The 72,089-nt window shown below is 43.6% G+C and overlaps 1 protein-coding gene across 1 annotated transcript; it reads right to left on the minus strand.

Annotated features, from left to right (window-relative positions):
• Positions 1–17,032: 17,032 nt before the first annotated feature.
• MYMK (myomaker, myoblast fusion factor) lies at positions 17,033–49,112 on the minus strand (the record flags this gene model as incomplete). Its single annotated transcript, XM_081334103.1, has 5 exons — positions 48,812–49,112; positions 47,627–47,741; positions 27,449–27,597; positions 23,885–24,001; positions 17,033–17,179 (listed from the first exon to the last, which is right to left on the minus strand). The coding sequence occupies exons 1-5, from the start codon at positions 48,944–48,946 to the stop codon at positions 17,033–17,035; spliced, it is 663 nt and encodes a 220-aa protein (XP_081190229.1). The 5' UTR covers positions 48,947–49,112.
• Between the last annotated feature and the right edge of the window lie 22,977 nt (positions 49,113–72,089).

A 72,089-nucleotide genomic window follows, 5' to 3' on the forward strand; every position in this document is an offset into this window, starting at 1 on the left:
GGATCTTTCCTTCCTAAGGTACCTAGTTGGAGCAGGCTAGACACCTAGATTCTACCACGGCAAAAGAATAGTTGATTGGATGGAAGAAATCCTGTTAATCAGAAACGTGGACAGTAAATTAAACATCCCATAATAACGTAACCATTTAAAACCATTGTATTAAAAGGAGAATGTTCGCATGGGAAAAGGCATCCTGAGCCACATAAATCTGTTGTGAAAAGATACCATTTCAGCCAGCTGAAACTTTAGCATGTACAATTGACAAAGTGCTTTACTATTCAGCCTAAGAGAGTGCCTTGTTTTGTAGTTAGAAAGTTACAGGCACCTAGAATATTACAAGGTTATCATAAAAATATTAAAGTTACAAGAAAGTGCAACCAAGTTCAAGAAACCTGTTGCTTGGCCCTCAGCAAGGTCTGTATTCCTGCAACACAGAGGTGAAGGTTATGGAGGTGAAGGTTATGGCCCACATTAAGGAGAGAAAAGGGTAAATTGACTCATTAATTGACTCAGTAATAACCAAGACTGCAGTTTGTTCTCTGTGTGGAAGGAGGAGAATGCTCTGATTTCCAGGCCCATGGAAAGAACTGTGGGCACATTGGAAATTGCTAAGTTTCTTCAGAACATTCCAGTAGCAGCTTCTGAATCTCAAAATGAAATCTCACCAATGAGAAGAAATTGTGATATGGCTTTGTGGAAATGAATACACTTCCACTTATAAGATTACGTACCCCTTGAAACGTGTAAAAGATTCAAATTCAACTATTAGAAATCACAGAATGGCAGAATCATTAAACAGATAGTAGCAATAAAGGGAATAGTAAAATGTTGACACACAAAGGATGAGATGGCAATGAAGGGTACGTGTTCACATCTTCCAAACTCTAGACATATGGTTTTTCTCCTGTGTGAATTCTTTGATGTTTACGAAGACCACTTTCAGTAAAGCTCTTTCCACACTGGAGGCATTTATATGGTTTCTCCCCTGAATGGATCCTTTGATGTACATAAAGGTTGCTCCTCTGACTGAAGTTCTTTCCATACTCCAGGCATTTATGCTGTCTCTCTCCTGAGTGGATACTTTGACGAACACGAAAGGTGCTCCTATCACTAAAGCTCTTTCCACACTCCAGGCATTCATATGGTTTTTCTCCTGAGTGGATTCTTTGATGTATATTAAGGGTACCCCTCTTTCCACACTCCAGGCATTCATATGGTTTTTCTCCAGTGTGGATCCTTTGATGACTATAAAGGGCGCTAGTCTGACTGAAGCTCTTTCCACACTCCAGGCATTTATGCTGTTTCTCTCCAGTATGAATTTTTTGATGACTATAAAGGTTTCCCCTCTCACTGAAGCTTTTTCCACACTCCAGGCATTTATGTGGTTTTTCTCCTGTGTGGATACTTTCATGTATATATAAGTTTCCCCTCTGAGTGAAGCGCTCTCCACACTCCAGGCATTTATGTGGTTTTTCTCCAGTGTGGATCCTTTGATGTCTACAAAGCAGAGGAATGCTGTAGATATAATTTACTTGGACTTCAGTAAGGCATTTGATAAAGTAGATCACAACCTACTACTTGGTAAGATAGAAAAATGTGGGTTAGATAGCATCACCACCAGATGGATTCGTAGCTGGCTGATAAGTTGTGATGGGGGTCTCCCGATACTCGCATGTGACACCTCTTCTCTGTGAGCTGCATTGGCTCCCAGTTGCCCTCTGGGTGAGATTCAAGGTGCTGGTGATGACCTATAAAGCCCTAAATGGCATGGGTCCGGATTATTTAAGGGAACACCTGCTGCCAGTGTCAACTTCCCTTCGTCCTTTGCGCTCCCACAGAGAGGGCCTCCTCAGGGTGCCGTCGGTCAGGGAGTGCCGGCTGGTGGCCCCCAGGGGGAGAGCATTCTCTGTGGCTGTGCCTGGCCTTAGGAATCAGCTGCCTGTAGAACTAAGGAGAAACTTCCTGACAGTTAGAACAAATAACCAGTGGAACAACCTGCCTCCAGAGGTGGTGAATGCTCCAACACTGGAAGTTTTTAAGAAGAGACTGGACAGCCATTTGCCTGAAATGGTATAGGGTTTCCTGCCTGAGCAGAGGGTTGGACTAGATGACCTCCAAGGTCCCTTTCAACTTATTATTATTATTATTTCCCCACTCCAGGCATTTATGCTGTTTCTCTGCAGTGTGAATTTTTTGATGACTATAAAGGTTTCCCCTCTCACTGAAGCATTTTCCACACTCCAGGCATTTATGTGGTTTTTCTCCTATGTGGATTCTTAGATGGTTTTTAAGATCTCCATTACTTTGGAAGGATTTTCCACACTCTGGGCATTCATACAGTTTCTCTGTTGTGTGGATTCTTTGATGTGCATAAAGATGTCCCCTCTGACTGAAGCTCTTTCCACACTCCAGGCATTTAAATGGTTTTTCTCCTGTGTGGATTCTTAGATGATTTTTAAGATCTCCATTTCTTTTAAAAGATTTTCCACATTCCGGGCACTGATATTTCTCTCCTCCCTCCTGGATCCTCTGGAGACTCCTGCCTGTCCCGAAGGACCCTCCACCCTCCAGTCCCGTCTCGGGGTCTCCGCCCGTTTCCTGCCCCCCCTTCACCCTCCAGGCGGCCTCCTTTCGCGGAGTCCCCGTGGGGTCATCCCTTCCCTGCTGTCTCCTCCCGGGGCTGCTCCGCGGGGCCTCCTTCCTTCCTCCACCGGGCTCCCCTGTCCTCCTGCAAGGGTGAAGGGGGAGGAGGAGAGGCGGGTCACGGCTTCGTCCCAGCCCCGCCCGGGGAGGAAGGTCGAAGCCTCGGCTTCTCAGGGAGATTTTCCGGGCAGGTCTCCCTCCCAGCGCCCATCCCGCCAGACCAGGCCTCGGGCTCCCCCCTCCCTCCCTTCTCCGCCAGAGAAGGGCTTGGACTGCAACTCCCGGCATCCCTTGCGCCCTACCTGGCTCAGAGTCAGTCCGCGGCCGAATCAATTAAGCGCCTCAGTCCTGTTTGACTCTGGAAGTGGAGGCGGGACTTCTCTGTGTGCCCTTCTGCTGGGAGCTCTTTCTCTTTGCTTGAAGGGACCGCCTGTAGGAGTTCTCTTGCCAATCGCCACCCTCACCAGAGCGACCAATCGGCGTCCTCCTTCCCTCCATCAGTCAGATGCAGCCTGCGCAGTAGCGAAGGTTGTCTTCGTCCGGCCAGGGGGTGGGGTGAGATTTGGGGTGCCCTACGACATCTAACACTGCTGCCCCTTTGGGGGCTCCATTCCCCCCCTGCCAAGGTGGCAGCTGCGTCTCTTCCTCAGTCTGACTCTTCCATCGCAGGGCCGGGAGATTGACGCTTCTGCAGAGGATCTTGGCCCTTCCTAGCACTGCCTTCCTCTGGGCAGAGGGAGCTCAGAGTCAGCTTCCGTTTATAATACATCTCCATAGACATCAAAAGATTCACACAGGAGAAAAAGCCTGGTCTGGCAGGACGGGTGCTGGGAAGGAGGCCTGCCCGGAAAGTCTCACTGAGTGGCCGAAGCTTCGGGCAGGGCTGGGACTCCCCTCCGGGGAAGGGATGAAGCCGTGACCCACCTCTCCCCCTTTGCCCCTGCAGGAGGTCGGGCGAGCCTGGCGGAGGAAGGAAGGAAGGAGGCGCTGGCCGAGAGGAGGGGAGGCCCTGGGAGGAGACCGCGGGGAAGGCCCGGAAGGGATGAGCCGAGGGAGACTCTGCAAAAGGAGGACGCCTGGAGGGCAAAGTGGGGAGCAGGAAACAGGCAGAGACCCCGAGACGGGCCTGGAGGGCGGAGGGTCCTTCGGGAGATGCGGGAGACTCGGGAAACGCCACAGAATCCAGGAGGGAGGAAAAAAATATCAGTGCCCGGAAAGTGGAAAATCCTTCAAATCAAATGGAATTCTTGAAAGGCACCTAAGAATCCACACAGGAGAAAAACCATTTAAATGCCTGGAATGTGGAAAGAGCTTCAGTCTGAGGGAAAACCTTTATGTACATCGAATGATCAACACAACAGAAAACCCGTATAAATACCTGGAGTGTGGAAAGAGCTTCATTCATCTGGGAAAACTTTATGCACATCAAAGAATCCACACTGGGGAGAAACCATTTAAATGCCTGTTATGTGGAAAGACCTTTACTAAGAACGGCACCCTTTATATGCATCTAAGAATCCACATAGGAGAAAAACCACATAAATGCCTGGAGTGTGGAAGGAGCTTCACTCAGACGGGACATCTCCATAGACATCAAAAGATTCACACAGGAGAAAAACCGAATAAATGCACAGAGTGTGGAAAGAGCTTCAGCCGGAGGAGCAGCCTTTATGTGCATCAAAGGATCCATTCAGGGGAGAAACCATATAAATGCCTCCAGTGTGGAAAGAGCTTTACTGAAAATAGTGGTCTTCGTAAACATCAAAGAATTCACACAGGAGAAAAACCATATGTCTAGAGTTTGGAAGATGTGAATAATAATAATAATAATAATAATTAATAATAATAATAATAATAATAATAATAATAATAATAATAATAATAATAGAAGAAGAAGAAGAAGAAGAAGAAGAAGAAGAAGAAGAAGAAGAAGAAGAAGAAGAAGAAGAAGAAGAAGAAGTAGTTGGAAGGGACCTTGGAGGTCATCTAGTCCAACCCTCTGCTCAGGCAGGAAACCCTATACCATTTTAGGCAAATGGTTGTCCAGTCTCTTCTTAAAAACTTCCAGTGTTGGAGAATTCACCACCTCTGGAGGCAGGTTGTTCCACTGGTTAGTTGTTCTAACTGTCAGGAAGTTTCTCCTTAGTTCTAGGTTGCTTCTCTCCTTGACTAGTTTCCATCCGTTGCTTCTTGTCCTGCTTTCAGGTGCTTTGGAGAATAGCTTGACTCCCTCTTCTTTGTGGCAGCCCCTGAGATATTTGAACACTACTATCATGTCACCCCTCACTCTTCTCTTCGTTAAACTACACATACCCAATTCCAGCAACCATTCCCTATATGTTTTAGCCTTCAGTCCCCCAATCATCTTTGTTGCTCTTCTCTGTACCCTTTCTAGAGTCTCGACATCATTTTTACATCGTGGTGACCAAAACTGGATGCAGTATTCCAGGTGTGGCCTTACCAAAGCATTGTAAACTGGTATTAGTACTTCACTTGATCTTGATTCTATCCCTCTGTTAATGCAGCCTAGCACTGTGTTGGCTTTTTTGGCAGCTGCAGCACACTGCTGGCTCATATTGAAGTGATTGTCTACTAGGACTCCGAGATCCCTCTCACAGTTACTACTATTGAGCAAGGTACCACCTATACTATACCTGTGCATTTGATTTTTTCCTGCCTAAATGTAGAACCTTACTTTTTTCACCATTGAATTTCGTTTTGTTAGATAGCGCCCAGTGTTCGAGTCTGTCCAGATCCTCCTGTATTTTAAGCCTATCTTCTGGAGTATTGGCTATTCCTGCCAGCTTGGTGTCATCTGCAAATTTGATGAGTTCCCCATCTATCCCCTCATCCAAATCGTTAATGAAGATATTGAAGAGCACTGGGCCCAGAACAGAGCCCTGGGGCACCCCACTACACACTTCCTTCCATGTAGATGCAGTTCCATTGAGGACCACACGCTGAGTACGGCCTACGAATCCATCTGGTGGTGATGCTATCTAACCCACATTTTTCTATCTTATCAAGTAGTAGGTTGTGATCTTCTTTATCGAATGCCTTACTGAAGTCCATGTAAATTATATCTACAGCATTCCTCTGGTCCACTAATTTTGTCACTTGGTCAAAGAATGTGATAAGATTTGTCTGGCCTGATCTGTTTTTGACAAACCCATGTTAACTTTTAGTGATGACTTTGTTTGCATCTAGGTGTTCGCTGATTTGTTGTTTGATTATCTTTTCCAGAATCTTCCCAGGTATTGAGGTCAGGCTGATAGGTCTGTAATTTCCAGGATCTATTTTTTTCCCTTTTTTGAAGATGGGAACTACATCAGCTCTCTTCCTCTGGTAGTTCCCCAGTGCTCCAGGAACTTTGAAAAATATAGTTCAGTGGCTCTGAGATCACGTCTGCCAGTTCCTTGAGAACTTTGGGGTGTAATCCATCTGGTCCTGGTGATTTGAACTCGTCTAGGCTGGACAGGTGTTCACTTACCATTTTTTTGCCTATCTTAACTTGCGTTTCTATTCTGTTTTTTATGGCACTGGTTTTGGTAGGTTGGACTGTTTTTTCCCTTTGTGTAAAGACAGATGCAAAAAACGAGTTAAATAGTTCTGCTTTCTCCCTATTGCTTGTCACCTTCTTGCCACTTTCCCCCACTAGTGGACCAATCATTTCCTTAACTTTTTTCTTGTTTTTTATATGTTGAAAGAAGCATTTTTTGTTATTTTTGACTTTGGTTGCAAGCCTTAGTTCATTTTGAGCCTTAGCTTTCCTCACTTCATCTTTGCAGGCACGGGCTATTTGCTGATATTCTGACTTAGTTATGTGCCCCTCTTTCCAATTCTTATACTTGTCCTTTTTATCTTTCAATTTATCAGAGAGTTCTTTATGCAGCCATGCTGGTTTCTTTTGAGAGCTGTTATTTTTCTTCTTTGTTGGTATTGTACTAGACTGGGCCTTTATTATCTAACTTTTCAAAATTTCCCAAGCTTCTTGAGTTGTTTTCCCCTTTAGGATTCTCATCCATGGAATTCTTCCCACGGTCTCTCTAAGTTTATTGAAATTAGCTCTTTTAAAGTCCAAGAGTCTAGTTTGGCTGTGTTCTATTGCTTGTGCCTCCAGAATGTTGAATTCCAATATTGCATGATCACTTCCCCCCAAGGTTCCTGTGGCTTCGACATTTTCTATCATTTCATCTCTGTTTGTGAGAATTAAATCCAATATGGCTAATCCCCTAGTTCCTTTCTCTACTTTTTGGGAGAGAAAGTTGTCTGCTAGGTTTGTCAGGAATCTGTTTGATCTTCCACTTGGTGCAGAGTTTGTCTCCCAGTTGATATCAGGGTAATTAAAGTCCCCCATTACTATTGTGATGTGCTTCTTACATACCTTAGTTAGCTGACTAGTAAAAAGTTCATCTATTTCCTCTGCTTGGTTGGGCGGCCTATAGTATACACCTATGGCAATGTCATTTTTCCCCCTTTTATATTGACCCAAATGCATTCAAGTTTACAGTTTTCGTCATTGTTGTGCTCTATTTCTGTAGAGATAAAGTTATTTCTTATATATAGAGCAACTCCACCTCCTCTTTTGTTTAGTCTGCTTCTTTTAAATAGTTTAAATCCCTCTAGCTGTGTGTTCCATTTGTAGGTCTCGTCCCACCATGTTTCCGTAATGGCAACAATATCATAAGGTAAAGGTAAAGGTTCCCCCGCACATGCGTGCTAGTCGTTTCCGACTCTAGGGGCTGGTGCTCATCTCCGTTTCATAGCCGAAGAGCCAGCGTTTGTCCGAGGACGTCTCCATGGTCATGTGGCTGGCATGACTAGACGCCAAAGGCGCACGGAACGCTGTTACCTTCCCACCGTAGTGGTCCCTATTTTTCTACTTGCATTTTTGCATGCTTTCGAACTGCTAGGTTGGCAGAAGCTGGGACGAGTAACAGGCGCTCACTCTGTTACGCAGCACTCGGGATTCGACCCGCCAAACTGCCGACCTTCTGATCGACAAGCTCAACGTCCTAACCCACTGAGCCACCGCGTCCCTAACAATATCATATTTGCCCTCATTTACCTGAATTTCTAGTTCACCCTGCTTACTGTTCATACTCTCTGCATTAGTGTATAGACATTTGAGTCCTTTATGACTGACCCTGTGTTTACTTGCTGCATAACTTGTGTGGTGCCTGGGTTCCCCTATTTTCTTAGATTGCCGGGGACAGTGATGTTCTGTATCAAATAACTCACTGTCCCCATTGTTTAGTTTAAATGTTCCTCCAGAAAAGCTGTGATTTTATTGCCAAGTAACTCAGTCCCTTTCTTGGATGGATGCAGACAATCTCTTTTATACATTTTTTCATTGGACCAGCTACAGACATCATGACTAATATAACCAAAGCCTTCTCCTTTACACCACTCCTTTAGCCACATATTAAATTCTGCTATACGCTGGCCTTTTCCATTTTGCTCCTTATACACTGGTAAAAACTCTGAAAAAGTAAGCCTACCCTTCATTGCCACGTCATTCTTTGTATGTCAACATTTTACTGTTCCCTTTATTGCTACTCTGTTTAATGATTCTGCTATTCTGGGATGCCTAATAGTTGAATTTGAATCTTACACACTTTTCAAGGGGTACGTAATCTTATGAGTAGAAGTGTATTCAGTTCCACAAACCCGTATCACAATTTGGTGAGATTTCATTTTGAGATTCAGAAGCTGCTACTGGAATGTTCTGAAGAAACTTAGCAATTTCCATTGTGCCCACGGTTCTATCCATGGGCCTGGAAATCAGAGCGTTCTCCTGGGTTAATTTTCTCCTTGAAATTGGATTCTCGCCTCTTCCGTACCTTTTGGCACACTCCCTCCTTTCACACAGAAAACAAACTGCACTCTTGGTTATTACTCAGTCAATTAATGAGTCAATTTACCCTTTTCTCTCCTTATTATGGGATGTTTAACTTACTGTCCACGTTTGTGATTAACAGGATTTGTTCCATCCAGTCAACTGTTCTTTTGTACTTTTTCTTCTGTATGTGTCCTGTGCTCCTCTTTTCATTAACGGAAACCTCCTTGTGAGATTAATAAGTGTGGAAAGAACTTCAGCCGGAGGAGCACCCTTTATACACATCAAAAGATATAACCTGAGCTAACTCCACAGGGACACATCAGATCTGCAAAACTCATGGGTTTTTTGTGTTTCCTGAGCCGGGGGAACATGAATATGTGTTTGTTTTTCAAATTTGAGCTCTATCTCCAATTTGCACTTTTCATGCTATGAGGCATTTTTCCTAAGAAATGCAAGATAGGCCCTGGGCTAACTCCACAGCGACACATCAGATCTGCAAAACTCATGGTTTTTTTTTCCTTTCCTGAGCTGGTGGAACATGAATATGTGTTTGTTGTTCGAATTTGAGCTCTATCTCCAATTTGCACTTTTCATGCTATAAGCAATTTTTCCTAACAAATGCGAGATATAACCTGGGCTAACTACAACAAGGAGACATCAGATCTGCAAAACCCATGGTTTTTTTGTGTTTCCTGAACCAGGGGACCAGGGTTTTTTTTTCCTTTCCTGAGCTGGTGGAACATGAATATGTGTTTGTTTTTCGAATTTGAGCTCTATCTGCAATTGGCACTTTTCATGCTATAAGCAATTTTTTCTAACAAATGCAAGATATAACCTGGGCTAACTCTACAAGGAGACACCAGATCTGCAAAACTCATGGTTTTTTTGTGTTTCCTGAGCTGGGGGAACATAAATATGTGTTTGTTTTTCAAATTTGTGCTCTATCTCCAATTTGCACTTTTCATGGTATAAGGCATTTTTCCTAACAAATGTGAGATATAACTTGGGCTAACTCCACAGGGACACATCAGATCCAGGAAACTCATGGGTTTTTGTCTTTCCTGAGCCGGGGGAACATAAATATGTGGACTAGATGACCTCCAAGGTCCCTTCCAACTTTTTTTTTATTATTATTATTATTATTATTATTATTATTATTATTATTATTATTATTATTATTATTATTATTATTATTATTATTATTATTATTATTATTATATTTGTGCTCTATCTCCAATTTGCACTTTTCATGATATAAGGCATTTTTACTAACAAATGTGAGATATGCCCTGGCCTAACTCTACAGGGACACATCAGATCTGGAAAATTCTTTTTTTGGGGGGGGGGCTTCCCTGCCCTGGGGGAACATGAATATGTTTTTGTTTTTCAAATTTGAGCTCTATCTCCAATTTGCACTTTTCATGCTACAAGGGATTTTTCTTAACAAATGCTAGATATGCCGTGGCCTAATTCTACAGGGACACATCAGATCCGCAAAACTCATGGTTTTTTGTGTTTCCTGAGCTGGGGGAACATGAATATGTGTCTGTTTTTCGAATTTGAACTCTATCTCCAATTTGCACTTTTCATGCTATAAGCGATTTTTCCTAACAAATGCGAGATATAACCAGGGCTATCTCCGCAAGGAGACATCAGATCTGCAAAACTCATGGTTTTTTGGTCTTCGGTGAGCCAGGGGAACATGAATATGTGTTTGTTTTGCGAATTTGAGCTCTATCTGCAATGGGCACTTTTCATGCTATAAGCAGTTTTTCCTAACAAATGCAAGATATAACATGGGCTATCTCCGCAAGGAGACATCAGATCTGCAAAACTCATGGTTTTTTGGTCTTCGGTGAGCCAGGGGAACATGAATACGTGTTTGTTTTTCGAATTTGAGCTCTATCTGCAATGGGCACTTTTCATGCTATAAGCAGTTTTTCCTAACAAATGCAAGATATAACCTGGGCTAACTCTACAAGGAGACACCAGATCTGCAAAACTCATGGTTTTTTTGTGTTTCCTGAGCTGGGGGGAAATGAATATGTGTTTGTTTTTCAAATTTGAGCTCTATCTCCAATTTGCACTTTTCATGCTATAAGGCATTTTTCCTAAGAAATGCGAGATATGCCCTGGGATAACTCCAGAAGGAGACATTAGATCCAGAAAACTCATGGTTTTTTTGTCTTTCCTGAACCAGGGGAACATGAATATGTGTTTGTTTTTCGAATTTGAGCTCTATCTGCAATTGGCACTTTTCATGCTATAAGCAATTTTTTCTAACAAATGCAACATATAACCTGGGCTAACTCTACAAGGAAACACCAGATCTGCAAAACTCATGGTTTTTTTGTGTCTCCTGAGCTGGGGGAACATGAATATATGTTTGTTTTTCGAATTTGAGCTCTATCTCCTATTTGCACTTTTCATGGTATAAGGCATTTTTCCTAACAAATGCAAGATATGCCCTGGCCTACAGGGACACATCAGATCCGGAAAACAAAACAGAAGATACCTCACATCAAAATGTCTGGGATACAGTGAAAGTGTACATGAGAGGACTTGCTATATCTTATATGGGGAAAAAGAATAAACAGAAAAGACAAATTATGGAAAAATTGGAGGAAGAATATAAGACTCTTGAGAAAGATTTACAGAAAAATACACAAAACAAAAAGATAAATTAATGGAGTTGAACAAGCATAAAATGAACTTAATAGAAAATGAAGAGGTGGCAAGGAAAATAAAGGCAGCTAAACAAAGCTTTTTTGAACATGCAAACAAACCAGGGAGATGTTTGACATATAAAATTAAAAAAGAGAAGAGATGGATTAAACAACTGGAAGATGCCGAGGGGACTTTACAACAGTGGAATGAAGAAAAGAAAAAAAATAGCTTGGGAATATGAGAATTTATATAAGCAACAAGTAGTTTCAGATGATAGGATAAAACAATTCTTGGAAAAAACAGAGATACCTAAAGTGCCAGAGAAATTTAAAAAGCTACTAGAAGAGAAAATAACAATGATGGAATTAACAGAAGCAATTAAAAAACAAAAGAATGGCAAAACACCAGTACCAGATGGGCTACCAGCGGAACTATATAGAACATTGCAGGAACTGTTAGGCAATGTAATGCTGGAACTCTATAATGAACTCCTCTCTGAAGCTAAGATACCAGATTCATGGTCGGAAGCACTTATTACCCTGATACCAAAGGAAGAAACAGAAATACAGAAAATAAAGAACTATCGACCGATTTCCTTGCTGAATGTGGACTATGAAATATTTGCATAAATCATGGCCAAAAGGCTTAAAAAGTTCCTAAACGAATTTATACATATGGATCAAAATGGGTTCCTGCCCAAAAGATTAGAGACAATATGCGAATTATATTAAACACATTAGAATATTATGAAACACATCCCGAAAAACAGATGGCATTGATGTTTTTGGATGCACAGAAAGCATTCGACAATGTGAATTTGCAATTCATGATAAGACAACTACAGATTATGGATTTTGGGGAGAAATTTACAATAAGCAAATAGCCAAAATAATGATAAATGGAGATATGACTGAAAAGATTAACATTATGAAGGGAACCAGGCAGGGATGCCCTTTATCCCCATTATTGTTTGTATTGACACTAGAGATACTAACTAGAACTATAAGACAGAATAAGGATATAAAAGGTATGAAAGTTAAGAGAGAAGAATATAAGCTACAAGCTTTCGCAGATGATTTAGTATTTATCTTGGAGGAGCCACTAGAGACAGCACCTGTATTAATAGAACAAATAGAAAAATATGGTGAGGTAGCAGGTTTGAAGATTAATAAAGATAAAACAAAAATGTTAGTGAAAAATATTACTGAAAAACCAAAAAAAGAATTGATGGGAAAGTTAGAGATACAGATTGTAAAGAAGGTAAAATATCTGGAGATTCACCTGACAGCAAGATGTACAACAATTAAAGAAGATAACTATTACAAATTGAAAAGACAAATCGAAGTAGATTTGGATAAATGGAAAAAGGTACAACTATCATTAATGGGCAGGATTGCAATAATCAAAATGAATATATTACCACAATTATTGTTTTTGTTTTCAACAATACCAATAAGATTGGAAAAGAAATATTTTGAGGGGCTAAATAAAATAATTTTGAAATATATTTGGCAGGGGAAAAAGGCAAGGATTAATTTAAAAATGTTACAGGATGCAAGACTCAGAGATGGGTTTAGCTTACCTAATTGGGAATTATATTATCGGGCTGCAGTAATGTCATGGATGAGAGAATGGATTTTACTGAGGAATACGAGATTATTGACATTAGAGGGACATGATTTACAGTTGGGATGGCATTCGTTCATATGGTATGGGAAAAATAGAATACACAGCTATTTCCAGAGACATTATATCAGGAATTCTTTATTGATGGTTTGGGAGAAAATAAAGAGGAAGCATTACTTGAGGATTCCAGATTGGCTCTCAACAATGGAAGTGTTAATACACCCCAATATGTTTAACATGGGAAACATTATAAAGACCTACTAACAGATACGGGGAAGCTGAAAACCAAACAACAATTAGAGGAACAAGAAATAAAGATTGATTGGTACATGAGAACGCAAATACAATCTAGATATTAAAAAAGATGGAGAGGATCTACTTGGACATCACCCCTGAACTGTATTGGAAGAGGAATGGGAGGAAAGAAAGGAGAGGAGAGAGGGAAGAGAGTAGGGGAGGGGGAAGGAAGTAGGAAGGTTGGAGGGAAAGAGGAGGAGAAGTGGGGAGAAACCGGAGGGGAGTGGTGAGGGAAAGAGGAGAGAAGAAGAGGGAAGTAGGAAAGAAAGGAGAAAGGGAAAAAGAAAGTAGAGAAGAGGGAAGAGAGAGAAGGATGGTGGATACAGTGAACGGGGAAATGGACGAGCAGCACCCAAACTTACGTGTATATATTTATGTATGGTGATATATTTGTGGTTTGTGTAAGAAATGGGAAAATAAAATTGAATATTAAAAAAAAATCCAGAAAATTCACGGGTTTTTTTGGGATTGCCTGACCTGGGTGAAGAGCCTTGGTGGAGCAGTGGGCTAATGCCTCCTTAAGTAACACCAGCTACCTGCAATTAGTGCAGGTTCGCGTCCCACCAGGCTCAAGGTTGACTCAGCCTTCCATCCTTCCGAGGTAGGTAAAATGAGGACCCAGATTGTTGGGGGCAATTAAGCTGACTTTGTAATAATGCCGCTTGGGGTGTGTGTGAAAGCCCTAATAAGCAGGCATATACATAGAATGAAGGCTACTGCTAAGCTTGTAAGCCGCCCTGAGTCTTCGGAGAAGGGCGGGATATAAATGGAATTAAAATAAATAAAATAAAAAATAAGATGAATATGTGTTTGTTTTTCGAATTTGAGCTCTATCTCCAATTTGCACTTTTCATGGTATAAGGCAGACATGTCAAACACAAAGCCTGGGGGCCGGATCCGGCCTGCGAAGTGGTTTCATGTGGCCCGTGAAGCCATCCTGGAAACAGTGAGGGAACAGCCCCAACTGCCTTGGCCCTGGCCCAGAGACCCTCCTTCTGCCAGAGACCCTCAGATCTGTCCCACTCCTGCCCAGGCACCCATAGGCACAACGATGTAGAGCTGGCCACGCCCACCCAGTAGGCCATACGCACTCTAGCCATGCCCACCCAGTAGGCCACGCCCACCCTAGCCATACCCACCCAGCCCCCTGAGGGCAACTGCAATGCTGATGCGGCCCTCAATGAAATTGAGTTTGATACCCCTGGTATAACGGAATTTTGCTAACAAATGTGAGATATGCTCTGGTTTAACTCCACAGGGACATATCAGATCCATAAAAGTCATCTTTTTTTGGCTTCCCTCTGCCAAGGGAACATGAATATGTGTTTGTTTTTCGAATTTGAGCTCTATCTTCAATTTGTACTTTTCATGGTATAAGGGATTTTTCCTAACAAATGCGAGATATGCCCTGGGCTAACTCCACAGGGACAGATCAGATATGGAAAAGTCATGGGGTTTTTTGGCTTCCCTGACCCTTGGGAACATGAATATGTGTTTGTTTTTCGAATTTGAGCTCTATCTCCAATTTGCACTTTTCATGGTAAAAGGCATTTTTCGTAACAAATACAAGATGTGCCCTGGGCTAACTCCACAGGGGCAGATCAGATCTGGAAATCTATGGTTTTTTGGCTTCCCCAACCCTGGTGAACATGAATATATGTTACCTGTTCAAATTTGAGCTCTTTCTCAAATTCGGACTTTTAATGCTTAAATTGGATTTTTCCCAACAAATGCGAAATACTCCATGGGCTAACACCTCAGGGACAGGTTGTTTAAACAAGTGGATTTCCAGCTTTCCCACTCCGCAGGAACATGAATATTTGTTTGCCTTTCGAATCTGAACTCTCTCTCAAATTTTGACTTTTCACGCTTAATAGGATTTTTACCAACAAATGTGATATACATCTTTGGCTAACTCTTAGGGAGAGGTGAGATATGGAAAATAAGTGGTTTTTTGGCTTCCCCACCCTATGCAATCTTAATATATGTTTGCTTTTCGAATTTGAGCTGTCTCTCAAATTTTTACTTTTCGTGCTCTGAGGAATTTTTTGCAACAAATGCGAGATAAGCCCTCGGCTAACAACTCAGGGAGAGGTCGTTTCAGAAAACCAGTGGATTTCTGGATTCCCCACTCTAGGGGAACCTGAATATATGTTTGTTTTTGAGCTCTACCTCAAATTTTGACTTTTCATGCTTAATGGGATTTTCCCCAACAAATGTGAGATACGCCCTTGGCTAAGTCCTCAGGGACAGTTAATTTTCAGAAAACAAGTGAATTTCTAGCTTCCCCACTCCAGGGGAACCTGAATATATGTTTGCTTTTCAAATTTGACTTTTTCTCAGATTTTGACTTTTAATGCTTAATGGGATTTTTACAGCTCAATGTGAGATTCGCCCTTGGCTAACTCCACAGGGAGAGGTCCAATACGGAAAACAAGTGGTTCTTCAGCTTCCCCACCCTATGGCCACCTGAATATAAGTTTGCTTTTCAAATTTGAGCTCTACCTCAAATTTTGACTTTTCATGCTTAATGGGATTTTTCCCAACAAATGTGAGATACACCCTGGGCTAACTCTACAGGGACAGATCAGATCCAGAAAACCAATGGTTTTTTGGCTTTCCCAACCCGGGGGACCATGATAATTATCTTGCTTTTCAAATTTGTTCTTTCTCTCAAATTTTGATTTTTCATGCTTAATAGTATTTTTACCAACAAATGTGAGATACGACCTGGGCTAACTCCTCATGGAGAGGTTGTTTTCAGAAAACAAGTGGATTTCTGGCTTCCCCACTCCAGGGGAACCTGAATATATGTTTGCTGACCTCTACCTCAAATTTTGACTTTTCATGCTCTAAGCGATTTTTCCCAACAAATGCGATATACGCCCTGGACCCTTGCTTGACCCTTTTTTCCTCCTAACCATTCTGCTCTGCTCTGTTTTTCCCTCTACTGATGGCAATGGCAACAATAGAGGCATTTAGGATCAAATACAATTGTTTCATTTCAGGTTTATTTCAGATTTCATACATAACATTTCTGTGATGGCCAGAAGCAAATATTATTAGTGTCAATAATTACTGCATTTGTGAATACAATTTTGCATGGCATCAGACATTATACAATAAGAAGCTCACTAAAAATTCAGATTCTAAAAGGCTACACAAAAGAAAACTACAGAAACAGGACACCAGTTGCCCCTGTGAGCCTGAGTGAAGGTAGCAGCATGTGGCCAACTTCAATTCTTGTGCAGAAATTTCCCAAGTAGAAGTGGTCTGCTCAGAAAGCCAGACCCACCCAGCCCCTGCTCATGTACAAGCATCATAAAGAACAATAGGCAGATTCACCTGAGTCCCAGTTGTGCTTCAGACTTCTTGGTTTCAGAAAGGGGAGAACTTAAGAGCTCTAAAGCAGGCTAAGCATCTTACCGAACAGAGCAGATAGCAATGGCCAGATGTGATATGATCACCAGTAGACATGGCAAGAATTGACTAGCAAATGCATTTTCTGCTGGCTGAACATTCCCCTTTTTCCAAAGCACCCCAAGCAGGAGAACAAGTATTAATTAAGGCCCTGGACACTATGGCTTTAATTGATTTCTGTAAGAACTTTGTTGGGGCCAGTCCTCAGAAGAAAGCCATGGCTTTCTTTCAGCAACCTTTCTTCCACTGTGTTTAACTTTGGCCTGCAAAGTAAAGGAAAAGTACTGCAATGTAGGGCTCTTTTCCTTTAATAGAATTATATGCAACTGGTACTTGAGAAGCCAACCTGAGGCCGTATCATTAGAATCATTTAACAACAAAGCAGATCTGCATAATATTTGAGTCAAGCCTAGCAAGCTGCCAGAATTGGATAGGCTTCAAAATTCGGACCTACCAAATAGTGCCCATGGTGCTGCTTTTAGCTGCATCTCAGGCATGGAAAGGGTGCCTTGAACCTTCACTCCAAGGGCTGAGTCCTCATACACAGCAGCAGAGAGTTGAGCAATCCAATTTTGCAGGGGATCCCCCATTGCCCGCTTTCTTGTTCACTTTGGGGAGGAGGAGGACAAAAGACATGGCCAGAGCACAGTGGTAGAAGCTATGCACGTAGGTGTAATCCCAGTCCTAGGAAAAGGCAGAATTGGTCACATCAGCATCAAGAAAGCCACATATAGATGCTGCATATTTTTCTCTCTGTATTCTGGATCTCTACTGCATTTGTGGAACAAAAGAAAAAAGTTTGAAAGGTATTTTTAAAAGAGAGAGAGGGGTGGAACATCCTTAGGCTAATGATGTGGGTCCTAGACAAGACAAGATTTAAGCCCAGAGATCAGTGATTTCTTTGCACATATGACATCATTCTACACCATGGGTTGGCAACCTTAAAGACTCAGAGAGCCATTTGGACCCATTTCCCAGAGAAAATAAAAAAACCAGGAGCCCCAAAACCCTGCTGCTAAACTCCCCTTCCGCATGGAGTGCCCCACCACCACTGCTTCCATCACTGGAGTGCTCCACCACTGCTGCTGCTTCCCCTCTACACAAAGTGCCCGCCTTCAACATTACTTCCCCCCACCCCCCAACAGAGCCCTCCACCACTGCTGCTGCTTCCCCTCTGCATGAAGCGCCTGCCACCAGCCACTGCTTTCCTACACCCCCCCCCCGATGGAGTGCTCCACTGTTGCTGCTGCTTCCCCCCCCCACAAAGCATCTCACTTCCACTGCTTCCATCCCCCCCCCCGATGGAGCACTCCACTGCTGCTGCTTCCCCTCCCTACGAAGAGGGGCTGCAAGCCGCTGCAAGCCACTGCTTCCCCCCAACCCCCCCAACGGAGTGTTCCACTGCTGCTGCTGCTTCCCCCCCTGCATGAAGAGTCCTGCTGCCACTGCTTCCCCCACTTTCCCGATGAATCACTCCACCACCACCGCTTCACTGCTGCTTCCCCCAGCCCTGGCGTATCCCAGGTGTGGTCCAGCAGCAAAGCTTGTCCTCAACACTCAAGCAGCCACCAGGGGCTTGGGTGCCTCTGCTCCATCTGAGTTGAAGAAATCAGAGTTGCAGCAGCAGGATTGCTCTCAATAAGTTGGATGCACATGAGCGAGCTCTTATTGTTTGAGAGCAATCCCACTGCTGATGGTGGCTGGCAGGCTGGGGTGGGGGAAATCATGGCCGCTCAGGGGGCCTCTGCCAAGCCTCATGGCAGCGGCATTAGCAGCCCCCCCCAACCTGGCCGATTTTCCTGGCTCTGTAAAAGTTACTTGGCAAAAATCCTGCACACCTGCGCCCCCAATCGGACCCATATGGCACCTTCTTTCCAGCTCCACCATGGTCCTCCATCACTTCCTCTGACTCCATGTGCAGTCCCATAAGCAAAAGAAGTTTGTGGGCAGTCCCACAAAAAAAAGAAGTGGGACTAAAAACGTTCAACCAATCAATTCCAACTTCACAAGATCTTTTTTTTTCCACGAGAAATTGATCGATTGAACTTTTTTAGTCCCACTTCTCTTGTTTGTGAGACTGCACATGGCGGCGGAGGACTGAAAGCTGCAGTAGAGGGATGAAAGAGCTGCATGCAGCTCTGGAGTCACAGGTTGCAGACCCCTGGACTAGAAAACTTCCAACGTCCCTTCCAACTCTGTTATTCTGTTAAGGAGTCACTTTCAGAGAAGTACATCCCTAAAAGTCTCAGATTAAGCATATTGTTCTGTACCAGCCTGCTACCGGCCCTGCAGAAAAGGCAGGGACAACCCCTTTACAAACGGCAAGAGGCTGGAATTATGCCTGCCAAATTTATTCACATAAAACAGAGCAAGACAAGACACCAACCATAAAACACGAGCTAAGAAGCAGGAACAATCCAAGCGGTTGCCTTCAGCAAACCAGCCCTCCCACACATTCCCCTTAAATACAGTTCAGGGCGTGGCCTCTCTGTGCCTCCTTCCGAGGTGCCCCATTGCCTTCCTCTGTTTACTCCTGACTGACTGCCTCCTGCATCAGGCGTCCTTGAACAGGGCCAGCTGTGGGTTATCTTCATCCACGCTGTCAGGCTCACACAGCTGGGTCTGCATCGTGACCAGATGAGAGGGGCCTTGCTGGGGGCTCTCATCAAGCTGTCCTCAGCAACCTCTTCAACACCCCCCTCCTCCTCCTCTGAGTCGTCCGACCCAACTGCCGAACCCACAGGCTGACCCTGAATCACAACACATATCTCATTGTTGTCTCCAACAATCCTCTTGTTTATATCAACCCATCTTTTGCTAAAAGATCTGAGCAGTCTTTTCATCAGAAACTCTGTGAGGCATTTTGGGGCCAGGGACAGATCCATTATTCTACTAGTCATCCTGAGCACAGAGCTCCCAAATCACTAACATCTTATCTGGAATGCCTTGAGTGCCCCTGCATGGATCTCTGCTCTTCATACTTCAATATTTGTAACTTTGGCTCAAGCCAAAAATTGCCAAGGGAATCATATGAAGATTAATATTCTTGAGCTGTGTGGTTTCTGATGGCAAATTGAATATTTCCTGCTTTTTCCCATGAATCATTTTGCCTTCAGAGATTCAACTGCCTTGAACACCATGAAAACCTTCCCTGCTTCCTCTTATTAAAGTGCCCCTGAATCCAAAACCCGATTCTGTTGGTAGTAAGATTTGAGCTGCCAGGTCCTTTTTTGTGTGTGCCCAGAGACTAGCAATTGTGCTGACCAAACAGGGTTGCATGCTTAGTTAGGGTGCCAAACTGAATACAGTTACTTCACCATATTTAAGTCTATTTTAAGTCAATTTTTGTGATAGGAAGTTGGGCAAAATGTCAACTAACAATGGCATGAGTCTTATTAAGTCACTTTCACATTAATGCCTATAAATGCCTTAAATGTTAAATGTGTTTTATTGGTTTATTTCTTTTCTATTTAGACCTTCGCCTTTACTCTCATAGTCTTCTGTTTCTCTCGAATGCTCAAGTATTCCCAATTCATGAAGTAGTCCAACCAGCACCACGTTTTGTTCTTCAGGAGGTCATTGAGAAATGTATGCATATATGTATGCATGTATGCATACGAAAACATATAATCATAGGATCATAGGGCTGGAAGGGGCCGTGGAGGTCTTAAAGCAGATAAATATGCAATTAATATTCTTATATTAATTGCATACGAAAACATATAATCATAGGATCATAGGGCTGGAAGGGGCCGTGGAGGTCTTAAAGCAGATAAATATGCAATTAATATTCTTATATTAATTGCATATTTATCTGCTTTAAGACCTCCACGGCCCCTTCCAGCCCTATGATCCTATGATTATATGTTTTCGTGACAAACAGCTCTGCCTGTGTTGCATATAACATCTGGGCTTAGGTTTTGGCCTTGAAAAATTTAAGGATCACAGCTACAAATTCCCATCCCTTAGTTATTGTTTCTAAGACTTCATGATAGCCATTAAGGATTTTCACCCACAATCCATTTTTAGTATTTTGGCTTCCAAATATCATAAATTTGGACTATGGAGAATTTATGGCACTTTAGGCACCTCCTTTGACATTTCAGCTCCTGAACAGAAGCTCAGGAAGCGATGATCACCTAAAACAGTGGTTCTCAACCTGTGGTCTGTGGACCCCTGGGGGGCCACAATGTCATCACAGTGTATCCATGAAAGTTTGAAGAAATGTTATGATTTAAATCCTGAGTTAAGTCTGGGGGGTCTGTGGGCATGGCCAGTGGCCACAAAAGGTATTTAAAGGAGGTCTGTGGTGAAGACAAGGTTGAAAACCACTTACCTAAAAGGAAGTTGAAGACTTGGCCAAAGTGCCATCAAAGGAATTTCCTCAAGCTCTCAAGCTTGGCCAGACCAAAATGGAGGCATCTGATAATGGCCTAGTTGTGACAAAGGACCAGTGATAATGTCCCTGATTCATACTGCTAAGCTTGTAAGCCGCCCTGAGTCTTCGGAGAAGGGCGGGATATAAATGGAATTAAAATAAAATAAAAAAATAAAAATCATGTAACAAGTACCTCAGCACAAAAGCCAGATGCAGGATGGGACCACCTAGATACTCCTGGACCTGATGTATTATGCGAGGGGAATCAACCAGTAGCAGCTGGAGCAATTTGGCCAAGGAAGCCTTTGTGCCTCAGAGACACCTGTGGAGCAAGAGCAATGATGCCTGGAACTCAACACCTGACTACCTATTGAGTGGTGCCTGAGAAAACTCTTAAAGGTAAAGGTTCCCCCGCACATGTGTGCTAGTCGTTTCCGACTCTAGGGGCCGGTGCTCATCTCCGTTTCAAAGCTGAAGAGCCAGCGCTTGTCCGAGGATGTCTCTGTGGTCATGTGGCCAGCATGACTAGACGCCAAAGGCGCATGGAGCGCTGTTACCTTCCCACTGTAGTGGTCCCTATTTTTCTACTTGCATTTTTACGTGCTTTCGAACTGCTAGGTTGGCAGAAGCTGGGACGAGTAACAGGTGCTCACTCTGTTACGCGGCACTCGTGTAACTCTTAGGGGTTCCCAAATGACCCTAAACCTTCCTCCACCACTATGGGTCGAGAAACAATGCCAGAACCCTATCCCAGAATCTCTTGAGAAAGAAACTGCCCACTGGGAGTCTTGATAATGCCTCTCCTCTGTGATTTGGAGGGCTTGGCATTCAGCAGCAGGACCAATGGACCAAACTGGCTTCCAGAGGGACTTTGAGATTATTCTGGAAAACTTGCTACTCAGCAGAGGCTTAGGATCAGATCCTGCCTAAGTGGCTTCTCTATGCCCATGTCCCTAAGATTTCCCATGGTCTAAGACAGAATGGAGGGAACTTAAATGAGCTAACAGACACCTAGAGTGCCCCTGGTGGAAGATAGAAGTGAAGACACGAGCTTAAGCTACTATTAGAGCTACTACTATCAAGGGCAGCAAAATGCAATTATTTCTTCACGTGTCTTGTGTCCACTTGTGGTCACCCAGCCGCCCTGTGTTGGGTGATGTAGCCCCCCCTTGGAGGGAGCAATATTGAAATTCACTTAAAGGGGCTCTGTGAGTTATAGGCTGCACAGCTGGCAGACAAAATTGCTTGCATTTGCTATTTGTTGAACTCCAGCTTTAAAGCAGAATTGAGGGAGGTGGGAAGGGGGCTACATCTTGCAAGATGACCTGGGAAGAGTTTGAGCCTGCAAAACCTGAGGAAGTAGGCAGGACCCTCTCAGTGTGACCATCTGTGTTGTTTCCATGCCCCCCCATGTGGGAGGGGGCTGGGTGATAGTTAACTCCTCCTTGTAAGAAGGAGGGGGTCTCTTCTCTAAAGCAAAGAGTTAAGGCTGTATGGTCCTGGGGGACTTCAGTTAAGGTTCAGGCCAAGGTTTGGACTAAGACAGCATTGATCATGCTCATGGATGACCTCTGGCTCTTACATCCTGCCTCTTGCTGACTTCTCAGTGGTATCTGATACTATGGATCATGGTGTCCTTCTGGACTGACTCTGGGAGCTGGGGCTGGGTGGCCCTGCATGCTGCTGGTCTTCCCCTTTCCTCTAGGTTCGGTTCCAGTTGGAGTTGATGAAGGGGTTGTGTAAAGATTCAGCCTGAGGCTGCTTCTTAACATTCCTGGATGGGAGGCCTTGCTCCCTGTCCCCAGGCCCTTCTCAGCTCTTATTTCAACACACTCCACATGGGCTGCCCTTGAAGAGCATTCAGAAACTTCAGCTGCAAGGTAATAAATGGACACCCAGCACATGCAACACCATCATTTGAGCTACATTGAGCTATCTTTCCAGGTGCAATTCAAGGTGCTGGTTATCACCTTTAAAGCCCTACCTGGCTTGGGACTGTGTTACCTGGGGATTCGATCCAGCAGATTGGCCATGGTGCAGATCTCATCAGCCAAAGAGTACCAACTAGTGGGAACTAGAAGACACATTTTCTCTGCTGCAGCCCCTGCTCTGTGCAATATACTCCCTTCAGAGATAAGAATGGACCCAATCATGTTGACCTTTGGCAAGGCTTCAAAAACTTGATTGTGTATCCAGGCATGAATGGGTACCCAGAATGAATTAAGAGCCCCATTCCTTGACTTTACTGTTAATTGGTTAAAAGAGCCTTGGTGGAGCAGTGGGCTAATGCCTCCTTAAGTAACACCAGCTGCCTGCAATTAGTGCAGGTTCGCGTCCCACCAGGCTCAAGGTTGACTCAGCCTTCCATCCTTCCGAGGTAGGTAAAATGAGGACCCAGATTGTTGGGGGCAATAAGCTGACTTTGTAATAATGCCGCTTGGGGGGCAGCCGAAAGCCCTAATAAGCAAGCATATACATAGAATGAAGGCTATTGCTAAGCACATTGATTTGTGCTTTAAATTGTAAGCTGCCCTGAGTCTTCGGAGAAGGGTGGGATATAAATGGGATTTTTTTAAAAAAACTATGTCGGCTGCTGTATTATTTGGTCTGAACAGGCTCTTTGTGGTCCATGGAGCTCCTCCCTCTCTGTCTGGGGCAGCTCCACTCACACCAATAGAAAGCATTTCTGTTAGGTGGGGATCATAGGACTCCACTGAGCCCTCTGAGTGGGCAGCCATGTAAACAAAATGAACTCAATAATAATTTTTTTTTAATTTTGCATTTCCCAAACCAGCACATCCAGATTCAAAAAGCGCTTCCTTAGGCTGGCAATCAATTGTGAACCTGAAGCATCCTTCAGTTAGACCAGAAGCTCAGGCACCCTGTTCAACGTCTGGTTGCCAAAATCCATATGCAGAAAACATTTAACTCTTTGCTTCACCTACAACTGTCTCCTGGTTGTGCTTGCTCTGAGTGGTTTTTCTCTTTTGCAGTTGATCAGACAAGCTTACCTCAAAAAAAAACCTCAGCATCAAAGCCAGGGCCCCAAAACAGAAGCCGGGCCCAACCTGCTGCGTGTAGACGCTCTTATCTGGATACAGCCCTTTCTTCTCCTTCATCTTTTGCAGCTGGAGAAAGAAGAGAGATTACAAGATTGGAATTTCTCCAATCACTACAGTCAAGTTTAATTTTAAACCCTAGTAATCCAGGAATAATTCCATCACACAGTTATGCTTGTAGTGACTATTTGAATATAGTGTTACACTTGTCTAGTTGAAATAGGTTTCAGTGGGATTGCCAGGTTAAGATCTTTTCTACCTACTAAGAAAGTTCAGTTTCCTTCTGCAACAGGTGATTCATGGGGATCAAACTGGGTTTATTAGTGGTAGGCAAATGAAAAATAATGTGAGGCATATAGTTGATGTGTTAGAGTTTTTGGAAAGGAACAACCTGATCCCTGCGGCGCTAATTTTCTTAGATGCTGAAAAAGCTTTTGATCAATTGAATTGGCAATTTTTGATGAAAGTTTTAGATAAAATGAATTTTGGGGATAAATTTTTGCAACCAATTAGGGCATTATATCAAAAACAAACGGCCCGAATAATAGTTAACAATAGTTTGACTGAAGCATGTAATATTGAGAAGGGCACAAGACAAGGGTGTCCGTTATCACCTTTATTATTTGTTTTAACATTGGAGATATTATTGATAAAAATTCGGAACTCCGGAAAAATTAAGGGTATTCAAATTAGAGATCAGGATTATAGATTGAGGGCGTTCGCAGACGATCTGGTTGTTACAGTGACCCAGCCAGAAAATTCTGTTGTGGACCTGATGGAGATAATAAGGCAATATGGGAGGGTTTCTGGATTTAAAGTTAATGCACAAAAAACTAAAATTCTGGCCAAAAATATGACAGTATCGCAAAAGGCTCTTTTAGAAGGATTAACTGGATTTGAGATTGCTAAAAGGGTCAAATATTTGGGGGTGTTTTTGTCACCCTCTAATACAAAGTTATATAAAAATAACTATGAAAAACTATGGGGTAAAATTCAAAAAGAAATGGAGAGTTGGGAAAAATTGCAATTGTCTTTGTTGGGAAGAATCGCAGCAGTGAAAATGAATGTCCTGCCTAAATTTTTATTCTTATTTCAAATGATACCGGTTCTTAAGAAAGATTCTAATTTGGAAGAATGGCAACGGGGTATCAATAAATTTGTTTGGGCAGGGAAAAGACCACGAGTTAAACTTAAGATTATGCAGGATACTCGTGAAAGAGGTGGTCTTAAAATGCCCAATCTTAAATTATATTATGAAGCTGCTGCGTTAGCAGGGATAAGTGATTGGATTAATTTGACACAAGAGAGATTATTAAATCTTGAGGGCCACGACTTGTTATTTGGCTGGCATGCGTATTTGTTGTATGATAAGAAGGTAGATAATGTGTTTAAAGTGCATATTTTAAGACAGGCATTGTTGAGAGTTTGGAAAAAGTATAGATACAAGTTAGACTGCAAGATACCATTGTGGGCTATTCCAAAACACGCAAAAGAAAACATAAATGTTGGTTTTAAACATGATGTGACTACGTATAAGGAGATTTTAAGCTTGGAAAGAAGTGTATGGTGTTTAAAATCGTATAATTTCTTGCGAGATGAGAAGATTGTTCAAACCTGGTTTCAATATACTCAATTACGGGCCAGGTGGAAAGAAGATCAGAAAACTGGTTTTGCAATGACTGATGAAAATTTGATAAAGCAAATTAGAAATCAGGGTCCAGCACATATCAAACGGATATATCTTGCATTGATAGAAATTGATTCAGAAACAGAACTGGTTAAAGACTGTATGATAAAATGGGCCCAGAACATCCAAGAAGTTATTACAATGGATACGTGGGAAAAGATCTGGGTGAGGAACGTAAAATTTACACAAGCTCAAAACTTAAGAGAGAACTTTTATAAAATGTTTTATAGATGGCATTTAGATCCTAAAAAGCTTGCAAGTATGTATCCGAATTATCAGCCAAAATGCTGGAGGTGTGGTGGTGAAGATGCAACATATTTTCACATATGGTGGACTTGTAAAAAGGTCAAGGCTTTTTGGATAAAAATTTGGTGGAATATGCAGAAGATCTTCAAGCAAAAGATAAAGTTTTGTCCGCAATTTTTTTTGTTGGGTATAATTACAGGTGCTACTGTTGTGGACACTAAGTTGATGTTAAATTTAGTTACAGCAGCAAGACTTTTAATAGGTCAGTATTGGAAGAAGGAGGAGCTGCCGACTATAGAAGAATGGACTTTAAAGGTTTCTGACCTGGCAGAAATGGCAAAGATTTCGGCTTATTTGAAAGATCATTCGCAAGAACGTTATATTATGGAGTGGGAAAAATGGATTGAATATATTCAGAAGAAATATGGGACTAAAAAGTTTCACTTAGCATTTGAATAAGTCTTCCTTTCTTTTTTTCTTTTTTCTTTCTTTTTATACGTAATATTAATATTGCTTGTAGTTATTTTATATGAGCTAGAGAGTGATAGATTTAAGAATTTATTGTTGGTAGCATATGGATGTTTATGATTGTTCTTTGTTTTTATACCCTGTACTTAGCTCTGGGAAGTCGGGGGGGGGGGAGGGGCGAAAGGGGGGGAGGGGTAGGGAGGGATAGGTTGGGGAGGGGGAGGGGGGGATTGTTAAAGATAAAATGTATTTTAAAACTTTTCAATTAAAAAAGAAAGAAAGTTCAGTTTCCATTCAATTTTGCTAGGGTGGGGGTGGGGTCTAATTTATCTCTTAATTTGTGAAGTCCCCAAGTGGGGTAGATGTGCAAGGCCACGCTATTCTTTGCAGGCCTCTCACTGAAACATCCTGGACATCCCATGTTCCCACCTGAAGACATCCAATGAAGGAATTACAGTTCCCAGCTCAAATTGCCCTTTTTGTTATAATGTTTCTTCCATCTCTCTCAACAGAATCTGCTTCCTATCATCTAAATCCATTATTCTTGAAAAGACGCTGATGTTGACCTTCCTCACTATAGCATTCTTTCAGATAGTTGGAGAATATCATCATTTTCCCCCATCAAAGTCTCTTTTCTAGAGGTGAAACATCTTTAGGACTTCAATGTGTCTTCACCATTCCTAGTCCTCTGATTATCATCCTTTTCTTGGTCCCATCAAGATCATTTTGAATTTTATTCTAGTTTCATTTGCGTTTTTCCCCACTAACAATAGGATGTATTTATTTGGCCTTTTCCTTCTATTGTTGATGTGATAATTTTTGCTACTAGTTTGACCAAGATGGAATTTCTCGGAGGAAGCCTCTGGGGCCTGCAAAAGCTACAAATGGTGCCCAGTCATGACACGAAGCCACAATAGGGCACTGTTGTAAGAGAATGGCAATTGGCAGTGATTGGGAGTATCTTGTCCACTATCTGTCAAGCAATAACACTGTCACTAGGAAACTAACCCCTCCCTGAAATTGGGATAATTTTATTCTTAAGTTCTTTTCAGATTTCAGTTGAAGTGACTCTTATATGCCAGCAATTTTTTATTGTGACAAAGCGGTGGCCTTACCCATTTTACTGTTATCACAAGAACTGCTGTGCCAATCGGTCCAGAATAGACACCGTATCCCCATCGGTCATGGTAGATCCTGACAGCTATAGTAAGCACTCCAAACATCACCAAAGTTGATCGTTTGGGTTCATCAAACTCTGCCAAAGCTAATAAAATGACAAGAATTGAAGTACAATCTCATTTAAAATTCCAACTCTTACCAGTACACATTTTTAAAGGTTCCTTGGAACAGCACCTAGTTGACCTGATGTTAAAAAAAAGCAGGATCTGGCATGATGTCATGGTTCCGATGAATGAGACAAATCAAACAAATTGCAGGCATATTATTTATCTAAAAAGTCTTAGTACTGAAACGAAACATCGGCACTCATGGAGGGATGCCAGAATCTGAAATCTCCTCCCCCCAAACCCATCATAACACACACACAATCCATCATAACACACACACACAATAAGGGCGGCCTTATCTACACGTCATAAATCACATTATCCAATTAGTTTTACATATGAGGTTTCACTTCCCATTCTGTACACGGGCTTTTGCAATCTTATCACAACTTCCAGGTGATTCCTCCCCCCCAAATGAAGCAATTAAAATAACAGGCTGTCTCTTATATTGTCAGTGCAAAAATGTGGAGCCAGTTGTAGAAAGGGAGGTCAAAGGGAAAAACCATTATGTGCTGTTCTTTGGGGCACAGACCTGCAGGTTGGGTAGACATATTCTCACTCCCAAACCCTATATGGTATAGAGCTGAGTAAGCAACCACACTTTTGGTGGTGTGCATCTGGCACACCACCAAAATTACCCAACCCATAGTTCCAAAAAGAAAGAGACACCTGGCCTATAAGTCTGCATCCTGAGAGTGCAGAGCACAACTATCATTATGAAACAAAGACATCTCTATGGTTTCACCCCCAGAATCCTCCCAAGTACCAATATATTTACTCACAAGAAGAGGGATTGTACAGGAGAAAGACCTTGGGAGGCGGGGCCAAAAAATGGCTGGATAAGAGACTGCAAAGCCTGCAATTGGACAGTGGGTGGGACAAGAGGCCCAGAAGAAAAGAGCTTCCCGGGTTCCTTGGACTGGAAAGGAGACAGTGGGTGCAATGTCGCGTGGTTGCACAGAGAGACAGACACTTGAGCTGGGTAGTATTTCTTTATTGAGTCAGAAATGAAGCTGGAGCAAAGGGGTTACCTGGCATCTCTTTATACCTGCCCAGGTGAATGGCGACCAATAGATTTAAACCTGGGCTTCCCGCCAGTGCAGGTGGCCAATGGATTTAAACCCTGGCTTCCCGCCAGAGCTGACCATGCCCTGGGGCTGTCAACGACTCGCTCTATTCAGGCTTTCCCGCCAAAAGTGGTTATAGCCTGGAGCTGTCCAGCCCCCTGCTGTGCTGACATTTTCGTGTATGCTTTAAGAGCATACACTACACCCCTTCCCCCATACTGAGGAATTACCCTCTGTCATTCTGTCTCCATAACTATATACACTTATTTACACTATACACAAAATTTACATACACAAAAATTTACAATTGTTATTCCTTGGTTGCTTCTCCACCCCCCTAAGAACGCACATAGTCCGCGAGATAGCTTGGATCCTTGTGCGGCCTGCTTGATCTTCTTGGGACTGGTTCTCCTAGTGGTGTGGTGCTGTGACTAGACTCTCTTCTTTGTTGTGATTGTTGTGGTGGATTGTGGTGTGTGTGTGTGTGTGTTGTGGTGCCCGGTTTTTGTGTTCTGCTGGGTTCCAGTGGCTGCCTGGCTTCGCTGACAGTCTCCTGTCTGGGGTGGGGTTGCCAGTGTGCCCCTCTGCTAGCCCTCCTGGGTGTTTGTGTTTGTGTTGGCTCTTCCTCCTCAGTCCTCAGTGTGTCCTCAACAACCCTTCCAGGAGCCCTTTTCCTCAGCTGGTCCAGGTGCCTCTTCCAAAGGAGTCCCCCCTCCACCCTCACTTTGTAGGAAAGGGGTCCTGTTTGCTCTAGTATCTCCCCTGGCACCCATGGGTGACCTGAGCTATAGTTCCTGGCCCAGATTGGGTCCCCCGTGTTGAAACTTGTTTTGATGTTGGGGGTCCCGGCGTCTGCTGCTACCCTGTCTGGGTGAAGCCTGTCCAGTGTTGTTATGAGGCGTCTGCCCCATCTGAGTTCCGCTGGGCTTTTGCCTGTGGCAGTGCAGGGTGTTGCATGTTGGTGTAGGAGGAATGTGGCCAGTCTTTGCTTCCAATTTCCCTGTACTATGCGCTTGAGGGCATCCTTTGTTGTCCGCACGAATCGTTCTGCCAACCCATTACTGGCAGGGTGGAAGGGAGCTGAGGTGGCATGCCTAATCCCCAAGGTCCTCAGGAACACCTGGAAATCCAAGGAGGTAAATTGTGTTCCATTATCTGAAACGATCACATCAGGCAGACCATGTGTAGCAAACATCCCCCTCAATGCTTGAATGGTTCCTGCTGAGGTCATGTTGCCCACAGGCACCACCTCCAGCCATTTAGAATGGCTGTCTACTGCTACCAGAAATGTGTGTCCTTGGAATGGGCCTGCATAGTCTATGTGCACCCTGGACCATGGTGAGTGTGTTTCCTCCCACTTGTGAACTGGTGCATGTTTGCTGTTCTGGCCGTGACCTCTGGCATATGTAATACCCCGCTACTAGCTCTTCTATCTCCTTGTCCAACCCTGGCCACCACAGGTAGCTCCTTGCCAGGGCCTTCATTCTTACTATTCCTGGGTGGCCCTCGTGTAATGACTGGAGAACTCTTTCTCTGAGCCTTGTGGGGATGATGACTCTACTTCCCCACAAGAGACATCCCTTGTGTGTGGATAGTTCATGCCTTCTGGAGAAGTAAGCAATGAACTCTTGCCCTGGTGATTTGTCCTGCCACCCACTGCTCACCCATGATTGTACTCTGCTCAGAACCTTGTCCTTGGGGGTCTCTGTGGCTATGTCCCTTGCGTTGAGGGGGCATTCTGGCAGTTCCTGTATTGCCAGTATTTGGACAGGCGGTGCTGGGTCTGGCTCAGTATCCCTTAGGGGAAGTCTGCTGAGGCCATCGGCGTGCCCCCATCTCTTTGCCCGGCCTGTGTACCAGTTTGCATGAGTATGCAGACAGGAATATGGACCAGCGTAACATCCAGGGTGACAGGATCTGGGGTGTCTGCTTCTCTGTTGTAAATAACCCTAATAATGGCTTATGGTCTGTATAAATTAGAAATTCCCTACCATAAAGGTAGTCATGAAATTTCTTTACTCCTGCAACCACTGCCAGTGCCTCCTTGTCTATCTGGGCATAATTTCGCTCTGCAGCTGACAGGGTCCTGGAGTAGTAGGCGATGGGGGCCTGAGTTCCATCCTCCCTTAAATGGCTGAGGACTGCCCCAATCCCATAAGGGGATGCATCGCAAGCAAGGCAGATTGGCTGGTCCTCCCTGAAATGGGTGACTGTGGTATTGCCTGCTAACAGGTTCTTCAGTGTTTTGAATGCGTTAGTGTGTTTGTCAGTCCAGTCCCAGGATGCTTGCTTGTCAAGCAACCTGTGTAGGGGTTCTGCAATTGTTGCCTTGTGTGGCAGGAATGCGTGATAAAAATTGAGGAGGCCCAGGAATGCCTGCAACTCAGACTTGTTTTTGGGAGTTGGGGCTTCTTTGATTGCCCTGACTTTGGATGCAGATGGGTGGATGCCTTGAGCATCAATCCTGAACCCCAGGAACTCTGTCTCAGTTACCCCAATCTTGCATTTCTCCCTTTTGAGTTTCAACCCTGCACCCCTGAACCTCTCAAGCACTGCCTTCAATCGGGCTGCCAGAACGTCCTCGGAGCTGGCTGTGATCAGGACGTCGTCGAAATAAGGGCAAACCCCTGGTATTCCCTTGAGGGTCCTTTCCATCACCTCCTGGAATATTCCAGGAGCCACGCTGACCCCGAACTGCAACCGGTCTACCCGGAACGCCCCTTTGTGTGTGATTATTGTTTGTGCTTTAGCAGCCTCTGGGTCTACCGGCAGCTGCTGATAAGCTTGGGCAAGATCCAGTTTAGCGAACACCGACCCACCTTGCAGGGACGCAAGAATGCTGTTTACCGCAGGAACTGGGTATGAATGAGCGCTCAGAGCCCGGTTGATTGTCCCCTTATAGTTGGCGCAAATTCTAATTTCACCATTTGCCTTGAGCGGTGTTACGATGGGGGTTTCTCATTCCGCTCCATCGACTGGCGTTAGCACCCCCTGGTCTACCAGCTTATCCAATTCCCGCTCTATCCTATGTTTTAGCGCAAACGGAACCCTCCTAGCCTTCATCTTTATGGGTTGCACCTTGGGGTTTAACTTAAATGAGATTGGGGAACCTGTGTACCTTCCCAGCTGCCCGTCGAACACATCTGCAAAATCCTTGCAGACAGCTTCAAGGGAAAGGCAGCTCCGCGTCTGGTGAATCCCCGTGATTCCGATGCCCAGCACGTTGAACCACCCTAACCCCACGAGGCTGGTCCGCTGCCCTTCGATGACCAGTACACTTAATTTGCCCTTGAACCCTTTGTACTGAACCCTCACCAACGCCTCCCCCCGGACGTTAATGGGTGAATTCTGAAAGTCCGAGAGGGTCAGTCTGAATGGCCTCAAGGGTTGGCCGCTCCACTTGTAGATCTCCTTAAACATTCTGGCGGAGATGATAGACACGGCTGACCCTGAGTCCAGCTCCATCGTGCAGTGGACCCCTTGCAGCTTCACCCTCAATTTCATTTTTGGGGTTAGTGCCGCAGGGGCCCCCATTAGACAAACATCCGGCCGTCCCGCCGTGTGGCTGACCGTCAGACCCAGCAACCGCTGCCCGGTACCTGTAGCGAACTGGAACTCCGCCTCCACTTCGTGCAGGCTATCCCGCTGCTTGCTCCTGCAGACCGCCGTGATGTGCTCGGTTTTCCCGCATGCCCGACACTTGGCCGACTTGAAACGGCAGGTAGACCGGGAATGCTGTCCTCCGCAGCTGGCGCAATGGGTAGACCGGGAGTTGTTCGTGCTGCAGCCAGAGCACTGGGTAGACCGGGGCTGGCCGCACCCGCTGTGCTGGGTAGACCGTGGACCGCAACCGCAATGCTGGGTAGACCGGGGCCGATTCGCGCTGTAGCCGTGGAGTTGGGTAGACCGGGGGCCGTTCACTCCGCACCTGCACTCCTGGCATCTCGGGTCCGCCGCGGCTGGTCTTGGCTCCCTCACGTTGTCTCGGTTGGCGGTGACGGGTCGCTGTTGTCGGTGGATGGCGTCCACTTCCGACTCTGCTCCGTCCATGTCGCTGTAACCGCTCAACTGGTGGATGGATCCACCTTCTCTCGGGTTGGACTCCTCAGCCGCGTACCAGGCTAGGAATTCCTCTTGGACATCCCTCAGGGTCAACTTCTGCTTCACGAAGATTTTCTGGCGCAGCTTCCTGTCCCTCAACCCACAGACGATCCGATCCCGCAGCCGGATCTCTAAGTTTTCAAAGTTACAGAGGCGAGCTGCCTGCCTCAGGGCAGCCATGTATTGCTTGGCAGGTTCACCTGGCCGCTGGTCCCGTTTCTCAAAGCGATACCGCCAGGCGATTTCGGACGTCTCGGGCTTGAAGTGCTCGGTCAGCTTTGCCAGCAACTCGCTGTACCCGACAGTGTGGATGTCGTCGGGTGCACAGAGACTGACCGCCAGCTGGTACGTTTCCGTGCCGCAGCTGCAGAGTAGCGCCGCTGCTCTCTGCCGGTCATCTTTCACCCCGTTTGCCCGTAGGTAGCATTCGAGCTGCCCCACGAATGCTTCCCACTCCTCTGGGCGATTGCTATTGAAAAGGGGATACTGACCCAGTTGTGTCATTCCGCCGTCTCGGTCGTCGTGCGTCTCGGTCCAGGGCTGCCGATTGGATTCCATCTGCGGCTAGCGTTGTCCGGTGCAGGATCCCACCTTCGTCACCAGTGCAATGTCGCGTGGTTGCACAGAGAGACGGACACTTGAGCTGGGTAGTATTTCTTTATTGAGTCACAAATGAAGCTGGAGCAAAGGGGTTACCTGGTGTCTCTTTATACCTGCCCAGGTGAATGGCGACCAATAGATTTAAACCTGGGCTTCCCGCCAGTGCAGGTGGCCAATGGATTTAAACCCTGGCTTCCCGCCAGAGCTGACCATGCCCTGGGGCTGTCAACGACTCGCTCTATTCAGGCTTTCCTGCCAAAAGCGGTTATAGTCTGGAGCTGTGCTGTGCTGTGCTGACATTTCCGTGTATGCTTTAAGAGCATACACTACACCGGGAGACTTGTACTTTCAGACTTCCAAGATTCTATTAATGTCGATTTATAACAAAATAGAAATAACTCATGTGGTCATCTTTCCTGTCTGGCCTGCCAAGTAAAGGCTGACAAGGGAAGTGCATCTGCTCACAGACACAGCCTCTTCTCCCTATGTGGAAGAAGGTGGCAAAACCCTGGAACAGAGCCTAGTGATTTGAGGCACTGTCCCTGTTCCCTTGTTTCTTCCTATGTGGTCAGATAGAACCAACATGTCCAGTCCTGTCTCTTAAACAATGCTATGTGATTGCACCCAGGAAACAAACAAACTTGCCTCCATAGTTACTTGCACCTGTTTTTTGCTCACAGTTTCCCAAACAGTGTTAGGAGAAGAGTGGTGAATTCCTAAGGGTGGGGGGAGGCTATGGAATACAAGAGTGCCTTCTGTTGCTGGTGAGACATTATTCACCAAAGTCAACTTATGAAGAATGTTTGAAGCAGTCAGTTTTTCCTAAAACAAAAGAACTGAACAATTGGTGAACTATGAATTGTGGATGACATGGAGGGGGAAAAGGGGTTTTACCTATGTAGGTTTTTGCAGGAAAATCCATAACTGACTTTGTTTTTGCTGTGCCTAGATGGATCTTTCAATAAAGCTACACTCTTCGTCATTCTTAAGAGCTGGGACTTTCTTTTCTTGAATATGCGAAATGGTTGACACCTTTTCTTTGGAACAGCAGCACCCAGAGGTCTGAACAGCCCCAACTCCGCTCCCCTTTAGATGGACCTTGAAGACCTGACTAAAGTCCTGGCTTTGGCTTACAGATAAGGACATTCCATCTGAGGGGTAGTTGTGTCTCTTCAATTTTTTTGTGGTCTGGCATCTTTTTCCCCCCACTGTACAAAATAAGAGGGTTGAAAGGGACCTTGGAGGTTTTCTAGTCCAACCCCATGCTCAAGCAGGAGATTCCATACCATTTCAGACAAATGGCTGTCCAGTCTCTTCTTAAAAACCAACAGTGTTGGTTTTTCGCTCCAACTTCTGGAGGGAAGCAATTCCACTGGTTAATTGTTCTTATTGTCAGAAAATCCCTCCTAGGTTGGATCTCTCTTTGATAATTTTCCATCCTTTGCTTCTTTGCCTGTCCTCAGGTGCTTTTGGAAATGGTCAACCCCCCTTCTTTGTGGCAGCCCCTCAAGTACTGGAATACTGCTATCATGCCATCCCTAGTCCTTCTCTTCATTATACTAGACATACCCAGTTTTCTTCCCTAAGAAAAACTATTTTCACAATTGCATTTTGTTGGATAAGGCACAATGCTCAAGTCTGTCAAGATCTTTCTGGATCTTGAGTCTATCTTCTAAAGCATTGGCTATTCCCGTCAGGGTGGTGTCATCTGCAAATTTGATGAGCTTCCTCTCTATCCCTTCATTTTCAGTTTCTTTTACTTTAAATGCATAGGGCACCCAGAATCATTGAGAGTGTTGGTAGTTTTGGAAAGGTCAATGATAAAAGAATTAATGTCTATGGTGGATAGAAACTTTGGGAAGCCCTTAATGTTGTCTTCCTGTGTTCGTAAAGAAATCAGTCCCATTTATTTTCTAAATACATTTAAGATTGTAGTCTTTTTATTTTTATTATTTTTATTATTTTTATTCAGGTATAGATGTTGGAAATCCAACACTTAATAGGAATATAGGAATATTCTTTATTGGCCAAGTGTGATTGGACACCCAAGGAATTTGTCTCCAGTGCAGAAGCTCTCAGTGTACATGCAAACAACAAGTGGTGGGTTTGTTGTAAACAAAGTGGTAATAGCTCTGGATGTTGTGTATTGTAGTGCAGGGCTTTTCAACCTTTTCACATATTGTACCACTTTTAGAACATGATAATATTTGATTACCAGCAGTGCTTAGCAAGGTGTCAAAAACCTGATGACTAAAAAAAATGGGGGGTAGAATTTTGGATTTTACTGATTAGATTCATTTGTTGTTATAGAAATGGGTAGTTCATAATATCCCCTTCATGGATTACTGCCTTGTCGTGGCGAAGGGGTTTGCGTAATTCAATGAAGCTATGAGCTATGCCGTGCAGGGCCACCCAAGATGGACAGGTCATAGCAGAGAGTTCTGACAAAACGTGATCCACTGGAGAAGGAAATGGCAACCCACTCCAGTATCTTTGCCATGAAAACCCTATGGACAGTACCAAAAGGCAAAACGATATGACGCTGAAAGATGAGCCCCTCAGATCGGAAGGCGTCCAATATGCTACTGGGGAAGAGCAGAGGACTAGTACTTGTAGCGCCAGAAAGAATGAAGCAACTGGGCCAAAGCCAAAAAGGACGCTCAGTTGTGGATGTATCTGGTGGTGAAATAAAAGTCCGATGCTGTAAAGATTTTTTCTCCATAGGAACCTGGAATGTAAGATCCATGAATCAAGGAAAGCTGGACGTGGTCAAACAAGAGATGACAAGACTGAACATCGACATTTTAGGTATCAGCGAACTAAAATGGACAGGAATGGGTGAATTTAATTCAGATGACCATCAGGTATACTATTGCGGGCAAGAATCCCTCAGAAGAAATGGAGTAGCCTTCATAGTCAATAGAACAGTAGGAAAAGCAATACTGGGATAAGGTAAAGGTAAGGTAAAGGTTCCCCCGCACATGCGTGCTAGTCGTTTCCGACTCTGGGGGCTCATCTCCGTTTCAAAGCCGAAGAGCCAGCGTTTGTCCGAGGACGTCTCTGTGGTCATGTGGCCGGCATGACTACACGCCAAAGGCGCAACGGAACGCTGTTACCTTCCCACCGTAGTGGTCCCTATTTTTCTACTTGCATTTTTACGTGCTTTAGAACTGCTAGGTTGGCAGAAGCTGGGACAAGTAACAGGCGCTCACTCTGTTATGCGGCACTTGGGATTCAACCCGCCAAACTGCCGACCTTCTGATCGACAAGCTCAGCATCCTAACCCACTGAGCCACCGCGTCCCTTCAATACTGGGATACAATCCTCAAAATGACAGAATGATCTCAGTTTGAATCCAAGGCAAACCATTCAATATTACAGTAGTCCAAGTCTATGCCCCAACCACTGGTGCTGAAGAGGATGAAATTGACCGGTTCTATGAAGCCCTATAGCACCTTATAGAACTAACACCAAAAAATGATGTCCTTATCATCATGGGGGATTGGAATGCTAAAGTAGGAAGCCAAAAGATAAGCGGAATAACAGGCAAGTTTGGCCTTGGAGTACAAAATGAAGTAGGGCAGAGGTTGATAGAATTTTGTCAAGAGAATATGATGGTCATAGCAAACACTCTTTTCCAACAACCCAAGAGACAGCTCTACATATGGACATCACCAGACGGTCAACACAGAAATCAGATTGACTATGTGCTCTGCAGCCAAAGATGGAGAAGCTCTATACAGTCAGTAAAAACAAGACCAGGAGCTGACTGTGGCTCAGACCATGAGCTTCTCATTGCAAAGTTTAGGCTTAAACTGAAGAAAGAAGGAGAAAGCACTAGGCCACTCAGGTATGAATTAAATCATATCCCTGTTGAATATACAGTAGAGGTGACAAATAGATTTAAGGAATTAGATTTGATAGACAGAGTGCCTGAAGAACTATGGACAGAGGTTCGCAACATTGTACAACAGGTAGCATCCAAAATCATCGCAAAGAAAAAGAAATGCAAAAAAGCAAAATGGCTGTCTGAGGAAGCTTTGCAAATAGCTGAGGAAAGGAGGGAAGCGAAAGGCAAGGGAGAAAAAGAAAGATACGCCCAATTGAATGCAGAATTCCAGAGAATAGCTAGAAAAGATAAGAATGCCTTCTTAAATGAACAGTGCAAAGAAATAGAAGAAAACAATAGAATAGGGAGAACCAGAGATCTTTTCAAGAAAATTGGAGAGATGAAGGGAATGTTTAATGCAAAAATGGGCATGATAAAGGACCAAAATGGCAGGGATCTAACAGAGGCAGAAGAGATTAAGAAGAGGTGGCAAAATTACACAGAAGAACTATACAAGAATGAGCTTAACGTCCCTGATAATCACAATGAGGTGGTCACTGACCTCGAGCCAGACATCCTAGAATGTGAAGTGAAGTGGGCCTTAGAAAAGCTGAGCAACAACAAAGCTAGTGGAGGTCACAGTATTCCAGCTGAGCTATTCAAAATTTTAAAAGACGACGCAGTAAAAGTGCCACACTCAATTTGCCAGCAAATTTGGAAAACTCAACAGTGGCCACAGGATTGGAAAAGATCAGTTTAAATTCCAATTCCAAAGAAAGGCAGTGCCAAAGAATGTTCAAACTATCGCACCATTGCACTCATTTCTCATGCTAGTAAAGTTATGCTTAAAATCCTACAAGCAGTATGTGGATCGAGAACTACCAGAAGTACAGGCAGGATTTTGAAGAGGCAGAGGAACTAGAGATCAAATTGCCAACATACGCTGGATCATGGAGAAAGCTAGAGAGTTCCAGAAAAACATCTACTTCTGCTTCATTGACTATGCTAAAGCCTTTGATTGTTTGGAAACTATGGCAAGTTCTTAAAGAGATGGGCGTACCAGACCATCTTATTTGTCTCTTGAGAAATCTATATGCGGGCCAAGAAGCAACAGTGAGAACTGGACACGGAACCACTGATTGGTTCAAAATTGGGAAAGGAGTCCGGCAAGGCTGTATACTGTCGCTCTGCCTATTTAACTTATATGCAGAGCACATCATGAGAAAGGCAGGGCTAGATGAATCAAAAGTTGGAATTAAGATTGCCGGAAGAAATATCAACAACCTAAGATATGCAGATGATACCACTCTAATGGCAGAAAGTGAAGAAGAACTAAAGAGCCTCTTGTTGCAGGTGAAGAAAAAGACTGCAAAAGTTGGGTTGAAACTTAACATTAAGAAAACCAAGATCATGGCATCCGGCCCTCTCAATTCCTGGCAAATAGATGGGGAAGAAATGGAGGTAGTGACAGATTTTATTTTCCTGGGCTCCAAGTTCACTGCAGATGGAGACTGTAGCCAAGAAATTAAAAGACGCTTGCTCCTTGAAGCCTTTGAACTATGGTGCTGGAGAAGACTCCTGCGAGTCCCTTGGACTGCAAGGCGATCAAACCAGTCAGTCCTAGAGGAGATCAACCCTGACTGCTCTTTAGAAGGCCAGATCCTGAAGCTAAAACTCAAATACTTTGGCCACCTAATGAGAAGGAAGGATTCACTGGAGAAGAGCCTAATGCTGGGAAAGATTGAGGGCAATAGAAGAAGGGGACGACAGAGAATGAGGTGGCTGGATGGAGTCACTGAAGCAGTAGGAGATGGTAGAGGACAGGAAGGCCTGGAGGAACATTGTCCATAGGGTCGCGATGGGTCGGACACGACTTCACAGCTAACAACAACAACAACAAGTTTATAATATTATGGAAAAGTAAAAAGTTGTGGTTCAGTGTTAATTGAACAGAAGAAGTTGGAAGTCAATGCCTTTTCTTTTCTTTTTCCCCTTCTCCCCTCACTTTTTCCCCTTTTCCTCCCCACTGTGTCCTACTATTTGCTTTTGTATTTTTGTCTTTTATTCTAAAAGGGACGCGGTGGCTCAGTGGGTTAGGATGCTGAGCTTGTCGATCAGATGGTCGGCAGTTTGGCGGGTCGAATCCCAAGTGCCGTGTAACAGAATGAGCGCCTGTTACTCATCCCAGCTTCTGCCAACCTAGCAGTTTGAAAGCACGTAAAAATGCAAGTAGAAAAATAGGGACCACTACGGTGGGAAGGTAACAGCGCTCCGTGCACCTTTGGCGTCTAGTCATGCGCTGGCTCTTCAGCTTTGAAACGGAGATAAGCACCGGCCCCTAGAATTGGAAACGACTAGCACGCATGTGCGGGCGAACCTTTACTTTTACCTTTTTATTTTATTCTATAATCTAATAAAATGTTACAAACTGTAGAAAAAAAGTTAAAAAAGTACCGGTTTTAATTTCTTCCATGGCAGTTCTTTGCTGAATCACTTCCCTTTGCACTGTCAAATGTATGATGAATTTATACATATTTATTAATATGCACAATTACCAACTGGCTGGTCGGCCCTGCTTCCTCCTTCCACAGTGTAGTAAGAATGCACACATACACCCAATTCCTTCACTGTACCCCTAAAGACACAGGAATCAAGTGCAAAGCAAGAAAGGCTCACAAAAGCCTCAGAGAATAAAAAAACACTAAACTCCGGGGGGGGGGTGTTCTTTAAGCTGCCTCAGGTGTGTTACGTGTCATAATGTTGCAATATGAGACTGAAAGGGTCCAGCAATTGCAAAAGGCAATAAACTTAAATTAAGCCTGTTTACCTACAAAGAAAAGTTGCTAAAAACTCAGGATAAGGGGGTAAAACTAATTACATTTGTTTAAAGGGATTAAGCCAACACTTTGAACTCATTGCTAGTCTTTGTGAAACAGACTAAAATATTCCAATAACCAAAGCACACAATCTGAGCCTCTGAATTGCAAAATGCTGTAAAAACTGTACAAAAATCATTACGGTATCAAGCTGCCAGCTGATCCAGAACTAAATAAACCAACCTCCTTTCTGGCATGATCATCTCCCAGCTTTTCATTTTATCAGCACTGATTGCATTCTCCTGGCTGGAGAAAACGAACTAGGGGACCTTTTCTTCCAGCAACAGCTTCTTATTCTTCCCTGTCTCTTTTTTCCTCCCTACCTGCTGAGCTCTCTTTCCACAGCTTCTTCTCCATCCTCTTTCCTGCAAAAACCACCTCCTTTTATAGCCTCTCCTCTCCTTCGTCCTTCTTTTCTTTTCAATTCACCTCCAGGGACGGAAGTGCAAATCAACTGAAGCCAATCAGCTGGAGCCCTGCCGGCGCTCTTGGGTCTTCTGCCAAGCCAGACAGTCCTTCAGCTTCAGCTGCCTCTACCTCAGGCTTGGGTCACTTCAGCTCATTCCCCTCCCCTGCTACACTTGTCTAGGAGGGTCATGTGACACCTGCCATGTGCCAAAGTACCACTGGCGGTACGCCTACTACCGGTTGAAATGCCCTGTTGTAATGCAGCAACCTAATGGAATTTCAGGTCCTTCTGAAAGTTGGGGCAGGGCAGACAGAAGGACTCTAGGTGAATCAACATTAACAAGTCACTGCTTTTAATTGGCTTTAGACCCTCAAACTGGAAACCCTATGGAGAATACTTTTCCTGCAGTTGAGGCTTTGCTCAGTTGAATCCTGAACCGGGTGAATAAAGAACCTTGTGGACATAAATGCTGGCAGCTGAGGCTGAATCAATCCAGTAACATTAATTCCTAAGATTTCAACTATGCCCCATTCCTTCTGGGACCCATCTCTTTTTTTAATCTCTTCCTACATTGTTTCCTATCTTGATCAGCTGCAATTTTCTGCACTTTGATTTGACCATTGAACTGTTTTGTTTTAGAATAGAATAGAATAGAATAGAATAGAATAGAATAGAATAGAATAGAATAGAATAGAATAGAATAGAATAGAATAACAGAGTTGGAAGGGACCTTGTAGGTCATCTAGTCCAACCCTCTGCCCATGCAGGAGTCCCTACACCATTTCTGACAGATGGCAGTCCAGTCTCTTCTTGTAAGCCTCCAGTGATGAAGTACCAACAACATCTGAAGGCAGTCTGTTCCATTGGTTGATTGTTCTCACTGTCAGGAAATTTCTCCTTATTTCCAAGTTGAATCTCTTCTTGATTAGTTTCCATCCGTTATTTCTTGCCTGGACTTTGGGTGATTTGGAAAATAGGTTGACGCCCCCCTCCTCCTCTCTGTGACGCCCCCTCAAATATTGGAACACTGCTATCATGTCTCCCCTGGTCCTCTTCACTAGACTAGCCATGCCCAGTTCCTGTAACCATTTTTCATATGTTTTAGACTCCAGCCCCCTAATCATCTTTGTTGCTCTTCTCTGCACTTTTTCTAGATTCTCAACATCTTTTTTGTAGTCTGCAGTATTCTAGGTGTGGTCTTACTAGAGTTTTATAAAGTGGTATTAATCCCTCACATGATCTTGATTGAATCTCTCTGTTACTGCAATTTAGGATTGTGTTGGCTTTTTTGACTGCTGCGTCACACTGTTGGCTCATATTTAATTGATTGTCCACTAAGACTTCAAGATCCCTCTCCCAGTTGCTGCTAGTAAGCCTGGTTTCACCCAATCTATATGTGTACATTTGGTTTTTCTTGACTAACTATAAGACCTTACTTTTCTCTACGCCGAATTTCATTTTCTTAGATTGGGCCCAGTGTTCAAGTCTGTCAAGATCCCTCTGGATCTTGAGCCTATCAAAGAGGGTATGGGCTGTTCCTGCCAGTTTAGTGTCATTTGCAAATTTGATAAGTTCCCCTTCTATTTGCTCATCTAGGTCATTTATGAAGATGTTGAAGAGTACTAGGCCTAGGACAGAACCTTGTGGTACCCCACTCCTTACTCCTCTCCATGTGGATGTGGTGCCATTGAGGACTACTCGTTGAGTACGGTTTGCCAGCCAGCTACAGATCCATCTGGTGGTGATGTTGTTTATTCCATCTTTTTTTAGCTTACCAAGGAGTAGGTTGTGGTCTACTTTATCAAATGCCTTACTGAAGTCTAAGTATACTATATCCGCAGCATTTTGCTGGTCTACTAGTTTAGTCACTTTATCAAAGAATGAAATAAAATTGGTTTGGCATGATCTGTTTTTAACAAGCCTGGGTTGACTACTGATTATAACTTTTTTTGCTTCTAGTTATTCGCAGATCTGTTTTTTTATTATCTTTTCTAGGCTCTTCCCAGGTATTGAGGTTAAACTGATTGGTTTGTAGTTTCCTGGGTCCATTTTTTTATCTTTCTTGATTGGGAAGCCCTTTCCCAATCCTCAGTACTTTCCCAGTGGTCCAGGATTTTTGAAAGATATGGTGCAATGGTTCTGCCAGCTCCTTCAAAACTCTGGGATGTAGTCTGTTGGATCCTGGTGATTTATGTTCGTCAAGATCAGACAGGTGTTTTACTTTATTCCTTTGTTTCTTCAATGCTTTGTCCAGTTATATCACTGAATTTTGTCTTAAAAGGTTACTTACATTTTCCTTGAGCTTTTTCTTGGCTTTCTCATTACAATGCACATCCTGCTCTGTCTTGCTGCTCTCTTTTTTTACAGAAAGTGAAAGCATGTTGTGTGCACCAACATGGCTCTAGGGTAGAGACTGTGCATATGAGGAAAAATGTGTGTGACAAAAAAGGGGTGTGCTGCCACCACGTGGCTGTTTAGGAGAAATTACAATGTGGGCAGTCAGACCCTCCTACCCTATGATGTATTTCCTCTTCCCTTCCCTTTCTGGGATGGACTTCCTCCGCCTTTGTCTCTGGAGAGAATCCCATCCTGCATTGTCCAGCTAACATGTGACAACAGCAGATGTGCAGTCGCTGGGAATATTACCATTTTCTGACCTTGGAGATACCTTGGAAATATCTTGTAAATGCTGTACAAACGTCATCTTACTCTACATGCAATAAAGGTATTTCTATATGATAAAGGGTGTTTCCACGAGTTCAAACTATCTGAAGAGAGCTGTTAATGTTAAGGAAATCTGCTTATCTAGACCATAGAGGTCTTATCAAGAGATTAATTAATGCACAATGGCTTTGGATCCAGAATAGTCAGAAAATGGTAATATTCCCAGCGCCTGTTGTCTGCAAATTTCTGCAATCAAGCATAGTCAGAAGATGTGTTTTAATTCCTTTCTGTCTGCAATTAATATATGTGTATGCTTTCTACAATCAAGTTTAAAACAGTTAAAAAATGTAATTTGAATTCCTTCTGTCTGCTTCTAAAGTGTGTGTGATTCTCTGCAACTAAAGCTCAGTCAAAAGTGCATGCCTGCATTTAAAATCCTGTGAACTCTTGTTTCTTTCTGTCTCCCTGTGGAGACCAGCAAAAAAGACCAGTTAAAATCTTACTGCTTCTCTGCCAGCGAGTTTTAGAGTGGCTGTAAATGCTAATGAACTTTTACTAAGAGTGCCTCAAATGCAAGATTTAGAATTTCCTGTCTTCTCCAAAAGAAAACATTGCCTCTCACCTAAATTGAGTAAATTCAGAGATTTACTGTTGAAAAACAATCTGTTTCAGAGCTATGCCTGCTAGTTTGCTAAGCTCTCTTTGTCCTGAAGATTGCTGCAGCCATAAGGAGCAATAAAGCAATTAGTTGCCCTGGTAACCTAGATCTTGGTTGCTGCTCAGTCAAAGAGACCCCCACTCTTGGAATCCAGGAGACAAAAGGCCAGCTTGAATTTATGCTAAGGCAGGCAGCAACCCCTGGTGGCCAAACTGAAACGCTTAAACGGTCTGCAAATTTGAAACGCATGTGAAAGCTTGTATATAGAGAGAGACTTTGATTCACACTTATGGCAAGCTATGCAAGCATTTTATATGAATAAGCAAGTGATTTATCGTACTCTAGCTATAAACTAGGAACAAAGAGCAAATTAACCTTCGTCAGACACAGTTTACAGCCTATGGTTGGTACTCTTAATACGGACAGGAAGTCCCTCGAGAGTTCCAGACCGGCTCACGACTAGTGGTCATAAGAAGGAACAATTTGCCTCACTTTGCATCCAAATTCAAGCTAGAGACAATAACAGGCTTGCATCCAAACAGCGACCTCTAGTGGTCAAGGGGTGAACTTCGTTGAAGTACTCACCTACACAAGCAGCACCCCAGTGGCTGCTCAGCAAGTAAAGGCTTGTCCTCAGGCACACATAGAGTGCCCCCTAGTGGTCAAAGGGTGAACTTTCCTTAAGTCCCTAACCACGCAGAAGGGTGCCCCTAGTGGCCAACAAGGTGAACTTCCCGAAGTCTCTGACCACACAGAAGGCACCGCCTGGTGGTCAAAGAGCAAAGTTCAACGAATTTAGTCAAAAATAACTAGGAAGTTTTCTGTACCTGTCCTAGCCATGGAAATTGATGAACTAAACCAGCAAAGAGATCTCCTAGTGCAAGATGCAAAGAATAAGGCAAAAATCTGTATTGCTGATCATCAACTAAAGTCACAGTACGCTCTGCTAGATCCTCTCGCTCCAGGGCTTCAACGATATATCACAAGCTACTAGAGGCTGCACTTGCTTCTTTTGTCAGGAAGGAAGCTGAAATAGAAGCCCAGAGAAAAGCCCGTCAAGCAAAGGAGGAAGCCCGAATGAAAATTCTGCAAATAGAAAAGGAACGAGCAGCTGCCCTGGCAAAGCTGAAGGTCTATGAACAAGCAGCAAAGAAAAACACCGATGTGGAGTGTTCCATCCCTATAGTAGTGGAAGATCCGATGGAATGCACCAGCCAATACATGTTAAAGCATAATGTTTGCAACGATGCAGAGCCATCTTCCACACTGCCTACAAACACCACAGAGACCCCAGAACTGCAAAGGCCTGTACTCCTTCAGCACCACAACACAAGTGCATTCTCTGCACTTTTCACTCACCACTCAGAGACCACAGAACTACAAGGGCCTACACCTCTTCAACAACACAGCACAGGTGCATCAGCCGTGCTTCCTACAGACAGCATAGAAGTACCGCACCTGCCAAGGCCTACACCTTCTCCATGCCAACATGTGGGTGCGTCAGCTGTGCTTCCTACAGACAGCACAGAAGCCCCAAGCCTGCCAAGGCCAGCACCTCTTCAAAGCCCAGAAGCAGGTGCGTCAGCTGTGCTTCCTACAGACAGCACACAGACCCCAAGCCTGCAAAAGCCTGCACCTCTTCAACACCCAGAAGCAGGTGCACCAACACTTCAAACTGCATCACCTCTTGCCGATGACAACATAATTTTTAGCAATGATCAACGGTTGAATCGACAGCCAGCACAAGCTTTAGAGAATACACCGCAGCTGAATGCCTTTACAACATCACTCTATCCTGGTGCACCTCATCCTTATTCACCAGAGAACCTCCATACCCAAGGGGCCCAACAAGTTTCTTTGGCATCAAGGAGTGAGGGGTCAGATCGTTCTGACCATGCCAGGTACATGATTCGACAGGAGCTTCTCAACTCTAGCCCCTCAAAGTTTAATGACCGTCCAGAAGGTCAAAGCAACCTTCAAACCTGCTATTGCTGATCTCAACTTCAACATCAGAGAGGAACTCATTCTACTCCTTTTCTTTCCCCCATTCTCATATTTTTGCAGGTTCATCAGTCACCATGCCTGGACGAACAATGACCCCAGCTTCAACTACCCTGAATCCAGTGTGCCTGCACCATCACCAAGGTATGTTAACACAGCAGCTCAACACAAAGACTCACATGGAGCTGTGTCTACAAGAAAGACGAATAATCTCCACCTCAATGGAGTGATTCAGGTGGTAGCATTTCACCTCCTGTACCATCTCCTCCTAAATGGAGCGATTCAGGTGGTGGAGATGAAGATCCCAATCATCACTGTCCTATTCACAAACTGCCTCACCCCCTCTTAGAAAATGTCACCAGCTTAGAGCAATGACTATACAAGAGCAGAAAGAATAAAACTTGGAATATGCTACAGGTGGTCATTTTGTTAAAAATTGTAAAGCCTTTCTCAAGTGCACAGAATGTGATAGCGACAAACACGATACAGCTACGCATCCTGATCCACTTCCAGGCAATCCACAGCAACCACCTGTATTCAACCCTGCTTCAAATTATGGTAGGGAGCAGCATGGCGGGGAGCAACAAAGTCACGCTCCAGTCACCAATGTTTCATCTTTACCCTATCTTCAAGTTAGAGACCTTGTTCTCTTTAAGGACCAACGACCTTAAGAATCGAAGGGCACCAAAAACTTTCATCAGACCATCACAGAACTTGTCCTGCTTTTGCCCTTGAAGACTGAACTCGTTGCCTTTCCTTGTTGAATCCTGCCTTCAAGAAGAAAAGTGCCTTCAACTTGATCCAGACTATTGAGGCCTGAAATGGCAATTGTTATTATTGCAATATGTATGCATGTTCTTTTATATCTTTCAGGTCTTGAACACAACAAGCAAAACCTCAGCCTGAAATGGCAGTTTTTATTATTGCAATATGTATGCATGTTATTTCTTATATTTCTCAGGTTTTATACCTCATATATCTCATGTTGATTTTTATAACTATCAGGTTTTATGCCTCATATGTATGCATGTTTATTTTATATTTCTCAGGTTTTTATGTCTATCTCAGGTTTATTACTTATATCTCTGAGGTATTTATGACAACTAGCAAACTACAAACATGTATTTGCATTTGTATAACTACCGTTATATGGTTTATATGGTGGTATTATGTAATACCAGACAGGGAGTGTGCTGCCACCACATGGCTGTTTTGGAGAAACTACAATGTGGGCAGTCAGACCCTCCCACCCTATGATGTATTTCCTCTTCCCTCCCCTTTCTGGGATGGACTTCCTCCTCCTTTGTCTCTGGAGAGAATCCCATCCTGCATTGTCCAGCTAACATGTGACAACAGCAGATATGCAGTCGCTGGGAATATTACCATTTTCTGACCTTGGAGATACCTTGGAAATATCTTGGAAATGCTGTACAAGTCATCTTACTCTACATGCAATAAAGGTATTTCTATATGATAAAGGGTGTTTTCACGAGTTCAAACTATCTGGAGAGAGCTGTTAATGTTAAGGAAATCTGCTTATCTAGACCATAGAGGTCTTATCAAGAGATTAATTAATGCACAATGGCTTTGGATCCAGAATAAGGGGGACATGGACTTCTCTAGTAGCCATTTTTATTAGGAGGGGGTCTTGGAGCACTTTTTCTTAATGCTAGATATTGAAAAGCTGAGAGATTATAAAGTTCAAAGATTTCCTATGCAGTTTTGATTATTCCCCTCTTCAGATTTCCTTAATGCTCCCCCCCCCAGACATATACTCAAAAGAAGCAGCCATTCTTGCTTACCTATCAGTGAGACCCACATGGATAATGTGGTTCCAAAAATGCTAAAGTATTGCAGCAGATCATACTTCATGAAACAAAGGAAGATTAGCCCAGGGCCTTCACAGGCATGGCAGACCTGTTGAGAAACAGTTGCTTGTTTATTTCCAGGATTTCTATGGTAAAAATTGTAATTTTAAAAAGCTGCAACAGAATCCTCTTGTTTGAAAGACAATTAACCCTCCCCCTTTACTTTGTAAGGATATTCCAGTGGGCTGGTGTCATTGCAGAAAAAATCCCAATCATCTGTGGACAAAGGCTATAGTCTCAGAGGACAGAAGTAAGTTTTAAGATTCTTCGCAACTTATGTCATTAAAAGTTGAAACCAGTTCTCTGAAATGACCCGAAACAAAAATGTTAAACCATGCCAGACTTGATGGACCTCTGGCTCCTTGCCTGTCCTGACTTTTTTAAATACTTTAATTAGGCTTGCATGCTTCTGGCCCACTGCACCATAGGCATTGTTCAGAAATAAACAGCTTGGTGTTTTGATTGGCATCCACTCAGATAAACAACAAAGATTCATCGGATAAAAAGTATAGATGTATAGATGCTGAAAAAGTGGTCAGCGCTATGCAGGAACCACAAGTATTTCCTTCCATTTCTATCAGATGGGCAAATTACTGTCTTGGAAGAGAGCTGTAACTGATATGCTGTAGAGCAATAGAGGAGGGAGGGAGGGAGGGAGATAGAATGTTTTCCACAAGAACCTGAAACCTTGCCCATGAAAGTCCTGCAACACTTGGTTGTTTCTGCTGGCACCAACATTTTCTTTGAAAACTATCCTTGGCATTCTGTTTCTCTTCTTGTGTGTAAAGGATTTTTTTTCAAGCTGTTAAACAACTTGTTTTTTTCAGGATCCGAAAGGCAAAGATCCCTGGTTAAACTGGGACTTGGTTCATAATATATCATTGTCTCCAGAATTTAACAATCTTAGTCTGTTACAGCAAAAAGAACAAGCCTCAGACATGCATTGCAATTGGGGTGGAGGTGGGGTCTAACCAAATATGTTATGGGAAAAAGATACAGAGGAAGAAAAGCACACCGACATTACTTATACTATTTTCATGCAAGAATACAAAGCCACCCTCTCTCTTTTTTATGAATGAGAATTCTTATTCAAAAGTTTTAGTGGGAAGGAGGACTTACCAAGATGAAGAACATGGTGAAGAAGTAGACCATGGCCTCCATGTGAAACTGCCTTTGGGCTGCAATGCTGATGGTGGGGAGGAAGGCAAGGCTGCTGATGGTGGGCAGGAGGAACTTGGCAGCTAAAGAGCCCATTGGGAGGAGAGCAGCTCCTACCCCCCCCCCCCCGACTGCCCAAGAGACTGAGGAGCCAAGGTCAGGCCCTGGGTGTGCTGTGGAAAGGGCAGTTTGGACCAAGGACAGAGGACTTGCATGCCTCCTTGTCTCTTCTCTTCTTCAATGGAGAACAGTTGCTGAGAGCCCACCGGCTGCTCCTGTTCTCGGGTTCCACTTGAACAAATGGCCCCTTCCGTCTCCCAGGAGGAGGTTTCCCTCTGGAGCCAGCTGTCTTTGAAGCAACTCCTGAGAAGGGCAGATGGGGAGGAGGAGGAGGAGGAGATCATTCTTGGTCGCTGACTGAGCCCTTTGGAATGAAATGTTCCCTATTGGGGCAAATGTGTGGGGAAGAGAGGTCCGGGGTCTGGCTCAAGGCAAAAGGGGATTTGATCTGCTCTCCGCCTTGTCAAACCTTTTTCCTGGCCTCTTTAGGTGCCCACTCTGGGCACACAGAAGTACCAGATTGCACCCTATATAAGGAAATGTAAATGCAAGTAAATGCATTATCACAATTAAAACATGTGATAATGTAATGCATAAATTCCAAACCTTTATTCTTTCTTGTTTATCATATATGTATGCCACTTGACTCCCATCTTAAAATAAAAGCCTCAAAATAAAAATCAGAATACGATTCGAATAACAAAGGTGGAAGGGACCTTGGAGGTTTTCTAGTCCAACCCCCTGCTCAAGCAGGAGACCCTATACCACTAATTAATTAATTAGCTATTAATTAATTGTAAGGTAAAGGTAAAGGTTCCCCCACACATGTGTGCTAGTTGTTTCCGACTCTAGGGGCCAGTGCTCATCTCTGTTTCAAAGCCAAAGAGCCAGCGCTTGTCCAAAGATGTCTGTGGTCATGTAGCCGGCATGACTAGACACCAAAGGCACACAGAACGCTCTTAATTAATTGCATATCTATTCAAAAACATCAAGACTAAATTGCAAAAAAAAGAAGCTCTTTCCTGGAAAGGAACAATGCAGCTCAAATGGGAATGGGGGCTCCCCTGGACCTCAGTGTTGGCTCAGATCAAGCCAAGCCAGGAAAGTCAGGCAAAAATCCAGATGGTTAACTGGATTTTGACCAGCAGGTTGACTTTGCTGGTACCACCACCCCAAGGCCTCCTTTCATCGCCCACATGGCTGTCTCTCAGGGACATTGCTGGATCAAAAGAACTTTCAAGGTGCAACCAAACTCCTTTCTGGCCAGGAGGTTGAGGAAGCACCTTGGGAGAATCAGGAGAAATAACCCCAGCGACGTTTTTTGTGCCACTTTCTGTGTCTGTTCCTTGTAAGCCTTTCTTGAATGTCTTCCAGAGAGCTGGTGCATGACATAAAAAACAGACTGGCCCATCCACTGCAGTAGGTATTCCCTTGTATATTTTGCTGTTGGACATTCAGATGCTATCTATGATTTTTCATGAAGGAATGTTTACCTTTTCTTATTTTTTAAGAATAAAAATAGAATATGTCAAATTTGGCCCCTATGAGGTTAATTTCCCATTTTCACATCTCAGGCACAGAGCCAGGAAGATGGCACTACAGAACCCTTCTTTTTGACAAGGTTATATTTTCCTTCTTTTTATATTTCCTTCTTTTTACCCTCTTGCTTGCTGACAAGGTCTGCAGGGCTGCTCTGCCAAGTCAGGACAAGCAACTCCATCGCAAGATTACAGAACTTCAGAGTTGGAAGGGGCCTTGGAGGTCTTCTAGTCCAGCCCCCTGCTCAAGCAGGAGACCCTATACCATTCTGGACAAATGGCTGTCCAGTCTCTTCTTAAAGCCTCCAGTGATGGAGAACCCACAGCTTCTGGAGGCAATCATTTCACTGATTTATTTCATACAATTTACCACAGGAAAAAAGTAGAATAGATTGGTTATGAAGTTACATGACAGTCACACACAGGCGCAAAGCAAAACCATCCCATACTATATTAATTAGTTAATCCTCTTTCACTATCACAAAAGTCACCTATCTCTGGGCATGTTTTTAGTATGCTAACAATAAACTCTGCTTGGCTCTGGACCCTTGTCCAATGCCCCTAACCACTGATTAAGTAAACCATCCCCTCACCTTCCTTTATTCAAGTGATGGGGCCTCTTCCAAGGTGTCTTGTCAAACATTAGCACCACAACCTGCCAGCTGTTCTATGAAGGGGACATTTGTGGTCAGCCTACAGAGTGTCTGCAGTTGACCTCTTTAGCTCTTACTGGGGTGCATTAAATAAATATTGCTTCTAGCAGGCAAAAGCACAATGGTTAAGGTTGGCTAAAGTTAATCCATAGCTTATAAAACCCTCTAATATGTATTAATAATCTAATAAAACTTAGGTAAATTTCCATTCATCCTATACAGTGGTCGTAACTTTGAAACTGGGTCATAAGCAACTTTGGATGGGAGGTTGTCATAATGTCTAACAACCATTAAGTGACCAGTCATAAGTCAAGGACTACCTGTATAGGAAAGTGATGAGCGCGATCTACACTTTCTGTTTTAGCAAAGGCTACTACAAAAGGAATTCCATTGCCGGGTTAGGACTTCTGCAAATTAAATAAATACATCCATTCAATGTGCACTGTGTTGTTATATGCCGCCTCACAAATGGCAACAGCTCTGTCCAATTTGTTTGCTGATAGTTGACATATTCGTACTCAGGTGGAAAGCAGAAGTGAGCTTCTGGGAGGACCTAATCATCCTTACAAACTCTTTCCAGAACTTAGCAGTAAACTGGACACACACACCCCGCAATCTGAAATTATGTGCTTATGCACCCCATGTAGTCAGTAGATGGTTCACTAGTTTCTGGGCTGAGGGGAGTCCAGCACAGACAATGAAGTCGGCTTTCTTGGAAAACAGGTCTATCACAGACCAAATCACTGTGGTCCCCCTGCTCTCCGGTAGTTCCACTATAAAGTCCATTGCTATCTTTTCCCAGGGTCTGGTCGGATCAGCCACTTGCTGCAGCAGCCCCAGACTCTTCCGTGGTAATCTTTTGCTGGCAGCACAAACAGCACAGCTCCCCAAATCAGTGTCTTTCTTCATCTTTGGCTACCAGAACTGATGATTGGCGAGATGCAGTGTCTTCAGGAATCCAGTGGCCTGCCTGCATTGCAGGACTTGCAGTCACAGGGGGTCTCAGACATACAATTTGTTACTCCCTTCCATGCCAGTCCCTCCCTCATAATTTGTTCTTTCTAATGAGCCACAAACTGTGCATTGGTTTGCAGCTCTTACTGCAGCTGCTGGGCAAATGCATCAGTGGGGGGTGAGCTCCTCCTCTTCCCCTGCCATCTGGTTGTCATTTGCACCACTTGTTGCCTATCGGGAATGACAAACTCACCACTTCCTGCTGAGTGCTTTTGTATTGGGACAGGGCATCAGCCAGGAAGTTATTCCCTCCTGGAATGTTCAAAATCAAATCTCTTGAAATACTGCATCCATCTGATTTGTTTAGGTGAAAGTTTGCAGAGGGTTTTCAGGTTTTCTAAGTTTTTATGATCAGTCCACATTTCAAAGGGGGGGTTGCTTCCTTCCAGGAACTGCCTCCAAGTTAGTAGCATCCACCATATCGCAAAATCCTCTTTCTCCCACAGAGCCCATCGTCGTTCTGTCTCATTAAGTTTGCAAAATATGTATGCGCAAAGCTATAAGTTTTCCTTCCCATTACATTGGAGGAGGACGGCTCCTACAGCCACATTGCTGGCATCTGCCTGGATCACAAAAGGCTCTTCGGGATTTGGGTGTCTCAGCACTGGTTCAGCGGTGAAGAGCCCCTTTAACTTTTCAAATGCTGCTAGTTCAAAGGCTGATTCGGCTGGGGCTTCTCCCTCCCCCTTTTCCAGTGTTTAACAACTCAATGATTGGTAAGGCAATTGTGGAAAAAGAGGGGATGAATTGCCTGTAAAAATTTGCAAACCCCAGGAAACTTTGCAGCCGCTTGCGGGTGAGTGCCTTGCCACTCCAAAATGGACCTCACCTTCCCCAGATCCACTTCTATCCCCAGTTTAGATTTGTGACTTGCATTTGACAGTTTAGCATACAGCTTAGCATCCATAAGCTTTTTCAGCACCTGTCATATGAGCTTCACGTGCTTATCCATGGTTTCAATGTAAATGAGGATGTCACCAGATACACTAGAACCCCCTTATAAAGATGCTGCATGAACACAGCAGGAGCCTCTTGTAGTCCAAATGGCATCACTTTGAATTGGTAGTTGAAGGCTTTCTTCCACTCATCACCTTCCTTAATTCTCACTCAGTAGTATGCCTACCTCAATATTCTAATTTCATGAATATTTTCCCTTTGGCTAAATGTCATAGCATGTCCTTCATGAGAGGGAGGGGGTACATGTTCTACACACACACACACACACACACACACACACACACACACTGTTAACCCCATGGAAATCCACGCATAATCTCAGCAACCCATCTTTCTTTTCCTTCAATAGTACTGGTGCCGCTGCTCAGGATTTCACCACTTGGATAAACCCTCTTGCTAAATTCTTATCAATGTACTCCCTCAGCCCCTTCATCTCCTTCAGAGTCATGGAGTACATTTTCAGTTTAGGTGGTTTTGCCCTGGGCAGGATCTCGATAGCACTATCTGTGGGGCAGTGAGGGGGTAGGACATTGCATTCTCTCTCGCTAATGCCTCCATGAGGTCTTGGTACTCCCTCGGGATGGATTGCAGCTCCTTCCCTCCTCCAATGCTCCCTTGCTGGACTCAGGTTTTTTTTTCCACGCCCCCTCCCTCTCAGGCTACTTTGTCTCCATTTCCAGAGGGCACATGGCCTTCTTCCTCATAACCATACATTTAGAGGCTTTCTCCCAATAGATCTGGGGCCCCCACTTGGCTAACCAAGCCAGGCCCAGGATCATGTCCTCTACCAGGTTTGGGGTGACCATAAATAGTCTCTTGGTGGTTCCCCCAATTCTAGCTGCACCAGTTCCATCAAATTGTTGGGGGCAATTAAGCTGACTTTGTAATAATGCCGCTTGGGGGTGTATGAAAGCCCTAATAAGCAGGCATATACATAGAATGAAGGCTACTGCTAAGCTTGTAAGCCGCCCTGAGTCTTCGGAGAAGGGCGGGATATAAATGGAATTAAAATAAAATAAATAAATAAATAAATGGGAAGCCCCCTATCAGCATGCCATTATCCTATTCAAACTTCACAGGTTTCTTGAGCTTCCTCACATCTAATCCTAGCCTCTCCACTGCAGCTTGACTAATTAGGCAACGAGTGCTGCCTGAGTCTATGAGGGCCTTTACCATCCCCCTCACTCCTGATGTCTAACCTAACTTCAAGGTGGCCTTTACCATCACTCTCCCTCACTCTCGCTGTTGGAGAGGATCATTGGCGGCTTCTCTTTGGTCAGAGTTCCATCCCCTTCACTCTCTGTGCTGCTCATGATTTCATCTTCACCTTCTTCATTGGCGTCTTTGGCTTCAAGGGAGTTGGTGCCTTCCTGGGGGTTGGTGCTGGGCAGTAAATTACTGTTCTATTCTAGCCACTGTGTGTGTCAAAACCTGAAAGAGGATTGCTTGTTCCATGCACACACTTTTCCTGCCTGAGAGAGTAAAAACCTTTGAACCTACTTGCAGCCAGAAGCTGCTGAAGGTGTGTGTGTGTGTTGTGACTTGTTCTGGAACTTGCCAGAAACGTGGGAGCATTTGGGGAACATTTGGAGAAATAAAGGGGTGGTTTGAACTGCCAGCTGACTGTGTTGCCTCAGTGCCATGCCCTCGGTCATCACACCTATTTCCACTACTCAGGTGATCCTGGAGAGAAAGATAAGCCTCCAGATAGCTTTAATGACTCGCTAAAAGAATGCAAATGAACAGCTATCTACAGGAGTATAAATCTTTCCATTCCCTACCATCCAGTCAGAGCTGAAGAAGCTTCTGGGATGGGAAGCAAAACAAAAGAAAAACAAAAAAGTCCAGCTGCCTCATGAAAAAGCATCTTTGGGAGATCTCTGGAGGAGGCTCATGACTTGTACAAAAAGCAAGCTGACAAAAAGCACACGGAACCTAAAACCGCTGTGTTAGGGCTTCTAAGCTTATTAAATTGGAATTGGTTGGAAACTGATCAAAGAGAGAAGCAACCTGGAATTAAGGAGAAACTTCCTAACAGTGAGGACAATTAACCAATGGAACAGCTTGCCACCAGAAAACATGGGCATCACTGGAGATTTTTAAGAAGAGAATAGACAGTCACTTGTCTGAGATAGTATAGGTTAATCAGTGGAACAGCTTGCCCTCAGATGTTGTAGATGCTTCATCATTGGAGGTTTTTAAGAAGAGACTGGATATCCATTTGTCTGAAATGGTATGGGGTCACCTGCTTGAACAGGAGGTTGGACTAGAAGACTTCCAAGGTCCCTTCCAGCTCTATTCTGATTGATTAATTGATTGACACTTGGTTTCGAACTGCTAGGTTGGCAGGAGCTGGGCAAGAATAGGAGTGCACCCATCACATGGAGCTCAGGTCTCAAACCAGCCAAAAACCGAGTGTCTTGACCACTACTTCGCCTCAATAGAATATATCAAGAATATGTCAAGAATATGTCAAAAATAAATCTGACATAAAAGAGAATTTGGAAAACATTTTTGGATTGTATTGTATATTTTTGCTTGTACCATATCAAAACTTGGGGTGTTAATAAACATATTTTCTTAATATTCTAACTCAAAAATACAGATTAAATCAGAATAGGTCTTCTTTGATAGCTTGGGTAGAATTTACTTTTATTATCTTTTTTATAACCACTACTTTTAATATTTATATATTGATAGGATTTTACCTCTGATTTCTTTCTTTTCAAAATAATTATATATTTATTTACTTAAAATCAACTAGTTTACTCTCCTTTATTATTTTTATAAATAACTCAAGGTGGCGAACATATCTGTACTCCTTCCTCAACCCTGTGAGGAGGGCTGCACTGAGAGATAGGGACCAACCCAAAGTTCCCCACCTGGCTTTCATGCCTGAGGCAGGACTAGAACTCACCGTCTCCTGATTTCTAGCCTGGTGCCTACACCAATAGACTAAATTCTAATCTTATTCTATGAAGCTTCTAAGTCCCTTGTTTATTCCCTTCATGTTTTTCTCTATTTTCCTCTATTGTTGTTTGCCTTTCTTTTCTTTTTCATAATCTTTAATTTTAAAAAAAAATCTCCAGAGGTTTTTCTTAATTAGTAAGGATGGTGGGTCAACAGCTGATGTACAATTTTCAGCAGCCACATTGCTACATCTTAGCATGAAGTGCTTTGCCGCAAACATGGGGCTGGCAATGCAGCTGTTCTCCGGAGGAAGCTTAGCAGGGTGGCACAACTTCTACACTCTACAGGTTTAATTTCTATTTCCAGAAGCTTATTCGCCAAAGGTGGATGCCACATTTGTCCAGCTTTGCTCTGAAAAAGCTTATGAGAAATAACCCCAGCAGCTGCTAATAGCACCAACTGCTGCTACTGCCCAGATCAAATTAGCACCCTTTCCTTGCCTCAAAGTGAAGGAAATGAACACATATGTAAACCACGATTGATCAACCGAAGCCCAGAATAATAAAAAAGCCTTCACAGCAGTTGCATTGATGTGAGAATTGAAAGTTCTTCCAGAGAAACAAAAGGGCTGAAACCAAAGCAAGAAATCCCTGAAGGAGGATTTGCTACCTCAGTTGCTTCTTAACCAGCAACAAATTCATCCAGAGCACACCTTTCAATGCTCCCATATGTATCTAATTGTAAGGACCCACTTCAAAACCTTATCCCAAGAAAGCAGGAGTCTTGGAATATTTCCATTCCAAAGGGAACTTTTATTAGGAGAAGCTGACAGCAGGCATAGAAAGCAGGATCTGAGGGTTTCTCACTCAGGTCAATAGATTAAAAGAGCAACAAGCAAACCCCACCCCAATAGTTCATCCAGTCAGTTGTCTCCTAATTGCTTCTGTTAGCACCATCATTGTTATTCTTTCATTCAACATGGTCTTTACATCTTCAGGCACTTTTGGTAATTTAGCTTTTTCCAAGTATTGTTTTATTTTACCTTCTGGTATTTTCTCTCGGCTATATAATTTTTCACAGAATTCCTTTATTATTTTTTTCTTAGTTTCATTTTGGTATTGAATAATACCAACCTCATCTCTCAATCTTTGTTATCAGCTTTTTTTCTTTCTCTTTTTTAAGTCTGTAAGCAAGCCATCTTCCCGGCTTATTTGCATTTTCAAAAAAAAATCTGTTTTGCTACTTTAATTTTTTGTGCCAATTCCTCTTTCACTAATAAATTTAGTTTATGTTTTACTAATCCCATTTGATTTTTAAGATTTGATTTTTGCTGTTCTCTCTGTAACTCTAGTTCTAATCTTTTATATTCTACTTCCAACCCTTTTTGTTTTTGCTTGGCTTTGGCAGTGTCCCATGCATTCTGTAAGGACATTTCTCCATTTTTATTCTCCTTATCTTTTAATATTGACTGCTTTAATGTCCATCTTGGTTTTCTTATTTGTCCTTTCCATTTAACTTTTATTGCATTATGGTCTGCCCAGGAATTTGGCTCCAGTTTCCTGTACATTTTCTTGTAGCCCCAATGATATCCATATCATGTCAATTCTCGACCACGGTTTGTGCCTATTAGAATAGAAGGTATACTGTTTTTTCTCAGGTTTTAATTCTCTCCATACATCTTGTATTCCTATTTCTTCCACCATTTAAAAAGAAGTCTTTGGTAAGGTTCTTCTAGTTTTTTTATTTATTTTACTACTTTTATAGTCCAATTTTACATCAACAATTGCATTGAAGTCTCCCACGATACAAATATTGTCATATTCCATTTCTAAAATTTTCTTGTGTAATTGTTAGCAAAGGACCACTTGATTACTATTTGGTGAATATATTACTATTAATAGTGTCTGTTTATAATTTATTATTGCTTCCACCATCAAAATTTTTATTGTTTCTTTAATATATAGAGCCACCCATCTTTTTTTTTGTTGTGCTAAAAAGGTAAAGGTAAAGGTTCCCCCGCACATGCATACTAGTCGTTTCCAACTCTAGAGGCCGGTGCTCATCTCCGTTTCAAAGCCAAAGAGCCAGTGCTTGTCCGAGGACGTCTCTGTGGTCATGTGGCCGGCATGACTAGACGCCAAAGGCACACGGAATGCTGTTACCTTCCCACCCGTAGTGGTCCCTATTTTTCTACTTGCATTTTTACGTGCTTTCGAACTGCTAGGTTGGCAGAAGCTGGGACAAGTAACAGGCGCTCACTCTGTTATGCGGCACTCGGGATTTGACCCGCCAAACTGCCGACCTTCTGATCGACAAGCTCAGCATCCTAACCCACTGAACCACTGCATCCCTTGTTGTGCTAAAGAAACATATAATTTCCCAGTTTGGGGGCTTTCCAGTAGCTTATATTGTTCATCTTTAATATGTACTTCTTGAAGACAAATCAAATCTAAATTTATTTATTTTTAATTTATTGAAGTTTTTTTCCCCTTTTTGTGGAATTCAGTCCATTAACATTCACTGATAGTAAGGTGATTTCTTCTTCCATCATTTCACTTATAAATAAGTGAAAAGTCGTCCTAGTAGTTCTTATTTCTCTGTGTTCCTTTGCACGGGTCCCTTCCCACTCTGCCCTCTCTTTCTGTTCTGCTTCACTTTCTTTTAACTGTAAAATTTCCTCTCCAATCACTTCTCCTTGTCCCTTATCATCCATTTTCTCTCTTTGCTCTTTTTCTTCCTCCCTACCAAAGTGATGGTCATAAAATTCCATTGCCTTGTCTATTGAATCTAGCCTGTATCTTTTCTCGTGCCAGGTCATCAATAATCCTTCAGGTATCAACCATCTAAAATTTATATCATATTTAATCAGTTTTCTTCCCAATAATTGATATTGTGTTCTTATGTCTTTCATTCTTCTAGGTATCTGTTTTAAAATAACTATTTCTTTCTCTTTGTAGACCATTGGCTTCCCTTTTTATTTCCATTCTGGTCGTCTTTTTAAAAAATCTAACATGAACTTCTCTGGGGAGTTTGTTCCTTCTTTCATAACCTGTGTGAACTCTAAAAATTTCATCCATCTCAGATAATGCCTTCTCTTTAGTCACGTCCAACACTTCTGCCAGCAGCCCTCCCATTTTGTCTTCTATATTTTGAAATTTCAGGAAGAAGTCAGCCTTTCCCATTTCTAAGTAAATTACTGTTTCCTCAAGACTCTTATCAGTCTGAGTCAATCTCTGGTCCAATTTCTCAGTTTGGTCTGATTTTTCATCTTCTTCATTCTTTCTTCATTTTTAGTCATTATTTGTTATTTGTTGAATATTTTCTACTTTGCATTCACTTTTTGTATTCTTACCTTAGCTATTGATTCCTGAATCGATTGGAACATCATTTTTGTTTCCGCTTGCATCGCGCTTATTCTTTCCTACTGCAACATACTATCCAAGGATCTTTGACTGGCCAGGCTCGAAGCTGCTGCTGCTGAGGGGACTGACACAGTTTTCTTCATCTTTAAGTATTAAAATAAAATAACCAACCATTTCACAACACACTCCCAACTATTCAACAGTCTCGCACCCAATAAATTCAATGAGTTCAATTTTTATTTATTTATTTTAATTCCATTTATATCCCGCCCTTCTCCGAAGACTCAGGGCGGCTTACAAGCTTAGCAGTAGCCTTCATTCTATGTATATGCCTGCTTATTAGGGCTTTCATACACCCCCCAAGCGGCATTATTACAAAGTCAGCTTAATTGCCCCCAACAATCTGGGTCCTCATTTTACCTACCTCGGAAGGATGGAAGGCTGAGTCAACCTTGAGCCTGGTGGGATGCGTATGTATGTCCACAATCTCACTACCAAATCCCTTTTTCACTCTTATTACAACCTCTGTCCAAAGAACCTACAATATATTAATGCAAAAGTTCTATTAATTATAGTTCTACACACTTCTTCTCTTCTTATAATAATATTATGTAAGAATACTATATGAAATTCTTTGTAGACCACAAGGTCTCAGCTATGTCACTAAATATCTTTTATGAAGTAGACCAAAGTGTCCTTCATGAACCATCTTCAACTCTTCTTCTCTTCTTCTTTAAAGAATATTATATCAAAATTTATTTATAATCCACAAATGGCCCAGCTGTATTGCCAATAGTCTTTCACAAAATAATCCAAGAGTTTCTCTATGATAGTTCTAGTCTCTTTTTCTCTCCCTCTTCAACAGGTATCACATCAAAAATCACTTATAATCCATTAGAGTCTGGCAAGGGTATTCTTCTTTTCAAGCTGAAAATAAATTCCTACTGTTTATCAATTTCAACCTGCTAGAGAGTTTTTTATCTACTAAAGCCAGAAAGCTGTTAGGTTTACACAATCATACTACTTCCACTCTCTCTTCCAGCTTTCCAGACTAAACAAGTTGCAAGTGCCAAAGTTAATTATTTACAGCTTCTACTCCAAGCGACATTTCATGTTCAAGGTCAGCCAGTTTTACTTCTTATTGTCTTTCTCTGCCAGTAAGGACCAATAGATGGCAGACTTGTTCTATTTTCCTGTATTTTAGCCTTCATTACCTCCTTTAAATGAGAAGTTTTAAACTTTCCCCTTATAGAGTCTAGAATCGTTCACCTTCTTATTCCACACATTGTTAAAGCAAAAATTCAGTCCAATTAATTAGTCCCTCCTCTCCATTATAGTTTTACTTAAAGAGGAATAATAGATCTTTCTTCATATTTCCAACCTGTTGATAACTTCACAGCCTAATCGCTGCCATGTCCAGAGGTGGAAGATTTAAAGTCTTTAAAGTCTTTCTTTTTTAATCCCACTCTCATCCAAATCCAGTATTAAGGGAGAACAAAATCTTTTCTTAACAGAGATCAGAAGAATCTGACCCAGAGCAGACACACCATTCTGCAGTCTCTCTTGTATCTTTCTGGACGGGCTGCCAAGGCTTCTGACAGGCATTAATATTGTCCGTTAATGTGTTTTTGTTTAAAAGTGTCTCCAATTGTTTTGGAGGGAAACTGAAGTTTATATTTGAGCGGGAAAACCAGCTTTAAATATGATTAGTCGTTGCCTAGTGGTGGCATGTAGAAATATCTGTCAGTCTTGTTGGTTGAGTTCAGTTCTGTTATTCTTACAATAAACCATGTTGCATTAGATTGGTCTGGTCAATGCCTTCAAGAACCCACTATGCAACAGTGGTGACAAAGGTGGAATCTTGCCGAAGGAGTGATGCCTATTAGAATTGAAGTCACAGGCTTTTAGCTCAGGCATCAGAGCTCTGGCAGGACCACATCCCAACTCTGTCTGCCAGTAAGCCAAACTGGAGGCACATTGTTCTGAGGGATCCATCCCCAGGATCTAGGCAGTTCATTTCCTTCATAGCAAGAGAGGCAGTGTCCAAGACCTCACCACTAAACCACCATGGCAAAGGTGGGCAGACTCAATGAGTTCGACGTCTCCCACCCAGAACAATGGAGCTCCTACGTCTGCAGGGTGGACACCTACTTGCAGGCCAACCAGGTCGGAGAGGATGGGTTGAAAGCGGCGACCCTGCTCTGCATGTGTGGACAGGCCACATATGACATTGCAGAAAATTTGGTGGCACCAGCCAGCATCAAATCAGTAATGTATGCTGAATTTAAGAAAAAGATTGAAAGAACATTTTGAACCCAAGCTGTCCATAATCGCTTGGCGTCATGCCTTCGAACAGAGAGAGCAAAAGGCAGGGGAGTCGGTAGCTGAATTCGTGGCCGCACTCCGGCAAGTATCATTCCATTGCAATTTTCCTGACCTGGAGGATCACCTCAGGGACAGGCCCATATGCAGGCTGATGAATAGAGATTTACAGCAGCACCTATTTGCCATGGAAAAGCTGTCCTTCCAAGATACCTTGAAGGAGATCATGGCAGATGAGGCCGTCGGTGGAGCGATGAAGGCTCTATGGCCTCAAAAGACACCCCCCAGCCAGGTGGCCATGCACCAAGAGTCCATTGAGCTGGAAGATGCGGTAGAGGATGATGAGATCAACCGGTTGCAGAGGGAAACCATTAGACGACATCGTCCTACAGCACAAGTAACTAGTCCTCAAAGTTGCGCAAGCTGTGGGGGCCAACACAAAAGGACTGAGTGCAGGTTTCGCACAGCAGTGTGCCGTGCCTGTGGGAAGCAGAGTCTGTAGAGGTTGCCAGAGAGATGCTCAGACTGCAGATGCCCAGCAAAAAGGTATATGAGCCCCGGGGCAGAACAGGGTCAGATACTGTTCTGGGAGGAGAAGCATTCTGCGGATGGGAGCCCAACGCCCTATTAAAGAGAAGCTGAGACTTCAAGTCAAAATACAAGGGGTTCCTTGATCCATGGAGCTCGACACAGTGTCAGCTCAGTCTATCACTTCGTACAAGACTTTCAGTTACATCTGAAGACAAGGCAAGAAGCGAGTTCAACTCAAAGCCTTGTTCTGACAGATTTTCAAAATTGCTGCATTGCGGTGAAAAGTGAAGCCACCATGAGAGTCAGGTTCAAAGGGTTTGAGGGCCCCCCCCAAGGTTGTGGTCGTTGAAGGACAATGTACAAGTCTAAGAGCATTAGACTGGTTCGAGGCCCTGGGCATCACACTGGCATAAATCGCACTCAAACAGCTGACCTGGCAGCAGTATGCCAAGAGTATGCTGATGTGTTCAGTCCTAACTTAGGACAATATAAAGGGGCACCCATATCCCTTCATCTTGATCCGGCTGTCATGCCAATCAGGATAAAACCGTGCAGTGCCGTTTGCGCTAAAACCAAAAATTGATGCAGAATTGGACAAATTAGTGCAACAGGGAGTGCCTCAACCAGTGGACAGCATGCTGTGGGAGACTTCCATAGTGACCCCAGTGAAGTCCAATGGGGAAGTCCATATCTGTGGAGACTACAAGTGTACAATCAACAAGGCACTACAGCAACATGCTTACCCAGTGCCAGTGGTTAGTCACATTCTCACATCACTTCAAAGAGGTCGCTTGTTCGCCAAACTCGACCTTTCACAAGCCTACCAACAGCTGCCAGTTGACGATGCCACAGCTGAGGCATAATCACAATAATCACTCACAGAGGGGTATTCAGAGTTCATTGCCTGCAGTTTGGGGTAAGTGTTGACCTTTGGTGTTTGTTATGATTCAGCGTCAGCCTGTGGTACTGGCAGCTGAGTCTAATGATTCTGAAGAGGAGGAGGAGGAGGGGTTTGGAGAACCTTTGGTGTCAGAGGGAGGCTCTGATGCACTGCAGGACTCTCAGCCTGGTCCCTCCCATCATTTTCCTCATCAGACTCAGCCATGTGAGCACAAGGTATTGGACGTAGAGGGTTCACAGCTGGATCTATTCAGGGATGCTAGAAGCAGGAGGCAATCCAGCAGAGCAGAACAGAGAAAGTCAATGAGGCAACTCGGTGAGAAGGCAATGATAAGCCACGCCTTGGGACTGCTGATAAAAGGGAAAGGTGTGGGAGGTGCTGTTTGCTGAAGGCAACTGTTTGAAGATATTCTGCTAGAGTCCTGGTCTGTTATTCCTGTTTAACTCTTGTTTGAACTTTTGGTTTAACTCTTGTTTGAACTTTTGATTTCTTTGTAAATAAATTTGGTTGGGTTTTTCCAGCCTGTTGACTATAAGAAAAAAAAAGGCGTTGTCCCTGACATTCAAACAGGGCTGCTTGTAGGCTGGAACAGAACAGTGTTATGGAACAGATACTTAAAAATATACCAGGAATCTGCCCCTATTTTGATGATGTTCTGATTGCAGGTGAATCTGCGGCAGATCACCTGAGAGCAGTGCTTCAATGATTTCGTGAAGCAGGGTTGAAGTTAAAGAAAGAAAATTGTCAGATTGGAGTGGACTCTACTGAGTTCTTGGGATTTCAGATAGATTCTGCTAGAATCCACCCATCAAAAGCTAAGCTAAAAGCTATCCAACAAGCCCCAAGACCTAGGCATTCCTGGGACTTTTAAATTTTTATCACTCATTTCTGCCACACATTTCTGCCGGCATTGGCTGAGCCACTCCAAAATCTTCTAGACAAAAAAGCACCCTGGGTGTGGATAAGCACCCACGATAAAGCATTCAGAGCAGTCAAATCACTGCTATCATATAAACTTTGTGTTAGCACATTTTAATGAGAAACTGCCTGTGATTTTAGCATGTGATGCATCACTGTATGGCATCGGAGCAGTTCTAAGCCATAAAATGGCAGATGGCCATGAAGCTCCTATAGCTTATTACTCTAGAACATTATCTGAAGCAGAGAGAAATTATGCACAGATAGACAAGGAAGCCCTCGCTATTGTAGCAGGAATTTAAAAAATTCCATGACTTCTTATCCGGGCGACCCTTCACCATTTTCACTGATCACCAGCCATTGCTTGGCCTCTTTACAGCAGACAAGCAGACTCCACAGATCCTAACACCAAGGATGCTGCGATGGTCAATTTGTATGGCTGCCTATTCATACAGGCTAGTCCACAAACCTGGCAAGGAAATGGGCCATGCTGATGCACTCAGACCCAGACCAAGAAGCTCGCATCCTGGCAATCCAGGATCTTCCTGAAATGCCCGTACATGTGGGAATGTGGCCGCTGAAACTGCCACTGACAAAACACTCAGTCGCGTTTTCGACTGAGTGTTGAGGGGGTGGCCAGAAAACAGGCCAAGTCCAGAGTTATGCCAACAAAAAGGATGAGCTGTCAGCCCACAAGGGTTGCATATTGTGGGGAAGCAGGGTGATTGTTCCGCCCACAATGCGAGCCAGAGTATTAGAATCTCTGCATGAGGGGCATCCTGGCATCATCAGAATGAAGGCACTTGCACGAAGCTACTTGTGGTAGCCAGCTTTGGTTAAAGACATTGAGGGTCAAGTAAGGAGCTGTAGGGTCTGCCATGAAACCAGGCCAGAAATGCCTCAAGCACCACTGCACCGCTGGGAGACCACACAAACTGCATGGTCTTGCGTGCATATCGACTTTGCAGGACTATTTCAGGGACAGGTATTCCTCATTGTTGACAGCTATTCAAAATGGCTAGGGGAAGTGCCTGTCCAATCTATGACTACTGCCAGGACCATCCAGGAATTGCGCAGGTTTTTTGGTACACACAGCCTGCCAGACATCATTGTGTCAGACAATGGGGCACAATTCATGGCAGCAGAGTTCCAGTCTTTCCTTAAAGCCCACGTGACTAGACACATCACTTCAGCCCCACTCCGTCCAGCTTCCAACACCCAAGCTGAACGGATGGTGAGATCCATGAGTCTCTTAAAAGACTAACAACTGGGGGCTGGAATCATCGCCTGGCAGACTTTCTTTTATGCCAGCACATAACACTGAGTACTGCTACTGGTTGCAGCCCAGCCGAGCTGAGATGGGGTCATCGACTAACAAGAAAGTTGGACTGCTAATGTTATTGTTTGACAAGAGATGAAGAATTAGCCATTTCATATGTTAAACTTGTGTATTGCTTTAAGAGATTGAGTTTAAGGTTGGGAGGGGGGAAGAGGAGGATTGTACCTTAAAGGCTATCTGAAATTAAAGAAGATAAGACCTTGGGGGGGTTTTCTAACAGAAGGGAAACTGATTCTTTAATTTAATTGGAGAATATGATTAATGACAAAATTAGAAAGGTGGAGAATTATGTTTTAATATATTGTGCAAGGGGTGTATTGCTTTAAGAGATTGAGTTTAAGGTTGGGAGGGGGGAAGAGGAGGATTGTACCTTCAAGGCTATCTGAAATTAAAGAAGATAAGACCTTGGGGGGTTTTCTAACAGAAGGGAAACTGATTCTTTAAATTAATTGGAGAATATGACTAATGACACGGTTTGTTGCTGGAACTTTGCACTTTGATATGGCCCTAGGGCTAATCAATAAAGTTGTTGTTGATTAATGACAAAATTAGAAAGGTGGAGAATTATGTTTTAATATATTGTGCAAGGGGTGGAGATTTCAGATTCCAGCTTCCTTCGAGCAAGCATTTGCTGGTGTATTAGGCTGAATAAAGCTTTTAAAGTGAACAATGCCTCAGAGTCTCTTGAAAAGCCCATATGTCGGAAACTTGACATCAAGCTGGAATCTACCTACTTTTTAAATTAATTAGGGAGTCCCGACCTGCCGTTGCTGTCTCCAAGTTTGGGAGGCAGTCTGGCAAAGAATTGGGGAAGATTCCACAATGGAGGAAGAGAAATTGCCTGAAGCCAGCTCCTCGGCACCAGCAGCCACCCCAGTGGGGGAAGGGCCAGCGAAGAAGCCAGCAGGGAAAGAGTTTCAGCAATCCTCCCAGCTGGGAGCTATCCCAGCGGAGACTCCAGGTGCCTCAGAGCAGCCTTGCCATCCCCAAGGGCTTGAAAGGCAGAGGAGGTGGGATGACAACAAAGAGAATCCTGCACATTGTATTCCCCAGACCGGTGGGGAACAGCCAGGCCAGCTGAGATTGAAGACTCGAGTGAGTGGAAATATCCGTCTGCAGCCCAAACCCAATCAATTGACAATTTAGCAGAACGGTTTGAAGAACTTAAAGTGAGAAGCGCAGAACAACTCCTACCAAAAGAACCCCCCAGCCCCTTTTTTGCAGATCTAATGGCCCTCCTAGGAAAGAACTCTTGGAGACAGAATTGTCCAAAAAGAAACTTTTTACTAAAACATGATTATCAGTGGAAAATCTAGACAGGATCTGAAAACTGTGTTACAGATTGATACTTTTAAAGTGTCCCCGAGTGAACCCCCCCCCCTCAGTCCATTTGGTCAGTCCCGGATCAATTAAGGTTCAGGTGTCAAAACCTTCCAAGGGAAGAGGGATCTTCCCTTTACGACATTTCCTTCCTCCCTTTCAGATTCTAATTGGAGATACAAACCAGATCTCTCCCCCCTCCCTCTTTGTTCTTCTCAGTTCAAAGGTTCTTCCCCTGGTCTAATGACGGCCTCCAGGCAGGCTGAAATAAACACCCTTGCAACCAATTAACATCTTCTCTTCTCCAGTGGGAGAAGGATTTTGGGATATAAATGGTTTCTGACAATCTGCTCCCCTTAAAAGAAAGATAGGTCCATCTGTAGAGGAAATAAAACATAAATGTTAGCCCGGTTTGTTCGGATATTCTGTATGAAACCTCTTAAGCAACTTTGGTGCTTTAACGTGGTGCTTATTGACCCATTCATTTTCTGAGGAGGGGAGGTGTTTCCAAGCTACTAGATCAGGGGTATCAAACTCAATTTCATTGAGGGCCATATCAGCATTGCAGTTGCCCTCAAGGGTATGGCCAGGGTGGGCGTGGCCTACTGGGTGGGCATGGCTAGAGTGCGTATGACCTACTGGGTGGGCATGGCCAGCTCTACATCATTCGCATCAAGGGTGCCTATGGGGGCCTGGACAGGAGTGGGACAGATCTGAGGGTCTCTGGCAGAAGGAGGGTCTCTGGGCCAGGGCCAAGGCAGTGGCGGCCGTTCCCTCATTGTTTCCAGGATGGCTTCACGAGCCAAATGAAACCACTTTGCGGGCCGGATCCGGCCCCCGGGCCTTGTGTTTGACATGTCTGTACTAGATACTGAATTGCTCCATGGTGTTGTTCTGAACCAGCCCTCTTCTGGCCTTGTAAAGGCAAACCCCTATTTAAGAAGAAGAGACTGGAGAGCTTCCAAGGCTAAAAGGCATCTGCCAAGATTTAATTACGCAGTTAACAAAAACACAAGAGCTTGTCTTCTCAAGCGGAAAAGTTGCTTTCAGCAACCAGCCCCTCCCCAAACACTCCTTTTATAGAGAGCTCAGGGCGTGGTCTCCCTGTGCCTCCTCCCGAGGAGTCTCACAGCCTTTCTTTGTTTGTTCCTGCTCGACTGCCTCCTGCGTCGGGCGTCCTTGAACAGGGCCAGCTGTGGGTCATCTTCCTCCGCACTCTCGGGCTCACGCAGCTGAGAAGAGGTCCCCGGCTGAGGACTCTGCAAAGCCTCCAAATCATCATCAGCCGGTTCGTTTCCCTCCTCCCCCACATCTGAGTCATCCGATACATCGGAGCCGGCTGTCGGACCCACAGGCTGGCCCTGAGTCACAACAGGTGTTTCCTGGAATCTAGGATTTCCTTCACCTCAAAGTGTTGTTCTCCTTCCACAATGATGGGAGGTGGTGGGGGGGGTTGTTCGTAGGGGTGACTGTTGTTCTCTTTTTAGTAAACTGCAGTGAAAAATTGGGTGTATTTGTCTAAGATTTTTAGGTACTCCTTATTCAACTGTTACTGGGTTTATGATTCTTTTAATTGGAAAAGGTCCAATATATTTTGGTCCAAGTTTTTTACAGGGTTGTAGTGATTTAAGGTATTTTGTGGATAAATATACCATCTCTCCCACCCTGAATGGTATGGGATCGACTCCTTTTTTGTCCGCCTGTGTCTTGTATGCTTGTCTAGCTTCATCTAAAGCTTTCCTAACGATTGGCCAGATGTTCTGTAATTGAGCAATCCATTCCTTCAGTTCGGGAATTACCGGTTCGGTTGGGGTTAGTTCTGGCATGGGGTTGAAACTTTGACCGGTAGCTACTTGAAAAGGAATGTAACCTGTGCTGGAGTGGACTGCATTATTATATGCCACTTCTGCGAAAGGCAGTAAGTCCGTCCAGTTTGCTGGAAATTAATAAAGCATCTTAAATATTACTCAAGCACTGAGTTAGACTTTTCACATTGACCGTTCGATTGAGAGTGATGACTAGATGTCAGTCCTTAGGTGGTTCCTAAAAGGGATAAAAATTCTTTCCAAAATGCTGACGTAAATTGCACCCCTCTATCAGATATGACGTGCAATCTGTAAATATGCTGTACGAAAAGTTTTGCTAAGGCTTTTGCGGTAGGGATCTTTTGGCAAGGTATGAAATGCACTTGTTTAGAAAACAGATCTGTGACAGTCCAGACTACCGTGTTCCCGTTGCTTTCTGGTAATTCCACTATAAAATCCATGGCTATTTCTGGGGCTGAGGGGTTCGCCACTGGTTGTAACAGTCCTGGCGATTTCCCTTGCAGCCTCTTGGCCATCGCACAAATTTGACAGCTGCCCACATAGCTTTCTATGTCCTTTTTCATAGATGGCCACCAAAATTGCCTTTTAGTTAAGTGTAAGGTTTTTACAAACCCAAAATGCCCTGCTGATTTTGTATCATGGCACAGTTGCATGAAATTGATCCTCTGGGTGGCAGGTATGTATAACGTCTCACCCACCCAGGGTAGTCCATCTTTAATTGTGCACACATGTCTATTTTTCTGGAACCATTCATCACTTTCTAAAGACTTTTGGAATTCTATTCCAGTTTGGCTCTCCACCTTTGGCTTCATTTTTATTTGAGCCCTGGTGGTGACTGGTGCTGCCAGTTGTTGTTCAGGCACAAGTGGTAAAGCCCATCTCACCGAATATGCCTCTTTTTCCCACGTGGGCCAACGTTGTTCTGTCTCCGTGAGTTTCCTCATCATTTTCCTGTAATAATATGGCTCCCACCGCCACATCGCTAGCATTTGCCTTTATTACAACAGGTTTATCGGGATCTGGGCATCTCAGGACAGGTTCAGCAGAAAAAAGTCTCTTTAGCCTCTCAGATGCTGCTTGACATTCCATTGTCCACTTCAGAGGCTGGCTGGGTTTCACTGGAGACACACACACCCCCCCCCTTTGTTTTCAACAATTCTGTGAGGGGTAGGGCTATTTGGGCAAATGAAGGGATGAATTGGTGATAGAAATTTGCAAATCCCAGGAAACTTTGCAATTGCTTCCGTGTGCGGGGGGGAGGGGTGCCCATTCTAATACTGCCCTGACTTTCCCAGGGTCCATTTCAATGCCCTCTGGGGATATGTGATACCCCAGATAGTCTATTCTTTCCTGGTGGAATTCACATTTCGATAGTTTAGCATATAAGTGGGCAGCCTGCAACTTTTTTAGGACTGCTCTGACTAGGTTGATATGTTCCTCTTTGGTCTCAGTGAAGATAAGGATATCATCTAGGTAAACCAAGACCCCCTCATGTTGGTAGATGAGTTAAATTTCATCCCTCAGACATAAGAGTTTCCACCTCCTACAGATATTATATCCAATTGTATATTTTATAATACTGTATGTTATAATACAGTATACAGTATACTGTATATACTGTATATTTTATACAGTATACTGTATATACAATATACAGTATATTTTATAATACTGTATGTTATTTTGTGGGTGTTTTAGGGTGCTTAGAAGAAAAACGTCTATTTATTTCCCCTATGCCTCCTTAAGTAACACCAGCTGCCTGCAATTAGTGCAGGTTCGAGTCCCACCAGGCTCAAGGTTGACTCAGCCTTCCATCCTTCCGAGGTAGGTAAAATGAGGACCCAGATTGTTGGGGGCAATAAGCTGACTTTGTAAAAATGCCGCTGGGGGGGGCTCGAAAGCCCTAATAAGCAGGCATAAACATAGAATGAAGGCTATTGCTAAGCACATTGATTTGTGCTTCTTAGATTGCCCTGAGTCTTCGGAGAAGGGCGGGATATAAATGGGATTAAAAATAAAAATAAAATAAAGAAAAGAAAAGAAAAAATAGTACTAACAGAAATACAGATTTTAAAAGATATAGAAATCATGATAGAAAAATATAGAAAGGGGAGTTAAAACATTTATATCCTTCTCCAATATTAATATTAATATTCTCCTAGAAGGGACATGATAGAATTCTATCTAAGCAGACAGCCTCTAATTAAAATAAGGAGTCAAATGTAAGAGTTATACTGTAAGCAAAATGCAGTGAATTAATTTCTCTGTGGTTTCCGAAATTAGTGAATTTATTGACATTAGAAAAGACAAAAAGAAAAAGAAAAAACAGGACCACACAGGAAAAACATCACTGATGTTCAAAGTTTTACAGTCACATTTTTCTGCAACTCAGGGGAATTTCACCATGGTGCCATGTTTTAAAGCAACGTTTCTCAACCTCAGCAAGTTCAGACTTCAACTCCCAGAATTCTCCATCCATCCAGTGAGAAACCCTCTCCTCGGGATGAGTGAATCTGGATGCCCTCAAAGGCCCAAGTGCCTTAAGCTGGGGGTGTCTAACTGTGGTCCCTGATGCCTGTGAGGCACAGATTTAAAGCACTTGCAAATTTAGGGGTGCTGGTGCTTGTGTGGCAACAACTGCACAATCACTGCCCAGAAATCATTCCAACCAGCAGCCAATCTGGGATTTTCTAGAGTAGCTGCTATAAACCTACAAAGAGCATCTCTTGATAAAAATAAATGTGAAACCAAAATAAGAGTTGCTGCCTTAAATTAAAAGAAGTATTTCAGATGTTATTTTTTCTGAGATATAGAATAAAATATAAATACAAAAACTTCTTTCTTAGCCACTCCAACCCCAATGAAATCATTTTGTTCAAGGAGAGGTCACAGGCAGGGTGATGGCTCTGGAAGTGCAGAGTTGGGCGTTCAACCACGATGATGGAATTGATATAGCAGAAGACACAGCCGTGATGACACAACGGTTAGAATGCAGCACTGCAGGCTACCTCTGGTGACTGCTGGCTGCCTGCAGTTAAGCAGTTCAATTCTCACCAACTCAAGGTTGACTCAGCCTTCATCCTTCCGAGGTTGGTAAAATGAGGACTTAGATTGCTGGGGGGGCATAGGCTGATTCTGTAAACCTCTTAGAGAGGGCTGTAGAATACTGTGAAGCAGTATTGAAGCAGTGCTATTGCTATTGGTTTTCTTTCCCCAATGGTCTGTGCAGCAATCCTACAGTGATTTGAATTCTGCCTTTCCCCACCCACCCAGAGGATCCAGCTGTCTCCCTGGTAACCAAATACAACTAAGAATTTCTGCCCATTTAAGGGAAAGGTCTAACTGGAGAGATGGAGAACATGGCTGCTTTTGCCTGGGAAAAGCAAGGGCAGGAGTACTCTTTCCTGCATTTGCCATTGGGTGTCTCTTTCCTAAGCTCTTTAGAAGAAAATATACATCTTTGGAAGAAGAGATAATTAAATTGTGGAAGCATCCATCAATTGGATTCTGGGAGCTCAAAGGCTAAGAATGTATTGCATGTGAAATGATTTTAATTGTATTGCTGCGATTTATCTTGACTCCAAGTAA

The sequence above is a fragment of the Vipera berus genome, assembly GCF_964194415.1.
Source record: "Vipera berus genome assembly, chromosome: 8".
NCBI classification, from domain to species: domain Eukaryota; kingdom Metazoa; phylum Chordata; class Lepidosauria; order Squamata; family Viperidae; genus Vipera; species Vipera berus.